Consider the following 72,089-nt stretch of genomic DNA (forward strand, 5'->3'; position numbering starts at 1 on the left):
ATTGCTCGCTCTAGCAAGGGGATCACCCTCTCACAGCGAAAATATGCCCTTGAAATACTTGAGGATGCAGGTCATCTTGGCGCAAAACCAGCCACCTCTCCTATGGAGCAAAACTTATCACTCAGAAAGGACGAAGGACAATGGGTTACTGATCCTTCCTCTTATCGACGACTTGTTGGGAGACTAATCTACCTGACAATCACGCGCCCTGATTTGGTGTATGCTGTCCATATTCTTAGTCAATTTATGGAGAAGCCTCGAACTCCACACTTGGAGGCAGCCCAGCGAGTCTTACGATATGTTAAGCACACACCAGGGCAAGGTATTTTTCTTTCTGCAAGAAGTCCAATTCAATTGAATGCTTTTTGTGATGCGGATTGGGCCAGATGTCGAGACACACGACGTTCTACCACCGGATACTGTGTATTTCTTGGAGAATCCTTGATCTCCTGGAAAAGCAAGAAACAAAATACTGTGTCACGTTCTAGTGCAGAGGCGGAGTATCGTTCAATGGCAGCAACTTGTTGTGAAATCACTTGGTTGAAATCTGTTCTACAAGACTTGGGTATCAAACATGAACGTCCAGTCAAGTTATATTGTGATAATCAAGCGGCACTTCACATTGCTTCAAATCCGGTCTTTCACGAAAGAACCAAACACATAGAAATTGACTGCCATCTTGTACGAGAAAGGGTTCAAAGTGGAATGATCGAGACATCTCACATCTCAACCATGAAACAACCAGCCGACATCTTCACAAAGCCACTGAGCTTACACCAGTTTACGACTTTGCTTTGCAAGTTAGGAATAATCAACATTCATTCCAAACTTGAGGGGGAGTGTTGAGAGTGCAGCTTGCAGTGCACTAACCTGGACACAAGGAATACTGCACATGTAGTACAATATTCCTTGTCAGCTATCACATGGTTCCAGCTCAGATGTGTTGCAGCATGGGCAGCTTGCACGCCACCTGATTAACATTTGTTTATTGCATGCATTTGTTTATTGCATGCGTGTGTGTAATGTGTATATATTAAACCATCTGCCATTGGAGCAGATAATGCATAATACAACCGAATTATCAAACTTAATACCTCATGTCATAGGCTATTTTGTTCACTGCTTATAATATAGATTAATTACCAAACACATATACTGACCATCCTCCCTTTCGCATTTCCTTGGTTTCTTGCGTTTGGATTTTTTTGTTTGTATGTTCCAATTTTTTAGGATCCACATTCCTTCCGATTTGCATCTCAGTTATATATATATATATGTCTGTAAGAAGAAAATGTACATAAAGGCAATAAAGAGGGGCCAAGGGAGAATTTTCAGATGCAAAACAAGGTCCTGAAGAGGGGAAGGACTCCAGCAATTTAGCCTTTCAAGCTTGCCAATAAATTGAACGAGTCTCTCTCTCTCTCTCTCTCTCATATGGCATAAAGCGTGAACTAAAATCCTTAAACATACTTTTAGACGCTTTATTAAAGCAAATATAAATTGAACAAACTAACCGGGTACAAAGTGCTAACTGGTACATCTGTGTGGACTAATGTGACTAATATACATGCATTATTTTCTTTTAAGTGAGGATATATTTTCATTATGTAATTTGTATGTTTTCTTTTTTCTTTTTTATTTCTTATTTGTCAAATGTTAGAATCTGTTTGTTACAGTTTATGTTTTCGTTTCTAGCCTTGCGTGTTCAAACTATTTTAAATGTATTCATTACAATTATTTTCTCGCATTTAAACATCTATCATCCAATTAAAAATATTTACCCATCTATAATATTTACTAATGTTTGTTTTATAATTATGTTATTATTTTTTGGCACAAAGAGCAATTAAAGTAGAATACATAGCTCTAATATTTTTTGTATCTCTGTATGAAAGTATCTGCTAATTTTTTTTGTTTGTAAATATGATCATCCTAATCCAAAAACAGTTGTAAGTGCTGTCATCCAATCAAAAACTTTCATGTTCATCCCTATCTTCTCACAATTCAAGCTTTTCTCTAAATTTTCCAATTTCTTTGCTATTAATGTTGTTACTGCTTTGCAAATTCATTTTTCAAGTCTTTAATATAGCATTTCATTCTGCTTTAAAACCCGCAGCAACGTGCGGGTATAGATAACTAGTGGTTACTAAATCTTTGCATTTCAGCGGATGCTGGTACCTATACCTTGTAGTATCATTGGTGCTAAACTTAGACTTTGCTTTAGATTTGTGAACTTAGAGTGAGAGACCAGTACGTGTAGTCTGTGGGGTGTGAAATGGGTAGTTAAGTTGATCATTCGTTCGAATCATTTTAATTGGTTGTGGTGATTCGATCTGTTCAGTTTTTTTATTTTCTGATTCCGAGTGCCCTATCCGAAAACATTGTGTCCTTCCGAAGTTGGCGACTAGAGTTTCTTTAGTAAATAAACTGTTAGAAGTTGAGGTTTAGCTTCCTGGTGAAGTTGATGTCTTATCATCCCCTGTTGGATTTGATTGACGAAAGGCGTTAGTTGGGAATACTTGCTGGACTCTTTTGTTTTGGATTATTATCGGAAGTGAAGTTTGGTGGTGCGTACCTTAGTGGTCGTGAGTTAGTAAGTTCAAGTATCGACGAGAAGTGTAAGATCCTTATTTGATGTTGATACGTGGTTATCAATATCGAGTTCGTAGAACTAACACTTAGACAGTAGTGTAATTTTGTCTCCCAAGTCAAACAGAACGTCAAAGCAAAGCCAATGACCCTAAGTGATACATTCTTGGAATTTCGAACTCGGGTTAGGGATACCAAACCCCTTGAGGGTCAAAACTTACAATATTAGATCATACTAGCAATTGTTGCCCGCACATTTGTGCGGGAAATTGTATGAAACATTATGGTTAAAAGATATAGAAGATTATGTCATAGAAGATCAATACTATTATATTGAAAAAGTTAGGAAGATTTTTACATACAAAACATTTAATTGATACAATCTACATAAAAATCGTAGAACTTTTGGCTATCTATGAACTTAAAAGATTAGATCAACACATTCTACTAAAGTAGCTTATGTGGTTTTTGGTTGATAGTAGTACTTGTATACAAAAAGATTACAAAAAGTTGGGCTATTTACACGCACAAAATATGAGGAATATCCTTTCATTTACATTAATAAAATATGACTAAAGTTGTTCACTAGAACACCAAGGCATCCCTCCAAAGAAAGCAATTTAAACCAATCCAAAAACCAAAACCCTTTCAAAGTTCCATGTGTATTCAGCAAGTTTCTCTCAATCAAATATTTGGCAGCAACACAACCTAAAACAAACATTTGAAACCAATCCAAAGACCAAAACTCTTTCAATTTACCATGTGTATTCATTGATTTTCTTGCTGTTGGACAAAGAGACAGAGCGCTTGCAGAGGAAGCAAAGATGATCCGCAAAAGCAAATTAAGAGATTATCATATTGCAGAAGCAAATTAAGAGAGTAATATTACAGAAGCAAATTAAAAGAGTAATATTACAGAAGCAAAATAATGTTCATTTCCAATTATAGTTTCATTCCACTTAACAAAATTCACAACTTAATTCAAAGAATTTGATGACATTGTTTTTAGTACGTAGCTGCTCATCATTAATATCGACATGAAAAGAATGGACTCAAATGAATCGCGCATCTGAAGTCACTTTCTTATTTCATATAAGTACATCAGTATCATATTTTATATAAGCACATCGTATCATATATATACAAACGTAACAAAAGAGAATAGCAAGTGCAAACACAGATCTTGTGATAGATGGTATACAGAAAATGAAAAAACCTGAAATTCCCAACACACACACACCAATCTGATACAAAAACAATATCTTATCTTGAAGAAATTAGAACATCAAAGTCCTAAACAAAACATGAGGCGCAATTATCACAATTAGAAAATCAACGGCAAATGAGACTCATCTGCTGTTAAGGGATGATTGTGGTAACCCAATTTTCCTATTATGCTGCGTTTCCAACTTGCCTTGCAACCAAGTTTCTACAAAAACATATCGAATTCAAGAAAGTAATTAAACCAAGGCATAAGAGATTATAAGAAAAAGTATAGAAAATATAAACCATATATACCACTTATTATACTACTTTGTATTCCGAATACACCTAAAAATATATCGATTTCTAGTGAATGGTTTAGTTCCAATTAATCCCACTATAATTTCTTTCAAATCCTTCAACTTATCCTTGACTTAATTTTAATGGCATCATAATTAAGAGTTAGCTTCCATCAAATCCTTCAACCAATCCTACCCATACCTCTCTAACCCTTCATAATCCCAATTTTACTCTTTTAAACCCTTCAACCTAACCTTGACTTTGTTTGTACAGCTTAGTTTCATTTAAAAGCTTATTTTATCTACAAAATCATAATGAGTTTCTGTCTTACATCACATTTTAAACTCTTGATAACATTAATTTACATTTTAAATTAGAATGAACCTCCAACGCTAGAAATGTGAGTAAAAAAATGTTTAGTAAAAGAATTTGCCAATTCTAATTAAGAACTGTTAACCAAACTGTAAAAGCAACATATGAGTTTTTTCCAACTTCAAACATAGAACCAACAGCAAGAATCCAATTGGAAATGGAATAGACTAAACAGACCATGATAATTATACAATCAGAAGATATATTTGAAGGAGAAGAGTTCATTACATAGTGTGATGACAACAACAGAAACTGAGAAGAGTGAAGAAGTTGGCCTCAGATTTTCTCCAGAATAATTGAAAAAATAAATAAACTTAACATGTAGATGTTATTTTCTCTAGACAATACACTACATCTCTTATAATATTAAAAATAATGTATGCATTTCATTCATATTTCTATTCACATCATAAACGTAAACCTCAAACCACAACTCATGGAACAACTTTCTTACTAATTAAACCGTAGAACACATTTTAAATTTTTTAAAATAGTTCTCATTTTTTTGTTTTCTTTGCTAAATTCATTCATGTGTTTCTTAAATTTAAATTGAGTTTATAAATTTTCACATCAATCTTTAGAAAGTAATTTTTTATGTAATTATTTAAAATATGCTGTATAAAACATACTTATTGCTTCCAATTAAGAAAACAGATAATACAATGAATTAAACTGGGAGGTTAAAGTAAGTTCTCTTACAAAAAAACTGAAGCCAAATTGACACAGAAGCATATCAACATTGCATCGTTACAGGTACACCATTAGTAACATTTCTTTCCTGATTCAAACATAAATATGAATCAATTAAAAGCGTTAAAAAATGAAATAACACTTCAATCAAATCATAAACAAAAGCAAGCGTTAAATATTGGAAAATGACATTGAAAAAAAAAAATCTATGTTAAATATTGTAGGTATTATATTTACAATTATTCTCTATTTTTTAAATAAATAAAAATATATTAAATTCATAATAATATGCATAAACATTTTATTTCCTTGCAACTAATACAACAATATATATAACACACTACATTCAATTTGGAATGTGAAAACAAATAATTCTATTCATGCAAAATTCTAATTCCTTTCTACCACACGAAAAATGCAATTACTCTGACTCAAAACAAAATAACTCGAAAAGCACTATACTTAATCATATTTCATCCAAAAATTGTCCACAAAATAAAATTTTCACCGAGTCAAAAAGAACTTCGAAATATTATACGAAAAGAAGGTAATGCATCTTAAATTTCTGATGGTATTCAATGTATTCTAGTTTCTAGTTTCTTGATAGATAATAAATTAAATGCCATTAAATGTGTTCTAGTTTTTATAATTAGAAAGAAAAATAAACCTATGAGGAGTGTAGAATGAGATTTTTGGAGTGCTAATAATAGTTCCATTAGGAATTTCTATTTTTAATTGAAGAGGATATCATATATGAATGCATTCATGTTAGCATATATCCTTTCTATAAAACCATGAGCTCCAAATAATTAACTTTCCCTTTAAGTGAAGTATTTAATTTTTTTTGTTTTGACAGCAGATCATTTGTTCGTATTTTTCATTGCAACCTTTTATGTGCATAAATATGGATGTGATTTTTTTTTTTTCCAGGAAAATAATTGCAGAAAGGGAAGGTACTTGCCACCAAGGTGCGTTTCGTTTGGGTTTCTAATGTCTATAAAATTAGATTTAATAATTGGAAGCGAATTTTCCCTAGAAACAATGAAATTATTGGATCTAAGTTGCTAATTGTTTTAATTTTGTATAGGCTGCAATAAAATCTGCACCCACAACTAGAGGAGTAAAAAACCCTAACCATTACCACCCTGGAACCATCGCTCTTTGGTGAGTTTTCAACACAATATAGTTCAAATCCTCTGAATCGTGATCTTGAATTTTACTATGTTGCATTTCATTATCTAAACTCTGTTCTTTCATTTATAAATCCGTTTGATTGAAAATTAGTCCATTCGGACCGTCTTCCACCCAAAAAACCACTATATAGTTTGAAGAATGCATTTAATCTTTCTGGCAACGCCATTTATTTATCTCTCAGCAACCTACAAGGGGATTTGATTGCATCATATTGGTTTGGTCACTCATCTCTTTGTCCTTTTTTCTATAAAATTTTGTGCGATGTGGATGTGGGTTATTCTCAATGTTTAGATGGTAATTATTTGACAACTTATGCAAAATTCTGTGTGTGATATAATAAAGCTTTTTCAAACTGAATGGAAGCAAAAGTTTTGCAAATTAGAAGTGATAAAAATCTCTATTTCATATAGCTACACTACTGCATAGCAGTATTTGATCAAACTATAATACGTTTTTTTTTTACAACAGTGATGCTGAAGGGTTAGCGTTGGAGTTGGAAATAAGTAGGACTTTGTATGGATTATTCTCTCCCTTCCCTGCATTAGAAGGTAAGTATTATTTCAAAATGTTCGGTATAAGTGAAGTTCAGATTGTTGAACCGTAGCTTTTTAATTTGACAAGTTCAAAAAATTTCATTGAAATTGAAGCATTTTGAGGATCTCTTTTGAATTTTATTGTTCTATTATTGTTTTATTCTCGCCTAATTTTGTTTCTACCAATTTTGCTTATATATGTTTGATTAAGAATATGGATATTGAAAGTTTTGTTAATTTTTTCTCATTCCTCTTTTACAAAATTCGGTGAAATGCATTGCAGGTCATCAGTGCCCTTTTGCCTCCAAAGTTTCCAAGCTAACTGAACACACGTCCCTCAGGGCCGTTTCTTCTCCTTGACTCGCTGTGAAGAAGCTTAACTTCTCAGGGTTCGGTTTTCATTGTTAGAACTTTCATTTTTTACATATGTTTATGATTAATGGTTTTCTTTTGAAAAAATGCTAATGGAAAACTGAATTTGAGTTATGATTTGTGATTTTTATTCGTCGTCGTACTAAGATTTTTGTCCATTTTCTCCAGCTCTCTCTCACAGTGGAATCACCATCACCACCCAACAAACCCAAGTGGGGGAATTTCGATTACTGTTCTTGGAGGAAGGTAAAGCTGCTATCTTTCTCTACAAAGCGTTGGATTTTTTTAAATTTGGTTTCCATATTTTTTTTCTCTATTGGTTTAGCTTATGTCAAATTTCGCTATGTCTTAAGGTTCACTTATGCCTTATAATTGGTAATATTTTCAGTGCGGCTGTGTACAACACTACGTGGTGTTCACGCACAACCGTTTTGTTATTGGTTTTGGCTGTTTGTTATTATGTTCCATTCCACTTTGATATCCTTTAATAGAAAATGCTAAAATCCTAACTCATTCCCATTCAATGACATCTTAAGTTGTTGTAGAAGCAAATGATCCAATAATTACATATTTAATCAGAACTCCATGAGTGTTTTTTTCCATGATTTGTTGATTTTGTGTGATTTCGGTTGGATGGCTATCATAAAGTGAATCCTCAACTTTGTTTTTGTATATTGAGAGTAAATTAGAGAGCTAAAAGGTAGTAAAGTTTGAATATTTATGTTTAATGTTGTTTTGAGTTTGGATTAATTTTGTTTGTTTGATATTAGAAATTCAGTGATAGGGAATTGGCACTTTTCTCCGTTTTGAACAGCGTTTAACTCATTTCTAATTTTCTGTTTGGTTTCCAATAAAATCGAGGGAAAAAAGGATAGAAGATTAATGAATTCATTGAATTGAGTGCTTTAAGTCCATTTTTTATTGAAGTTATTCCCTTTGCTTTCATTTCTAATTTTTTTCTTTTGGGTTTCCAGCATGTTGAGGATGGTAAAATAAATTATTTTGATTTTGGAAGTCTATTTTGTTTTTCAGCTTTAGTTCTTGGGAGAACCAAAAATGTGATTTCATGTATGGTGGTTGTATTTGTCTGTCATTTGAAAGCAATTGAAACAGAGAGAGAGAGAGAAGGGAGAGGAAAATGATTTGGTCCTCATTTAATTCTTCTTCTATTTCATAGATTCAAAATGTGTTTAGTATCTCATTTAATTGGTGTACTTTTGCTCATTTAACTCAAATTTAATATGATTTGGTCCTCCAATTTCTCTAAATTGCTAACGGATTTATTTTCTTTGGAAATTTCATGAACTCTGGTTGTGGGATGATGCTTACAGGTGAACTATATGCACAGTTTTTTGGGATGAGTTAGGAAGATCCACCTGAAAACAGCATAGAAGATAGAGAACTGATACGTTGCTTTGTCTTTCTGTTGGATTTTGATGTTTGTGTTCTGCTACTAAGAGGATTTTATGGTGTTCTAAATCTGTTTTGTAAATGTGCTTAAAGATTGGACATGTTCTTCAATATTAGCCATGTTGTTTGAATTGGATATGTGATTGAATTTTAGGTATTTAGTTTGAATTGATTTGGATATGTGGTTTATTGAACTGAAATTTCGATATGTGCTGATATGAATTTGATATGTTGAATTAGAGATGTGCTACTTTGAATTGAATAGGTTAAAAATGACAAGCCATGGTATAATAACTGTCTTTTTTTTTTTTTTTTTTTTTTTTTTGGCCCCAAGTTTACATAAGTCCCAAAAGTTGAATGTCGTTGCAATTTGGACGATTAACCATTGATCGAAATCATTAGAAAACATGACTTAGGAGAGAAATGACAAGTCCATCACATATTAGAAAATCAGTTTTGCCCATTGATCTAAATCATTACAGGATTAAAAACTAGAATTTGACTGTGGAAGAACTAACTTTCTCTTTTAAAACAGCTTCCTCCAACAAAAAACGTTCTTGCAAATGTTTAACTCCACAAAGCAATGGAAAAAGATAATAGGACAGAAGTTAATAGTTTACACCCATATTTCAAACACGGTGATTGTTTGTTTTGAACATACAACAGGTTCACCTTATATCAGCAGTTTTCAGTCACACCAGCGTAAACATTAGATATGAGTTTCATAAAAAAAAAAAAATTGGTAGATTTGTGTATGCCCCCTTGGGAACTAATTTTGTGTGGAATTTTGTTGTATGGGCTAAGGAGTAAATACATGTTGCATGGCTTATTTGAGTTCATTTGAGGGTCGTGGCGATGTCCGGTCTTGCTGTGACGGGTTATCTGGTTCTTGCATTGGGTCGTTCAAACGGGGCATTCAGGTATTGTATTTATTTGATTAATTAACTTACTATTTATTGATTACATTTATGTTTTTATTTCTTTTGGATTTTTTTTATTTTTGTATATTTCTGTTTTTCTTTAATTATTGTCTGGAATTTGGACTTCTGAGGTTTGCATTCATACAACTTTATGCTTCTGGGTTCCACTCACTCACTCACTCACTCCAGGTACACCTCTTAACCCCCCTTTGTACTTTTATCTTCCTGATTGATGATTTAATTTGGGTTTTATTAATAGTTTAATTTAGGTTTGTAGTTGGGGTTTAATTGAGGGCTTTACTTTGGTTTTGAATTAGGTGGGTTTTTGGTATTTCAGCTCCCCAAGTTTTTCACTTTCATTGTGGACTGTTGTTTTTGGATTTAATTAGGTTTGTAGTTTGTCAGATGATTGACTTCTGAATGATGTTACGGACTCATGTTGTGCCATCGCATATTCCCTTTGGTATCGTTTGGTATGCAGACGGGACGGGACGGAACGGAACGGAATGGGATGGGATGGGACAGGACGGAACGGAACAGAGCGGGAGCAAAGATGCCCTCGGATGGAAACAAGGAGGAAGAACAAGGAGACGGAGAGGTTATAATTTTGTGTTCCACGGATGTGGAACGAGTCGTCCCAGGGGTTGAGGTGGAACGAAAATTCACCCAAAACTCGTCCCGTGGAACAGCTCGTTCCACCCATTTTAGGCGCACCAAACGTGGGACGGAACGTCTTGTCCCACTCTGTTCCGTCCCGTCCCACGTACCAAACGGTACCTTTTAACCTGTATATGTGCTCCCTCGATGGGTTTTATTATCCCTGAAATCTTTTTGAAATCAAATGTTGCTCCTTTCGTTTGCGGTAGTTTGTACACTGCTAAATTCTTAATTGAAGTCATTATTCTTTTGTTTTCTGCCTTTTCACCTTCTTAAGAGTCTGAAATCCATATATATGTAACCATTAATTAGTTTAGGTATGCTTTGGAGTATTGTTCATTTAAATTTTCTTTTGATGTGATTCCATTTTATCTGAATCATCATTTAATTTATGAGATTTTTTTATGTAAGTTTATATGAATTTTAGTAATTTTTCTTAGTTTTGTATAAATCGTCGATTAATTTCTGGGTGGTTATTAATTTTATGTTTTTTATTGAATTTGTTTTCAGAAAACTACAAGTAAAATATCTTTAATTAGTCGTCAGTTTTCATGTTTTGAACATCATTTACAAGCTATTATATCTCAATGTTCGAATTTTTTAACTTTGTCTTTATTTTGTAGGGATTTCTGCATAGAGAAGAGAATTGTTTTGTTTACGTCTCACTAAAACTGGTAAGTAATAGAGAGCAGTTATACTCTCATGTAGCTAGGCTTTGCTATATTACGATATCAGTACATTAACAAATCTCAGTGGCTTAGATTTCTAACATTGGCATTTGTATTAATGAAATTCCATTTTCTCTCTGAAAACAATTTGTTAATCGAAAATTGTTTTTTCTCTGTAGAAGGTGGTACTGAAATTGGATTTACATGACGACAAAGAAAAGCAAGAGGCCTTGAAAGCAGTCTCCAGCCTTACAGGTATCAACTATTTTTTTTAAGCATGTCGGTTTAATTTGGCTCGTGAAAAACTTGGAAAATAATAAAAATGTAAAAAAGAATCTGAATTATTTCATCCATCACCACCTACTCAGTTCTTTGTATTGGTTGAGAAGTTCTCTTAGAAGAGAATGGATTGGAGCTTGGCTTTTAACTTTTTAGCCATGGTTTCAGGCATATGCATGGCTGTGTGCAGTTTTTGGGGTTAATTAATGGGTTAGTGCACAGGGTCAATGAGGAGAGAATGACAGAGGGATGTATGGGTTTTCAGTTTTTTCCTCTGATTCAACAGGTTATGCACTGTTCGAAAATCATTGTTTATTGTTTTATTTTCCGTTTGCTTTGTTAAAACCATATTTCGAATTTTTTGGTTTCACTGTGCTCATTTCTGTGCTTCTTGATAATTTCCTGGTGTTTGCTTCTCATCCCTCTGCTGGTAGATTTTTTTTCCCCATTTCTTGGTTCCTTATGTATTCCTTGGTACAAATCTGTCTAATTTTTGGCTGTGTGATGATCCTTGCAGGTGAGCTATATGAACGTTGTTTTGAAACACAGAGCTTCATCCACTCGAATCTGCAATTCATAGCAGCAGGTTCATCCTCACCCTCTCACTATTATCTGCTTAAAGTGAAACATTTTAATTATGGCCTTGGTTGCTTGACATTTTTTGGTATACAATTTGCTATACTTTTGTTTTGGTTTCTTCAGTTAGATGTAATGTCACCCAACATAGTATCATAGACGGAATCACATCTCTGTTCTCTTCTAGATAATTTATTTCGTAACCCAACTTGGCAAATGATATAGTTTGTTGAAGAGAGAAAGCAAGCTTTGTTTGCAGTAGTATGTATAAGTCAGATCTCTTATTTTCCTGCAAATGAATAGACTTAATGCAATCCTCGGTCAAATCATTTATCACATTCAGACAAGTTCCCAATTATTTTTGCATATGAAGAAGACCATCTTTACCAACACCGGATTTATCTACAAAGTGAATTTTGATTACCCTAAACTTATTAATCAAGAAGCCACTGTTTTAATAAAATTTGGCATAATCTTTAACATGAATATAGAAGGAAAGAAGCAAAATAGGCCTCAAATGGGTGTATATGTGTAGAAATTATGTTGGAAGGTTAGCTAAACTTAGGCTTATTCTCAAGTATAGTATAAATCCTTGGGTTATTTGGATTTCAGCATTTATCAAACTTTGCCTTGCTTATGTATTGATCTCATAACTGTTGCTTTCGTACAACAACCCAAATATGGAATCTGCCATCTGGATTCTATATGGAAGTTGTGAATCTTTTCCCCCCCAAAACTTTGGTCTTTTTGTTTTTGTATGTTGGTTAAAAAAAAAATAAAAAGTTTTGGTATTGGTATTTTGCTTTTGTTCCTAAACAAGGGCAATTTTTTACTTCTGAAGTGGTTGTCATCTTATTATTTGTTCATGTGCCAGTGCCAAGTTATGATGGTGCTCATTGCTCTGGGAAAATTGGGAGGGGAAATTTTCATATGCTTTGTGGAATCTTTGATGCAATTAGCATTTTAAATTTGACTCCTCCCATTAGTATTTTTTTCTTTTGATAAATTCTGTTGTAATCTATGTGTGTTGCTGATGAAAGAAGATAAAGGTTTAGCCATTATCCTTAATAGTGCCTGAAACTCATGGGTACTTTCACTTGCTATGCATATGGTGATAATTGTGGCTGATGCTGTTATGATTCATAACTAGGCAATTTCCTCTCATATTTCCCTTGGTTGTGTAATGATTTTCTTTTGTCCTAACTTCACTTGCCATCATATGTTCAGGCTTGGGTTACCCTTGGTAGAGCAGAGTTAAACTTTGGGGAGGCTGATAGTGCCATTCAAAGCTTCAACAGAGCATTAGCCATCAAGGTAGTGTTTCACCTTTCAAGAAATTATAATCTGTAGTTGTCAAAGCTTCCTACGCTGTTTTCTGATGTGTCTTTGAGCCACTGACCTTAGGTGGAGTCTGATACTGCAATATTATGTGCTAATCTAATAAACCCTGCAGCTTATTTGTCTTCGTCATGAGTAATTTTTTGTTTTTTTCATTGAAATAGGGATTTAGTTTTTAACGCATATTAGTTAAAATGAGTTGAGTATTGGGTGCCAATCCCATGTCTGCATATCACAGTACCCTAAGGAAGAAACACTGTCTGCACGATCTATAATACCTGTTCAAGCAAGAATCTTTTCCCAAACTAAAAAGCTTACATTTCAATTGATCTTTCCTTTTTTTCTCAGTGAAAACACATACTAAAGCAACAACGCTATGGTGGTGGGAATAAGCGTTCTTAGCTATGTATGGATGTTTGATATGAATTAGGTATCAAAAACAAATAGGATCTCATATATTATACATTAATCCACACATAATTTTTTTTGTTGTCCGCCTGGTATCAAGGGTGAGAAAGGCCTTCTTTATTTCGGCCTCAATTATTAATTGAAAACTCATTCATATTTTTTCATAGAAATTCCGTCATTGTGCACTGCTATTTAATTGCTCCTTTTGGGTTTTCTAGCCGAAAAGTAGGTCAATGTATATTTAATGTAGCTCCCCTGATTTTCTTTTTTAATTTATCTTTTGTTTGTTTTGTTGGGAGATGTAGTTTGATCGAATCGGGTTGAATTGAATAATCCTTGAAATGACAAGAAGGAACTGCCTAAGCAAGTAATAATTCTTAATTACTTACATGTTTTCATTTTAATTTTTAATTTTATGATTTGATTGGTCCTTATATAAATTTCGAGCCCCATAATTGTTGGACCATTGACATGTTATGAGTGGTGATTAGTGAATGTGTGTAAATATTGTGTATGGGTGTTAAGTACTTCAGACATTATCGAACTTCTCAGAAGGGAAGGGGTATCCCCTTCTTCTTCTTCTTCTTCTTCTTTTTCTCTCGAATTTTCTCTTAAAAAACTAAACCACGGCCTCCAGTTTTCTTATCCCCTAATCGCTGATCTCCTCAGGTTTGGCCCAAGCCAGCGAAAGAATCAGGGGAACAGAGCTCAGACTATTAGAGGTATAAGTTCACATCCCTAAATTTTTTTTTATTATAATAATTTCAACTGGATCTGAGTAATTCTAAATCATGGATCTATGAACAGTGCGTGTTTGAGACTCTCAGCGTCTATTGGTCTCTGTTGTGTCTGTGTATTTGTGCATCCATGTATGAATATGCTCTCTAACAGCTCATTATTGTCCTGGGAAGCCTCCTAAATTATCAATTCCTTGCTTTCTATGTACAATGTTATTAAATTCTATTTTCTAGTTTTCTGATTTTGGGGTGGAGGGAGTGAAAATATTGTAATTTTCAGGGATTTTGGGTCTTTGCGGGATTTTTTTGCGTAAATTTGTGATTTGCAGTTGATTTTAGGAATTGATTTATAGGTTTGGTTTGAATGCACTGACAGAAGTTACTGTTTCTGTTAATGCAGATAATGAAAGGTAAGTTTGAAAGTAGAAGGGGTTGAAGTGGTGTCTGGTTAGAAGGAGAGAGATCCACGGCAGTGGGCACGACCATGGCCGCAGCCACGAAGAGGAGAGATTGTTGGCGACATCGAAGCTTCTCAAGGAATTGACCGAGGAAGATGACATGAAATTACAGATTTGGATTTCATCAGCACGGCCATGATCATGAGCATTTTGGTAGTCTGCAGCTCTAAGTTCTTGGTATTTCTTCTTACATTTAATCTGGTTGAGTTCAGTTCTTGGTATTTCTTCTTAAATTTGATCTGGTTGAATTTTTTATTTTATGGGTTTGGAAATTCAAGTTTTTATTTTTCTTTTTTTCTTTCTGCAATTTATATTTCCATTGAAGCTTTTGAACTGTTCTGTTTGGTCTCCAGTATGATTACTTACACACTATTTTGCCATATGCATTTGCTACAAAATGTAAACTTATTTTAAATGAAACATGTTGAAGTCTCTTTGCATTTGCATAAGCTGTTGTGTGTTGTTAAAAGAGAGAGGGCATCTAACATACAGCACACACGCCATGGGTGTACAACTAAGTTTTTCATGGAAGGATTTCTGGATTTCTTCAATGCCCTCTCCTTCAGCCAAACCTCTGCATTTACATGAATTTTTAGATTGCAGGGTCTGACAGCATGAAGAATATAGACCGTTAGCAGCTATAGATTTATTTTTCAAAGCATTTTGGATAGGACAATTAATGGATGGTAGAAGTAAAACTGAAAATCTTTTGCATAATCATTTATATGGGGCACAAGCTAGAAAGATGAATCAAAAGACTCCAACTTCTATTTTCTGCACACACAAAAGGATCTGGTACAAGGGAGGAGGAAAAGCACAACCAGTGCCTTTCCGTTTCTTTCTAAAGACTCCTCTTTTCTCTCTCTAGAAGACATAAAGCTGGACCTAATAAATAATACCCAAAAGGATAATTCTAGACACTGCCAATACATACAAACAAAAGACAAAAAATACATGGCTATTTAGTTTCTCCAAGGCAGCAACTTTAATGTCTTCACAATTATACGCATGCAAGTTTCTCAACTTACAGAGCAAATCGTTGTAGGCTAAAGTTGTCAGCTTAACAAATCATCTAATTGATAACATGGCATCGGGCTCCACATGTTATTAAGCAACTAACCAGTAATTTGATATCAAGCTAAGCCCAAATACAAAGCAATAACTAGACACAACTTTAAGCAATTCTAATTTACTGGAGACTGAAGGACCCGGCTAGCCATTCTGTCCAAATCAACAAAAGACGTGCCATTAGGACTAGTGGTGGCCTCCGTTGCCAACTTTTTCCATTCCAGGGCCTTCTTCCGCATCTCTTTGCCTTCCTCTCCCTCCATTAACTTTCTCACAAGTCCTTCTATGTAATCTCTTTTCACATCGCCCTCTATCTCCATGCCTATGCCCCACTCTTTGCAACTGAACCTACAATTCATTTGTTGATCTGCAAAGACGGGCCAACAGATCATAGGCACTCCACCACACACGCTTTCAAGAGTAGAGTTCCATCCGCTGTGGGTCAAGAACCCGCCGATAGCTGGGTGACTCAGAACTTCTTGTTGAAGGCACCAACTTGCCACTAGACTTCTTTCTTTGGTCTCTTCCGAAAACTCTGACGGAACGACAGCTGATTCCCCACCAACAAGGTCAGGCCTAATTACCCAAAGGAATGTTTGATTGCTGTTTGCAAGTCCCCAAGCAAACTCAGTGAGCTGCTCCTCTGTCATGACTGTGATGCTTCCGAAATTGACATAAACCACGGAATTGGGTTCTTTAGAGTCGAGCCATTCAAGGCACTCTGGTTCTTCTGTCCATAGGTTTGATCCAATCGACTTCAACTCGTTCTCTGCTGGGATCTGATTAAGCTGTAGATGTAGGGGTCCGACGGAGTATATAGGTGGTAGCAAAGGGTAAAGTGCATCTAACACTTCATGCTCAAAGGCATAAAACGTGTTCAAAATGAAAGCAGAAGCTCTATGATATCGTCCTATTTCAACCCTAAGAAATTCCAACATGATGTCATTTGGGTCTGTGGTTCTAAAGAAGGTTGGGAGGTCCATCAGTCGGATACCTCTCATGCCTGGTATCCAATCTATAACCGTGTCCAAATACCCATTCGTCAAGTAGCTTGCATCTGCAAATGAAATTGAGAAACAATTCTAAGGTGTTAATATTCTTTAAAAAAAATTAACACGTTTAGTGCATAGTCAGTGTTACCAAATGACCACTCAGGAAGGATTTTGTAGTTAGTGTACCTTTAAGGGGTATTAAGCCCTTTTCGATGAGAGGGCTCAACTGAAGGTAGCCCATCAAACTGCAAGCACTTGCTGTTGCAAAAATAACAACTGGAATGCCCAATTCTTGGGCTGCTTCGAGCGTGAAGGTCATGCCACCATCAGAAACTATGCAGGTAACTGGAGGGGAATTGGGCAAGGAATTGAGCTTGGACAAAAGGTCTTTGAAAGGTGCTAAGCAATTTTTCTTAGTGGAAAAGCATAGAGCTGTTATGTCTTGAGTGGCATTGACATCAGTTGTAGGGAGGCCATCAGGAATGGTTTCGAACCTAAAGGAGGGGAGGCCATCAAGAGAGTTGGGACCTCGGGCTTTTAGAAGGCGTCTGTGGTTGAACTCTGTGTTCACAAAGGTTGTGTGAAAGCCTTTGTAGTTGAGGAGCTTGGCTAATTGCAGCATAGGGATTATGTGACCCTGAGCTGGGTACGGTATGAAAACTGCATGTGGCTTCTCTATCATACCTTTTGAACCCATTTTTTTCTTTGCAAAAATCAATTAGGACAAAGCTAAGGAAAATGAATATGCTTGGGAAAAGGTCTTTACGATACCAGTTTTATACCAAGGAGAGAGAGAATTCAGGGTTGCTGCTTTTTTCTCTCCTCCTTGAGAGTCTCCCTCTCCCTGCGAGATTCATTAACTGCGCTGTTGATCCTTTACCAACCCACCTGGGCACCATTAACTCACTTCCTTTGAGTATTGTGAAGTTCTGTCTGACCCCTCATTTTCATTTATGATAGCCCTATTTCTTTGTCTTGCGCCTTAAATGCACCACATCGATTATTGGTTAGTTTCTGTCAGATCATGGATACCCCTATTAACTTGCCACAGTTTCCTGTCACAACCCGCTAGGTCATGGATCAATTGAGGTAATTTCATCACTCAACCATCTACCATTATTCTAAGATTAATTACTGGGGTCAGGGGGGCCTGTCACACCCCGAAGTCAGGAGGCCTTGCCGGAGTAAGATTATCTCCCCACCTTTTTTATCAGGATTCTCTCTCCTATTACCATCCCCTTATATTTCATCCTCTCACACTTTTTTTTTTTTGTCTTATTCTTTATATAAAAAATTTAAAATAATATGTAATCGTGGTGTAACCGCAATCGTTTAAATAGGAGAGGATAGAAGGGAAGAGAGATTAAGAGTAGAGAGAATCCTACTCCATTTCTATCTCGGAGGCCTGGATGCTGACAACTTTATGGATGGGACCTCCATCTCTGCGCTGATTGGGGTTTGAATTGACTTTCACCGTGTGGTCCCTCTGGCAACCAAGGAGTTATGGAAACATTTATGAGCTCCCAACAACCAAAAACAGGTCAGTGCGTGGAAGACTAGGTTTCCAGATCTGGGTGTGATTATGTTTTATTTCGAATATGGGACTGTAATTGTGTAGAAAATTACATATCTGGCAAGTTCATAGCATTTGACGTTTTATCCTATCTACCACATCTCAAGCCTCATTACTTTATGTAGAAAATTACTTTATACATATGCAAGTTACATGTCTTGAAGTTACTGCAGTATCCTTTGCTTCATAGACAATTTCTGAAATTTCTTATCTTTTTCTCTCCTAATTTCAGTCAACCATGCTGAGCAAAGATTACGGAGTTGAGTACCTAGATGAGGAGACTAAGGAATGAGTTTTGGCTCTTAATAATGGCTGCTCTGTTGCTTGGAATTGTCAGTGCTTTCAGTTGTTCATTTTCTTTTCTTTTTGGAAAGCATGAGCGTGAAGTTTGTTCACTGAGTTTGACAAACAAATATATTCAAGTTTTAAAATTGATTTAAATCAGTCCCACAGATTTTTGTTCTTTTTCTGATTGGTGTTAGCATGCTGAGAAAAAAAAAAGTATAATAACGGCTGTTCGGTTGCCTCTGTAGTATTTCATAGTTATTATTATCTCCGCTGGTTCTCTGTATTTTGGCTGCTTCTCTCTCCCGCACTTCCTTTTTTACTCTTGGTTCTGTGGTTCTCCGTCCGCCGTTAGGTTTTTATGGTCGGACAACAATGGAATCCAAGGACGATGACTACTAGAAATTTTTATTTTGAATTCGGAATTGGTTTGATTGAAGCCCCCTAATTGATTATAATTTCAATTTAGGTTTGATTTTTATGCATCAGGAATTTCAATTGAACCCTCCTAATTGGATAATGCTTTTCCCATGTTAGGCTTCTCTGACTGTGGTGATGCAGATACCATGTAGGAGTGATGCTATTAGTGGAGGAATCTGGTAGAGACAATGAGTTTGTAGATTGAATTTGTATATGATGATAATGAAACATAATATGTTGTTTTCGTAATTCTTTTTGCTTTCAGAGTTTATTGCTCGGTTGTGTTAGTAACCTCTGGGTTCTTACGGTTCTTCGTCTCTCTTACTTCAGATTCTTTGCGTTTTTATCATTCATTTGTGAAGAAATGGGTCGTACGAAGTGGTAAGGCTCTGAGGAAGGCACTTGCCACCAAGGTGCGTTTCGTTTGGGTTTCTAATGCCGAAAATTAGAATTGATAATTGCAAGTGATTTTTTCCGAGAAACAATCAAAGTATTGAATCTAAGTTGCTAATTGTTTTAATTTTGTATATGCTGCAATTAAATCAGCACCTGCAACTGGACGAGTCAAGAAGCCTGACTGCTACCGCCCTGGAATCATCACTCTTTGGTAAGATTTCAACACAATATAGTTCGAATCCTCTGAATCATGTTCTTGATTTTTACTATATGTATCATGTTCTTTGCATTTCGTTACTGAACTTTGTTCTTTGAATTTGGTTACCAGAATCGTGCCTATCATTTGGTGTTTAATTAGTTGGTTGTGTCGTAATCAGTGCTGAACAAATGTTTTGTGTCAATTTGGCTGTCATAGGAAGATTACTTCATGGAACAGTGTCATTGTCTGAATATAGGTGCTTAAGATGCATGAGTTAATGACATTAGCACAGCACTATAATTTCTCGACATGTTGTAAGCTGAAATGCTAGAAAGGAAAAAAAAAAATGTCCCACTTCCTCTGGCCTCCTGAAGTGTTTCCATTCCAGTGTCACCATCTTTTGTTTCATTCATTTGTAGAATATCTTCTTCTTTTTTCTATACCTTTATTACCTTTTAACTTTGATTATCTGTACTTGATGAGTATTATTAGACCCATTCTCAAAATTTTGCATCCCCTGCTTCTTTCTTATGGTCCTTATACTCAAACATGTGCAAGTTTGTATTTTTCTGATGGATTAGACTATTGGGAACTTGGTTACTTTTACTTTTTATATATTTTTGTTGGGTTTTTTGTTTTTTGGAAAATGAGTATTTGATTAATTGTTTGACTTTCGCTTTCCGAAGGACTGTTAGAAGTTTTTGTGTCAATTTGGTTGTGATGGTAAGATTACTTCATGTAACATTGTGTTGTCGCATGTGAGTGTCGAATTTTTTTCTTAAATTTCAGAAAGAAATGCGTTTTAACGGTAGTCCTACATGATGAAGTAAGCATCCTTATAAGTTGGGAACCTAAAACAGGATTGCTGTACTCATAAAGTCCTACTTTTCTCTGCCTCCTTCCCCTCTACTTTCACCAGTTGTGACTTATTTTCTTTTTTGGTTACATCTCAGGAGTTTGTCAAAGGAGAAAGTTCGTGAACGAAAGAAATCTAAACGAGAGGTATTTTCCTTTTGGTAGATATCATGAATTATGTTTGGGTGTTTAAACAATATTTGCCTAAAAGTATACTCTGTTTTTTAGTGCTATTTCAAATAAGGTAACGTCCCCAGACACTGATATTTTGGTTTTCTATTGGTATGTGTGAAACCAGCTTGATTCAGGCTACAAGGTTGAGGGTTGCAGATAGTTAATCATGTTCAATAACCTTAGTTACATGGCCATTCGCTTAAATTTTGGTTTCAAGTTGTAGAAATACGGCTTTCCATTCTTTCTTAATATAAGCTTTCATTACAGCTTCAGTTTCACATCATTCGTCATTGGATTTGCCAATATAAGTTTTTAGTGAGAGAATCTTACTGGTGAATTGTTAAAAGGTAGGAAGAGAGGAAGTGGCGTGCGAATTTATAAACTAACGTTCAGATGCATTTTCTGTGGTATGGGGTGTCCGAGAGAAAGGGTTTCAGGGATTAGGTTTGGGTGGGATTTCAAGGATTAGGTTTGGGGTTTTGTTTGTGCGATTTGTAGAATGATGGGGGGTGTTCGAGATAGGATTTAGGAGATTTGTTTTAGGAATTGCAGAGAGAAATAGGTAGTGTCCGAGAGAAGTGTGGGAGGATTTAGATGTAATGGCTGCCTTTGTTACATTATGATTTATGTTTTTTGCCATCGTCGAAGATGTTCGGTCTTAGAAAAAGTGAACAGCCACAGTCTCCATGATCGAATGTTGCACACCATGCTGCATATTTTTTTATTTGAACATTTGCGCTTGACGACTTACCTGCTCAAACACCTTTTTTTCTGTGTTTTGCTAACTGCTAACTGAGGTATGTAGGCTGTAGGGCATATATTTTACCGTCTTAACTGCAGGGGCTATGTGTAAATTGCAGTTTGCTTCTGTTTCTTCAGTTTCATATGGAAACAGACCTTCTGCTTATTTTTGCCTTCGAACAGTTGTGGTTACAAAATTAGCTACTTGAACAAGTTCTCAACACTTTCTGTTTTTAATTACCTATTGAAATGGTTCCCTACACTGCAGGACACATTATATGTGTGAACTACATGTTTCTTCTGTTTCTTAAGGAAACAAAACTTTTTTGGAAACCATCTCTTTCTAATCAAAGACATTCAGTTTCTTCCCACTCATTGTACAATGTGTTTATATGCCAACTCACTTGAATGTATACAAAAGCAAAATTGCTTAACTTATCGATCTCATTCACTCATGTATCTCTCTGTTTGTTCATAATTGTGTTGAATTTATTCAACTTAAATGTGTTTTATTCATCCGATTATGCCTGAAAGAGTTGCTTCACGTAACAACGCTCGGGCGTAATTTCTAGTTTAGTGACTAAAATTGAGTAGGTGGTCAACTTCAAAGACCATGTGGTAAAAAGCATACAAAATGAAAAGCAGTCCCAACCCCGAGGCCCCAAGGCCGTAAAAAAATCCAACGGCCTCGTTCCGTCCATGTCCTCTATCCCTCTCTCTTTTCCCCCTTCCGTTGAGCTACCCCTGAGAAACTGTTGATAATCAAGGGCTCATTACTCAAGGGTGGGAATGGTGGTGGTCCACGCGGCAGGCTGGTTTCTTCGTGGGCTCTTTGACAGTTAATATTTGGATTGGACACGTGTAGGCTTTAGGCTGTAGGATTAATTGGGTTAAATGAGTTGATGGGGGATGGGGGATTGGGGATTGGGGACTGCAGACTGCAGTGCCAAAAAATCAGGTAGCTAGGAAGGAGACAAAGCAAATACGAGGCCAGCCACCAGCCACCAACCACAGGATCTCCGCTCTCACCTCGATCTCAAGTGTTACTATCCTGATCCACAACAAAAGTAAGGTTCACAGAATATTTCAAATTTGAGTGGTTGTTGGTTTTAGAATCATATCCTTCCTTGCTTAATTATATCCTTGCAACAACTAATTAGTATAGAGAAAATGAAAATTTAAGGGAATATCTGTTTGTTTCGTTCTTTCTTTTTGTGTGGGTATCTTTGAGTTGCGTGAGAGGTTTTTTGTAAACACGATAAATCTTAGAAGGTGTTAGTGTAATTAATCCGCTTAATAAATCTAGTACAAAAAGCAGCAGTCATTTTCAAAAATAGTAATTTTAGTTATATTGATGTCTCATTTTAGGAGTGTACTAACATATAATGTGGCAAAGAGATGCGGATAATTTAGGTGCTTTAATGAATTTAGAAAGGCATATTGGTTGGGGTTCTACCCATCCATCTCGGGTTTAAAACTCTCTAATCTGTTAAATTATTGTAATAGTTTTGAATTTAATTTTTTTTAATGAGTTAATTGTTCAAGTGACTACGAATAACATGGTTTTCCAACTTAATAGGTATCACCAACACCAATCATTCAAGCATTAATTGATCTCAAGCATCAAGGGAGCCCCTGATATTAATTTGTTGAATTTTCTTTCGTGAAAAAAAAAAAAAAAAAAAAAAAAAAAACTTTGTTAGAGAATATTATGGTTATGTTAAATTCTTATTCAGAGTTTCACTTGTATACAAAGAATACGAATCTAATGAGCAAAACATAGAGTACAATCAATTCATTTAACAAGTTATTATTGTGAACGGCAACAATAGTGTAATACAATACACTAGCCCAAGATCAACACACAAAGATGTGAAGAAGAACAAGCTAGAAAGATGAATCAAAAGACTCCAACTTCTATTTTCTGTACACACAAAAGGATCTGGTACAAGGGAGGAGGAAAAGCACAACCGGTGCCTTTCCGTTTCTTTCTAAAGACTCCTCTTTTCTCTCTCTAGAAGACATAAAGCTGGACCTAATAAATAATACCCAAAAGGATAGTTCTAGACACTGCCAATACATACAAACAAAAGACAAAAAATACATGGCTATTTAGTTTCTCCAAAGCAGCAACTTTAATGTCTAACAATTATACGCATACAAGTTTCTCAACTTACAGAGCAAATCGTTGTAGGCTAAAGTTCTCAGCTTAACAAATCATCTAATTGATAACATGGCATCGGGCTCCACATGTTATTAAGCAACTAACCACTAATTTGATATCAAGCTAAGCCCAAATACAAAGCAATAACTAGACAGAACTTTAAGCAATTCTAATTTACTGGAGACTGAAGAACCCGGCTAGCCATTCTGTCCAAATCAACAAAAGACGTGCCATTAGGACTAGTGGTGGCCTCCGTTGCCAACTTTTTCCATTCCAGGGCCTTCTTCCGCATCTCTTTGCCTTCCTCTCCCTCCATTAACTTTCTCACAAGTCCTTCTATGTAATCTCTTTTCACATCGCCCTCTATCTCCATGCCTATGCCCCACTCTTTGCAACTGAACCTACAATTCATTTGTTGATCTGCAAAGACGGGCCAACAGATCATAGGCACTCCACCACCCACGCTTTCAAGAGTAGAGTTCCATCCGCTGTGGGTCAAGAACCCGCCGACAGCTGGGTGACTCAGAACTTCTTGTTGAAGGCACCAACTTGCCACTAGACTTCTTTCTTTGGTCTCTTCCGAAAACTCTGACGGAACGACAGCTGATTCCCCACCAACAAGGTCAGGCCTAATTACCCAAAGGAATGTTTGATTGCTGTTTGCAAGTCCCCAAGCAAACTCAGTGAGCTGCTCCTCTGTCATGACTGTGATGCTTCCGAAATTGACATAAACCACGGAATTGGGTTCTTTAGAGTCGAGCCATTCAAGGCACTCTGGTTCTTCTGTCCATAGGTTTGATCCAATCGACTTCAACTCGTTCTCTGCTGGGATCTGATTAAGCTGTAGATGTAGGGGTCCGACGGAGTATATAGGTGGTAGCAAAGGGTAAAGTGCATCTAACACTTCATGCTCAAAGGCATAAAACGTGTTCAAAATGAAAGCAGAAGCTCTATGATATCGTCCTATTTCAACCCTAAGAAATTCCAACATGATGTCATTTGGGTCTGTGGTTCTAAAGAAGGTTGGGATGTCCCTCAGTCGGATACCTCTCATGCCTGGTATCCAATCTATAACCGTGTCCAAATACCCATTCGTCAAGTAGCTTGCATCTGCAAATGAAATTGAGAAACAATTCTAAGGTGTTAATATTCTTTAAAAAAAAATTAACACGTTTAGTACATAGTCAGTGTTACCAAATGACCACTCAGGATGGAATTTGTAGTTAGTGTACCTTTAAGGGGTATTAAGCCCTTTTCGATGAGAGGGCTCAACTGAAGGTAGCCCATCAAACTGCAAGCACTTGCTGTTGCAAAAATAACAACTGGAATGCCCAATTCTTGGGCTGCTTCGAGCGTGAAGGTCATGCCACCATCAGAAACTATGCAGGTAACTGGAGGGGAATTGGGCAAGGAATTGAGCTTGGACAAAAGGTCTTTGAAAGGTGCGAGGCAATTTTTCTTAGTGGAAAAGCATAGAGCTGTTATGTCTTGAGTGGCATTGACATCAGTTGTAGGGAGGCCATCAGGAATGGTTTCGAACCTAAAGGAGGGGAGGCCATCAAGAGAGTTGGGACCTCGGGCTTTTAGAAGGCGTCTGTGGTTGAACTCTGTGTTCACAAAAGGTTGTGTGAAAGCCTTTGTAGTTGAGGAGCTTGGCTAATTGCAGCATAGGGATTATGTGACCCTGAGCTGGGTACGGTATGAAAACTGCATGTGGCTTCTCTATCATACCTTTTGAACCCATTTTTTTCTTTGCAAAAATCAATTAGGACAAAGCTAAGGAAAATGAATATGCTTGGGAAGAGGCCTTTACGGTACCAGTTTTATACCAAGGAGAGAGAATCAATTAGTTCACAAGCTCAACAATAAATTAGTCACACTTAGACACAAACGATGAGATCCGTGATGTACTGCACTCCCAGGTGGTGCCATTAATTTTTGATAAGTTCACCAAAAAAAATTTATTAAAATAAAAAATTTTTGGTGAACTTTATTAAAATAAATTTTTTTTTGGTGAACTTATTTATTTTAATAAGTTTTCAGATTTGTTTAATTGTTTGCACATTCTGATTCCTATTCTATATCCGTAGTATTAAAATATATTGGCAGTTGTTGTTTAGTGTATTTTAGGGTTTCGGTGACTGAGGTTGATTTCTTAGTGACATGTTGTCATCTCCTTAATTCATGGGGTTGGTATTACTTCCCAAAGTATGGTGTATGGATTTCAAGGATGGGTTGTCATCCTCACTTTATCTAAGTTATGGGCTAAAGTGATGGTCTTAACCCTACTCTTGTCTTACCATACCTTGTCTTGTCCCATGCCCTTATTTTATTTGCCTCTCACGGGTCTAGGGCAGGAACCAAGGGATTGTGTTTTCCTTCTCTCGTGTGACTTCTCTTTGTAGTTCCTTATAAGAGTGTTCTCACTCTCTTGTAATCTTTACAATGAATATACAAGAAAATCTTTGAAAAGCAACATGGTATCAGAGCAGGAACTTTAACCTGCTCCTGCTATACTGCTTTCCTTAGTTTTCACTCTCAAAAATGTCTCAAGAAAATCCGGCAGCTTCAACGGCTGATAGCTCCCCGGAAATTCCCTCCGTAAATGCACAGGAAGTGGATGTCAATCCAAATCAAAGGTTAAGCTTAGTTGTATTAAACGAGTTCAATTACTTGCCATGGTCAAGAGCTGTATCATTGGCGTTGGGTGGCAGGTCCAAGTTAGGGTTCATAAATGGAAGCATCAAAGTCCCTGAGGCTTCCTCTTCAAACTATGAATCCTGGTTGAGCAAGGATCAGCTAGTTATGTCATGGCTCCTGAATTCCATGGAGCGAAAGTTAGCTGAAATTTTCAGCTACTCAAAATCATCTTATCAACTATGGGAAGCAGTCAAGGAAATGTATGGCAACCAAAATAATGCTGCACGAGTCTTCCAACTAAAGAAGGACATCTCCGATCTGCAACAAGATGGTAAGCCGTTCGTGCAACTCCTGGGAAGCATGAAGACCATGTGGAACGAGTTGGAAACCTATCGTCCTCATACAACTGATGCAGTGCTGTTACGAAAAAGGGCAGAAGAAGACAAGATATTCCAACTCTTGTCCAGTCTCGACTCAACATATGAAGATCTGTGATGTCACATGCTCATGAACACAAAACTACCCTCCTTTCCCAGTGTGTGTGCAACTATTCAAGGTGAGGAAGTAAGAAGGAAAGTCATGAACATGAGTACAATGCCAAATGTACCAGAATCTAGGGCATATGTAACCAACGAAAGAAGGTACAAAGGAAAGCACCCTCACCTAAAGTGTCAACACTGCAATAACACAGGCCATGTTAAGGATACTTGCTGGATTTTACATCCAAAGTTAAAGCCTGACTTCATGAAGGGTGTACAAAGGGTGAATCGTGCTCCACATCGAGCAAATCATGCATCCACCTCCATCTCCAACAAGTCAAATTCATTTAAAAACTTCACAGCAAATCCAACAGAACTCATGAATGAGTTCATGTCATTTCTTTAAGGCAAGAAAGGAGGTGCTCAAAGAGACAGTACTCATAACATGGAAGAAGGAACATCGACTGCAATGCTTGGCAAGTTTACAGGGTTCTTGACAGACACAAATTCTGTCCCCCAAGAAGACATGTCAGGTATTATAAAAGCCTTTAAAACTGCACTCAAATTAAACATGTTGCATGATTTTTGGGTTATAGATTCGGGTGCCACAGATCACATGACCAACCATGTGTCTGATTCTCAAAAATTTGAAAGATTGACCAAACCTTCTCAAGTCTCAATAGCAGATGGAAATCAAGTTAAGGTTTTAGGGAGAGAAAAAATCAAGTTGATGTCGGATGAAATAGAGTCTGTCGCTTTATATGTTCCATCCTTTCCATTCCAACTTCTATCTGTGGGAAGGATCACCAACACATTGAATTGTTTAGCCATTTTCTCTCCTCACAATGTGATTTTTCAGGACTGTGCCACCAAAAGGATGATTGGTGAAGGGTTCTACTTAGATGGTCTCTATTACCTGTCAAAGAGCAATCCCAGGGGTTTTCAAGCCAAGCTAGACTCTACTCGTGATACTTGGTTGTGGCATCAACGTTTAGCACATCCTTCCTCTCCCATTTTGTCAGCTTTATTCCCAAAGTTAGGAAAGAATGATATAATCTGTGAAACTTGTCACTTGTCTAAAGACACTAGATTATCCTCTAAATCCTCTCTTTCTAGAACCAGTAAGTGTTTTGAACTAGTTCATTCCGATGTTTGGGGACCAACTAGTGAATCTTTTGATGGTTACAAGTATTTTGTGATTTTTGTGGATGACTTCTCTTGAGTCACCTGGTTGTACCTACTAAAATCTAAGAGTGAAGTTGTAGAAGTTTTTAAAGATTTCCATAACCTTGTAAAAAACCATTTCTCATCTCAAATACAGACCTTACGATCTGATAATGGCACTGAATACATGTCCCATATCATGAAACATTATTTGAGTGCTCATGGCATCATGCATCAAACGAGTTGCGTTGGAACCCCCCAACAAAATGGGGTAGCCAAACGTAAAAACCGTGATCTTCTTGAGAAAACTAGGGCACTGATGTTGCAAATGCATGTACCAAAGAGGTTCTGGTCCCAAGGTGTTATGACAGCAGCATACATAATCAACAGGTTACCTAGTCGAGTATTGGATCTCAAGTCTCCTCTAGAGGTACTGAAAGGAAGAAAAATCGATATATCTCACCTTAAAGTGTTTGGTTGCATTTGTTTTGTGCATGTTCAATCTCAATACCGAGATAAATTGGATCCCAGGTCTGCTAAATGTGTCTTTCTGGGTTATTCTTCCACTCAAAAGGGATATAAGTGCTATAACCCCCAACTAAGGAAAATGATTGTGTCCAAAGATGTTAGATTCCATGAGTCTAACTATTTTTTTAATAGAACAAGTGGCATCATAGATCTAGGGGATGGCATTCTGGATCTGTTCCCATTACCAAGAATCGGACCTGAGAATCTACATCACCAAGAGCTCAGTCACGACAACACTGAGACTAGTTTCCAAAACCCTCAGCCTGATGGGTTCATACAAGATGAAGACAGTGAGAACCAAGAAAGCTCTCAAGATGTGTCTGAAAGGTTACACGAGAATGAGCCATCTCTCCCAGAACCTCGACGCAATCCTCGTCGAGATAGGCAGCCTCCCACCAGGTTTCAAGATTTTGATATATACAAACCAAAGCATCCAATGTCAAGTTATGTTTCATACCACATGGTAACTCCTTCGCATGCTGCCTTTCTTAACAACATCTCTAGTTACAGAGAGCCTCAAAGTTTCCATGAGGCTAGTAACCAGGAAGTGTGTCAAGAAGCAATGCGAGATGAACTCAAAGCTTTAGACCAGCACAACACCTGGAGCATCACCAAACTTCCAAAAGGAAAAAGGGCAGTGGGGTGCAAGTGGATCTATAAGATCAAGTTCAATGCAGATGGTTCAATCGAGAGACATAAAGCAAGGCTAGTGGCTCGGGGATTCACTCAAACGTTTGAGGTGGACTATAAAGAAACCTTCGCACCTGTTGCAAAAATGAACTCAGTAAGGGTGTTGCTGTCTGTTGCTGTCAATAAAGGTTGGTCTATGTACCAAATGGACGTAAAGAACGCTTTTCTTCACGGTGATCTTGAAGAAGAAGTTTACATGCGATTGCCACCTGGACATCCTCAAAGTCAGGTCCCAGATATGGTGTGTAAGTTACATAAGTCCATTTATGGACTGAAGCAATCGCCTCGAGCTTGGTATGCTAAACTAAGTTCAGTCCTCCACAGTGCTGGTTTCAAAAGAAGTGGAGCTGATTCTTCATTATTTGTTCGTATTGGAACTGGTGGCACATTAGTGGTGTTGATTTATGTGGACGATTTAATAGTCACTGGTGATAATGCAGTCGAAATCTTCAAACTCAAACAGTCACTACAACAAAAGTTTGCTATCAAAGATCTTGGGGTGTTAAAATATTTCCTTGGGATTGAAATGGCATCTTCTCACAAGGGATTATTTCTTAATCAAAGGAAATATGTCATAGATCTCCTCAAGGATGCTAACATGAGTGAGTCCAAGCCTGCAACTACTCTTCTCGATAGCAAGCTCAAACTCAACATGGGTGAAACTCCACTCTCGGACATCAGTTCATATCAGAGGCTTGTTGGTAAGCTAATCTACCTAACAATCACCAGACCCGATATCTCGTATGCAGTGAGCATTGTCAGTCAATTCATGCACTCTCCTTCCATTGATCATTTGAATCTTGTAAAGAGAATCCTATGTTATTTGAAAGGGTCTGTTGGTCGTGGTATTCTCATGACAAAAAATGATCACACTCACATCATGGGGTACTGTGATGCAGATTGGGCAGGTAATGCCATTGATCGTAAATCCACGAGTGGTTACTGCACCTTCATCGGTGGAAATTTGGTCACCTAGAAGAGTAAAAAATAGACTGTCTTCGCCAGATCCAGTGCCGAAGCTGAGTATCGTGCAATGGCTTCAACAGCATGTGAATTAGTCTGGCTCAAGGGTCTTCTAAGTGATTTAGGGTTTTCTACAACTCTTCCTATGTCTCTATTTTGTGACAACCAAGCTGCCATGCACATAGCCTCCAATCTCGTGTTCCACGAACGAACAAAGCACATTGAAGTTGACTGTCATTACATTCGTGAGCAGGTGCAATCACAAGTAATCCAGACACATTACACTAGAAGCACCGAACAACTGGCTGACATTCTCACAAAGCCCTTACCCTCTCATCAGTTTCAGCGTCTTCTTTCCAAGCTCGAATCCATCAACCTTCTGGATCCAGCTTGAGGGGGAGTATTGGCAGTTGTTGTTTAGTGTATTTTAGGGTTTCGGTGACTGAGGTTGATTTCTTAGTGACATGTTGTCATCTCCTTAATTCATGGGGTTGGTATTACTTCCCAAAGTATGGTGTATGGATTTCAAGGATGGGTTGTCATCCTTACTTTATCTAAGTTATGGGCTAAAGTGATGGTCTTAACCCTACTCTTGTCTTACCATACCTTGTCTTGTCCCATGCCCTTATTTTATTTGCCTCTCATGGGTCTAGGGCAGGAACCAAGGGATTGTGTTTTCCTTCTCCCGTGTGACTTCTCTTTGTAGTTCCTTATAAAAGTGTTCTCACTCTCTTGTAATCTTTACAATGAATATACAAGAAAATCTTTGAAAAGCAACAAAATAAATTCAGGGTTGCCGCTTTTTTCTCACCTCCGTGGGAGTTTTCCTCTCCCTGTGAGGTTCTCCTATTAACTGCGCTGTCGATCCTTTACCAACCCACCTGAGCACCATTAACCCACTTCCTTTGAGTATTGTCAAGTTCTATCTGACCCCTCATTTTCATTTAAGATAGCCCCATTTCTTTGTCTGGCGCCTTAAATCCACCACATCGATTATTGGTTAGTTTCTGTCAGATCGCGGATACCCCTATTAACTTGTCAATACGTAAACATGATGTAATCGCAACTGTTTAAATAAGAGGGAAAGAAAGAAAAGAAAGATTAAGAAGGAAAGAATCCTGCTCCTTTTCTCGGAGGCCTGGATATTGATGACTTTATGGATGGGACCTCCATCTGTGCGTTGATTGGGGTTTGGATTGACTTTCACCGTGCAATCCCTCTGGCAACCAAGGACTTTATGGCAACATTTATGAGCTCCCAACAACCAAAGGACCCGGCTTCTCTGCCCTTCCAGTTCTCATACATTTTCATCTCTTTTTATTTTGTACGGTTACGGTTAAACCATGTTAATATTTTATATTAATTTTTTTTTTTTATAGAGATAATAAGATAAAAAGCAATAGTGATATAAAATGTTAACGTAACTTAACCGTGACCTTACAAATAAGAGGGGATAGGACTGTATGAAAACTGAGAGGACAGAAAAGCCAGGTCCACAACCAAAAACAGGTCAGTGGGTGGAAGACTAGGTTTCTAGATCAGTTGTAGGGAGGCCGGCCATCAGGAATGGTTTCGAACCCAAAGGTGGGGAGGCCATCAAGAGGGTTGCGACCTCGGGCTTTTAGAAGGCGTCTGTGGTTGAACTCTTTATTCACAAAGGTTATGTGAAAGCCTTTGTAGTTGAGGAGTTTGGCTAATTGCAGCATAGGGATTATGCGACCCTGAGCTGGATACGGTATGAAGACTGCATGGGGTTTCTCTATCATAGCTTTTGAACCCATTTTTTTTCTTTGCAAAAATCAATTAGGACAAAGCTAAGGAAAATGAATATGCTTGAGAAGAGGTCTCTACAGTACCAGTTTTATAGTCACACTTGGACACAAACGATGAGATCCGTGATGTAATGCACTGCAAGTTGGTGCCATTATGTTTTGTTTGTTAATCTATTTTGATATTTTTTTTTTGGCGAACTTATTTATTTTAATATTTTGTGTTCTGTAAGTCTTCAAATTTGTTTGATCATTTGCACGTTCTGATTCCTATTCTATATCCATAGTATTAAAATAAATTAAGGATAAATTAGATTTTCATCCCTCATTTCTCATTCTTATTAGTTGAAATCTTATTCATTTTTCATTTTTGATCAAGGTCCATTGAGTTTAATTCATGTCATTATTTGAATATTAAATTATTTACAAGTCATTATATGTCAATTTAAAAATGCAAAATTATTAATCATTTTCTAATATAATTCTCTTACTATTTTTTTTTTCATATACTTCTATTTGTAATTTGAATCTTTTTTTTAATTTATACCAATATTCTTTTTAGTTTTAGTTTGTACCCATAATTTTGAATTTTAATTTATCCATATTTTCAATTTAATTTGTACCCATAGTTTTGAATTTTAATATGTACCCATATTTTTTATTTAATTTGTACCAATATTTTTTTATGAACATACCCATGCTAATTATATGTGTTTATTTTATGTTTTAAAATATATCAATAGTTATTTCTTACACTATATTAATAATTATGTGGGTACATTTTTTTTTTTTTTTTTTTTTTGCTAGAACTATGTGAAAAACAAATTACTCTATTATTGATTTTTTAGTAACTCTTATATTTGTAACAATATTATTTGGATTTGTTTAAATTTTATAATTTGTGGGGTATGAGTGCATAAATGTATGAGTTAAATCCCTTAAATGATGGATCTTGATTAAACTATTTAAACAAATAAGGTTTTGTTCTAACAACTAGGTTGATTAGGGACCGGAATCAAAATGACGTATAAATTAAACTATTCTAAAATCTCAAGTATCACTTTTTAATTATTAATTAAATAATGTGAAACTTAAATTAATGTTAATGTTACAGGACTGCAGCTATTTAGTTTTGGCTTGATATCCCATGATATTTAGTTATTTACATAATGCATTTACCCTAGATTGAAAATTTGAAATGTTTGGCTTGTTGCTTTTAACCTAGGGTTCGATCTCGCACAATCTCATGTTCACTTGCTGATGCATTTTCAGAAATTTGGTGCTAGTTTTCAATTCCCCGTGTGTGCCGACAAAGACTCTTCCAGGTTATTACTTTTAGAGGCCGTGTCATCAAATATTTTATTTTCATTTTTTTTTTTTGGAAAACTTAAATTTATTTGGTAACTGTTGAAAGAAATAGAAAATAGAAAATTAGAAACTGAAAGCAACTTTTTTAAGATTTCAGTTTTTGCTTGATTTTAGTTTTCAGTTTTTTTTTTAATTTTATTATTATTTTTTAATATAAATATTTACCAAATGATAATTAAACAATGCCCTTAGTTTTTGTAGTTTGTGATTCCTTTAGTGTGAAATAAATGGTACTGTTGGTTTTGTACCCAATACGTTCATCACAAGCACTTAAAAGGAGAAAGTTTACCAAACTAAAAGCACTTAGAGAATGTGGTGCATTTAAAACATTTGATAAGATATCTATATAGGCAAACGGTGCTTCACCGCAGCCAAAAAGCAATCATGCTTATTCCTCTTCTCTTAACAATTAACAATTTAATCTAATAACGCCATCGTTTGTAAAAAATGAAATACTTATATAGTGTTTTCCGTTAGTTTTGCTGAATATTGTCTCTCTGTTTCATGTCTTTCGCTTGTCTGATGTTTTTTTTTTTTTTTTTTAATTTTGTCGGGAAAAATAAATTTCATTGCATTAAGAAAATACAAGGGCTGTGCCTGGGCCAACATAGATCACCGGGCCAACACAAAAGATGGCCCCTAAGTTGTATCACTAATGACCCCTAAATTGTATCTCATTGTTCGTCTTAAAACTCATTCTGATCTGACGCATGATTGGAATATAAATGATTCTATTGGCATTAAACAAGACTCTGATTAACATTATCATTGTTTATTCTCATAAAACACCAATTATTGATTCACACTGGAAAATTTCTAAGAAAGTGTGATTCATATATATAGGATAGGTTTTTAGTCACCTCTAATTCCTCCGAGATAGAGGCACCTGGTTAACTATTTAGTCCAAGTCCAAAAAAGATAACCCATGGGGACTAGTGGTGGCCTCTTTTGCCAACTTCTTCCATTCCAAGCTTTCTTCCTCATCGCTTTGCCCTCTTCTCCCTCCATCAACTTTCTCACAAGTCCCTCTACGTAATCTCTTTTAATATCACCCTTGATCTCCATGCCTATGCCCCACTCTTTGCAATTGAACCTACAATTGGTTTGTTGTCCTGCAAAAAAGGGCCAAATGATCATGGGCACTCCACCACCCAAGCTTTCAAGAGTTGAGTTCCATCCGCGGTGTGTTAAAAACCCTCATATAGCTGGGTGGTTCAAAACTTGTTCTTGAGGACACTAACTTGCTAATAAACTCTTTTCTTTGGTTTGTTTGAAAAACTCTATAGGAACCACAGACGAATCCCCACCAAGGTCAGGCCTAATACCCACAGAAATGTCATATTTGTTAAAATCTAAGCGACTATGATCTCAGTTTAATGGAAATTATAAAAAATGGTGATGTAAATTTTCTGAAATTTTACAAAAGTTGCAGAGAGAGAGAGAGAGAGAGAGAGAGAGAGAGAGAGAGAGAGAGAGAGAGGAATGCTTTTCACAAAAATGCTTGCATTCATCACACCTCACACCAAATATGTGTGAGAATATATTACCGTAGAGAGAGAGAGAGAGAGAGAGAGAGAGGGAGTTTCTTTCTTTTCATTACAACCAAATCCAACCATTCATGTAATCTATCCTATAAGATAGTTACAAGTGTCAACACAGATCACTAACATTAGGATTACATCTTAGCTGCACATTTAGACTATAATCCAACGGTTCACATTAAAACTGGAAAACTAAGACTTGATCACATACATCTCTAGCACAAACACTTATATTCTAACACTCCCTTCTAAGTGTTGTTCTGAGATTACTCCAAGTGCCTTCCTCAGATATTCAAATCAATCTTTGGCCAAAACGTTGGTAAAAATGTTTGCTACTTGCTCTTCAATTTTACAATACAATAGATCAATTTCTCCATCTTGCAAAAGCATCTCGAATGAAATGAAATCTTCTGTTTATATGTCTTGTTTTGTGGTGATGCATTGGATTCTTGGTTATTGCTATAGCAAAAGTATTGTCACATAGAATTTGTGTTGGTTCAACATATTCTTCACCAAAAGCTGAAGGCACAAATCTCAACCAGATTGTTTGTGCAATGGCTTCTGCTGCACTAACATATTCTGTTTCTGATGTTGAGAAAGCTACACTACTTTGCTTGATTGATGCCCAAGAAAATGCGACTGAACCAAGATTAAATGCATATATCCAAATGTACTCTTCATATCATCATCACTCCCTGATCAGTCACTATCATAATACCTAATTAGCATTGCTTTTTTCCCTTTTTCATGAGCTATTCCATAGTCAAGTGTGCCTTAAATGTATCTAAGCACTCTATTGGCTGTTCCCATATGTTTTCTGGTAGGATTATGCATGAATCTGGCTAGCAGACTTGCTGCAAAGTATTAATTGATGGGAAACTTAATTTGAGAAATTTAAATATAATAAATTAAAGAATCATATACTATAATCTTACTACTATGCGAGATTTGAATGATAGATAATGTCACTCAGCATAATCTAATGGCAAGTTAAGTTCAATACAATCTTTCTTGATAAGTATTGCCATGAATGAATATGGGCAAATAATTAGAATGGAATCATTTCTACGTAAATATACTGATTCGGTTTGCAGATATTTAATATTATATTTATTATTGATATATTCATTCACGGCAATACTTATCAATAATAAATATAATATTAAATATCGACAAACCGAATCAATATATTTACGTAGAAATGATTCCATTCTAATTATTGGATAGTGAGAGTATTGTCCACGATTAATAATTCGATAGAAACACGGCAAAAGCTTGCATCACCCTTAAGGTCCTATAACCAACCACCTGCTTTTTTTCCTCAAAACCTTGCCTCTGTCCTTGATCAACCATGTTCATCGTGAAAGAAAAATGGCAGCGCATTGCCTTGATCGAGTGGGAATTGGTAGTACCCAAGAGATTATGCGGTTTGAGGAATTCCCAGATTTGCTTAAGATATTTTGTTCGAATATATATCGTAATTTGCCTATGTATTGTTCATTTGAGGATAGGTTCTCTTGCTGCGAGACACTCCTTTTCCATTAGAAAGTCCTAGCAAAGGTTTTTTGAGGCCCATCATGCACACTCTCCTCAGTTTGTACGTTTTTTGATTTGCTTAATGAACATTTCTTAAAAATAATAATAATAATAATAATAATAATAGTTCGATAGTGAGTATTATCCCAATTTGGGTATGAAAATCACCATCACAAACCACCGTGCATGTGGCCAACTATAATTCTAATAATAATAATAATAATAATAGTTCGATAGTGAGTATTATCCCAATTTGGGTATGAAAATCACCATCACAAACCACTGTGCATGTGGCCAACTATAATTCGTATCGTTATGGCGTGTCGGCTCCAAGTCGGTTCAAGATATCTGCAAATTGCAAATTGCAAATTGCAAATTGTCATTCTTGATTTCAACAACCGGCTATGTTGACTTTTAAATTAATGCTGGTAAATTATACATTCTGTCATCGACCGTAAAACCTACAGTCGGATTTATTGACTTCCACATTACTTAAAAATTAGCCGATTAATTTATACGCGGACCCTTTACTCTATAAAAATATCCTAATAAACCCTTCTCTCCCCACAACCACACACCATTTCTTTCATTTCCATTAGTTTTTGTGCTTGCGTTTGTGTTTTGATTTCAAAAAAATGGTTTCGATTACTTTGGCAGAAAAGCCGCATGCAGTTTGCGTACCATTCCCAGCTCAAGGTCACATAAACCCTATGCTCAACGTAGCCAAACTCCTCCACTTCAAAGGCTTTCACATAACCTTTGTCAACACAGAGTTCAACCACAAACGCCTCCTCAAATCCCAAGGTTCCAACTCCCTTGACGGCCTTCCCTCTTTCCAGTTCGAGACCATTCCCGATGGGCTCCCTCCAATAAATGCCAATGTTACCCAAGACATACCATCTTTGTGTCATTCCACTAAGAAAACATGCTTGCCTCACTTCAGAGAGCTTTTGTCCAAGCTCAACTCTTCGCCCGATTCACCTCCTGTGAGTTGCATAGTTTCCGATGGTGTCATGAGCTTCACTCTTGATGCAGCTCAGGAACTAGGGATTCCCGAAGTGCTTTTCTGGACAACAAGTGCTTGTGGCTTCTTGGCCTACATGCAGTTTTACCGTCTCATTGAAAAGGGTCACACTCCTCTTAAAGGTTTATCTTGATCAAACAAAACAAAATCCTAACTATTTGTTTCTCTTGATATTTATTTTTTTTTCCCTTCTGATAAATTTAACTTTAAGTTGCAGTGAGCGTTTTACATGCAATAATTATTATGTTGACACACTTTCTTCATTGGCTTTGTAGATGCCAGCTATTTGACAAACGGGTATTTGGATACCGTGATAGATTGGATACCAGGAATGAAAGATATCCGATTGAAGGACATTCCAAGCTTCATGAGAACTACAGAACCCGATGACCAAATGCTGGATTTTATTCTGGTTGAGACAGAACGAGCAAAAAAGGCTTCAGCAATTATATTGAACACATTCCATGACTTTGAACGTGAAGTTTTAGATGCACTTTCAACTCTGCTTCCGCCTGTTTACTCCATCGGACCTCTAAATCTACAAATCGGTCAGATTCCGGTGGATAAAGAGTTGAAGTCGATCAGATCGAACCTATGGATTGAGGAACCAGAGTGCCTTGAGTGGCTTCACACTAAAGAGCCCAACTCTGTGGTTTATGTTAACTTTGGAAGCATCACGGTTATGACAAATGAGCAGCTAACTGAGTTTGCATGGGGACTTGCAAATTGTAAGAAGACCTTTTTGTGGGTAATTAGGCCTGACTTAGTTGGTGGGGATTCAGCTGTGGTTCCTCCGGAGTTTGTGGAGGAGACCAAAGATAGGAGCCTAATGGCAAGTTGGTGTCCTCAGGAACAAGTTCTAAGTCACCCAGCTATCGGAGGGTTTTTGACGCACTGCGGATGGAACTCTACCCTTGAAAGCGTGTGCGGTGGAGTGCCAATGGTTTGCTGGCCCTTCTTTGCGGAACAACAAACCAATTGCAGGTTCAGTTGCAAAGAGTTGGGCATTGGGTTGGAGATTGAAGGCGATGTGAAAAGGAAATATGTGGAGGGGCTTGTGAGAAAGTTAATGGACGGGAAGGAGGGCAAAGAAATGAGAAAGAAAGCCTTGGAGTGGAAAAAGTTGGCAAAGGAGGCCAGTAGTGGTCCTAATGGATCATCTTTTGCGGATTTCGACAAAATGGTCAACCAGGTGCTTCTATCACAAAAAAAGTAGAGTGAAATGATTAATAGCTGTTTGTCGTTGCTTAATTGTCTTATGAGTTTAAATTCAGTTGTTAATTGCCATGTATTGGACCATATCTAGTTTCATCGTTGTAATTTTTATTGATTTCAATGCATTAAAATCATTTTATTCACATTCAGGTATGTCTAAAGTGTTCTTTGACGTTTGTCTTATCGTTTTAGTATGTGCCATGAAGGAAATCCCCTCACATGCGGGGGTCTTAAAACAGTTTTATTTTCTTTTAAAACAAAAGTTGCAAAGAAAATCCCTTGCAACTATAAGTCTACAAGGATTGAATTAATCTTATTCACTAATCGTGATAATTGCATATTTAAAATAAATAAAACAAAAGTTTTGATGACTAATTAGATATATAAAAACTAAATGCAAATAAAGGTAACAAGCAATTGAAAACAAAGCAAAAGTGAATTAACACTAAGAACCGGTTTCACTAGACCAAAAATCCAACCCGAAATCTGTAGTATATTAACCCTAATTATTACTCATGTTGACAATTGATTTTTCCTAAATTACTTGTTATCCATTTCCAATCTCAACCAAAAGAATTCTGATTAACAACTCATTCTCTTCCGAGCATTAGAAAACCAAAAAGCCGTGAAAAACTGCATGAATCATGTTAGTCCATTCCTGGCACTTAATTAAGACATAACATATGTTACAAGGAGCCATATATTATATATCTCCTTCGGTCTCAACCTAATTCTTCTAATCAAACATTTAGTGGCCAATTAATTGCAAGAATTAAGAATAGTAACGAACATTCAACATGAAAAAAATAATAAAAAATTAAGATAACTATAAAATTATAAATTTCGAGTATTCAGCTAGGCTACATCTTATAGCTTGAACAAAAAAATATTTAGTTCATGGTAAATTTAAAGGACAACTAAATAAATTCGAAAACATAGAAAGAAAACAACCGAAATTTCGATTTACCTTTAGTGTAGATAATATCGTTTGTCAAAAACAAAAACAAAAAAACATAAGGCAGCACCGCCCCTACATAATTAGGTTGACTTGTATATTGGCCCGATTCAATTAGGAAACCTAATCACCACATCACATATCATAACTTCAGCTTAATAATTCACACAAAGTGAACCGATTGCCTCAACCCAAAATAGATTAAGAATAATGTTTCAGTGGACTGGCTCGCAATAAGCCCAAATCATTCAAATTTAGTACCATTCCAAAATAGCTCATGCACACAACTCGGCAATTCCTCGAGATTTCTCCAATTTAAGCCTCCAATTTCATGTTTGTTTACAACTTATATTTTCTACAAAACTTGCACAAACACACATTAAACCCAACAATTTAATGTCAACCATGACTAAATAATAGAAAAAGAGGTATAAATTATATGTAAAATATCAACCTAACAAGAGTACCAAAATCCAAACCCACAACTTCGGCATCGTGTGGGAAAGCAGTGAAAGATGAAGTTCATATCCCTTCCGTACTCCGAAGAGGTATGAAGTAGCTTCAACAATGAAAAATAGAACAAAAGACTTAACGCAGCAAGTAGAGTGAGCTACCTCCAAGTGATGGAAAACCCCTTAGTTCTCAAGCTTTAATTCTTCCTTTCCTTTGATCTTTTGCCTAAAACCCCACCTAACCTTCAATTTCCATTTTCTTTCGAGGTATTTCAGAGTTAGATGGCGGAAACAAAGTATGAGGAGTTAAGGTGTCTCATAGACCACAAAGTCTTGCTTGATCAAAGGGTCCCCAACACTCCCTCATTAAAATGGTAGCATTCAACTGCCTCACCATGGGCAGTGAGCATTAATTAGGGTCAATAGTGAATGCAAAAGAAATGGAGAAGCGGCTTTAGAAAATCTAGAGAAACCCACTAACTTCCACATTCTTTTTTGTTATAAGAATATTAGACTGTTGGAGTTTGAAAGATTATCAAAGGGAAAGATAGGTTTGGGTTATTGGTTGAGATAGAGAGGAGAAACTAGGAGGATACATGTAGTAACTTAAATGTGAACTTTTGATATGCACTCGAAAAATTTAGAGTAAAGTGATGGATGAGCCGTTTGCATGTAAAAGCAAGAACGAATTTGGGGAAGCAATGGGCTATAACGCAAGTGAGATTTTGCAAGGAAGATAATAAGTAGGAGTTGTAATGAATTATTGGCCCAGCTCAAAGTACCACACTAATTAAGGGGGCGTTTGTTACGCCGGACTATCTCGGACTGGATTAGCTTCAAGGACTAAGCTGGACTGGCTTAGACTAGATTAAACTGGACTAACTTAGTGAAGCGTTTGGTGCAGTATTGGACTAAGAAGCTGGATAATAACAAATTCTAATATTATATTATTTAATATATAAATTATTAATATTTTATTATGATCTTATCTTTTTCTCCATCTTTTCCTACCATTTCCGTCCCACTCTCTTCCTCTTCTCTCAGTTCTTCGTCCCACCCTCTCCCTCTTTTTTTCCTCTCAGACCTCTCAATTCATGTCTCTTTCTCATTTCTGGTCAAACTCCTTATCGATTCCAGTCTCTATTTCTTTGTTCTCCCTCCTTCTCTAGCTATGTGTTGTTCGAACGCAACCTCACGGCTCCAATTTTCCCGACGAGTTGCAAGTTTCCCGATGTGTTTTCCAGCCAACCCTCGTTAAATTGGATGAAGTTAACACCACCAAAAAAGTCATCACCATCCCTGGACCGAGATCTTAGCTTTGCATGCTCGAATCTGTCATGGATTTGAAGAAGCCCAAACAAGCCGAGACTTCCAGGCCATTTTCCGGCCACATTCGACCACATTTTGGCCTCGATTCAGGTAGAATCGTAATCTTGTCACTCCCAACTTCAATTTTGTATATTTTATATGAAAGTTGGTTGTGAAGTGGATCTGAAAGAGAGTCGGAAAGTTAATGATTGATCTAGGCGACTGGAGATGACGAGGAGTCTGTCGGGAGTGGTCGTTGAGCATGACGAGGACGAGAAAGAAAGGATAGTCTTAGAGGACGAGAAAGAAAGGATAGTCTTAGCTAGTCCCATGGTTATTGGGGGGTCTCGCTAAGACCTCTTAGTGAAGGGTTTTGTCCATGCTAGTCCCCTTTAGTCTCATTAATGTTAGTCCCAGCATGGAACAAACACGGTATTGGACTAATAGCTAGTCCAGTCCAGTCCAGTCCGACTTAGTGAGGGCAAACAAACACCTAAGTGTTTTAAGTGTTTCACTTGATTTAAGGGGTTTGAGCCAAGATATGTGAATTAAAACGAATTGAATTGAAGAAGATCAAATGACAAAAATTAACAAGAAGTGTGTTGTTGAATATAGAAAAGGAGAGTGTCTTTGGTGTTATTAGAGCCTCATTGCGTTTTTACCCTTCCTGATTAATCAAGGGCAATATGTTATTAGAGCCTCATTGCGTTTTTACCCTTCCTGATTAATCAAGGGCAATATGAACTTTTTAGAGACAAATTTTGGTCAAAAGAGCAATATTTAGAGTGTGTGATCAAAAGTGAAGCCAATGCCCAAAACATATATATGGTAGCTGTGGAGCCTAAAATAATCCTAAAAATTCTAAAGGCGACATGTGGACTTTTCCTCAAGCTAGACAAGATTGCCCTCATTAAATGGGCAGGCTTCTCAGATACTCTCACGCACAGCTCACACCCCTGAAGATCCATACAGCTAAATACGATTGCCCACAGCTCACCTGCTCTTGGTAAGGAAAATTCAAAGCATTAAAGACAAGGATTAATTACCAAATCCTATCTTTAATACATTCCCAAATGAAGATTGACTTCATTCAAGTAAGTAATCCCTATTTAAATTAATTAGGGATAATTACTCATTTATCTCAATATATTATTTCTTATTTAATATCTAGAGAATATTTCTCAATAAAACCTTGGCCAATAGGATCTCGCAATGTGTAGGGTAAAACCCTAGCACCATGCCACCACTTCCCTATATATATACCCCTAATTGTACCAAATTTCGGTAAGCTTTTCCAGTGAAACTAACTTAGGCATCAGAGATCTATTGGCCTAACCCCTCCCCCCTCCCCCATCCCCCATTTCGTGGGCGCGTGAGGCTTAGGTCTTTGATCAAAGGTGTTGATTGTTTTGCAGGTGAATTTTCGTCAAAGCTAGCCGCAGTAGCTCAAGTCGCTAACCAAGTAGCCTAATCCGCAACAACTGAGCCCAGCCAATAGCCCAAACAGCCATGGTCCAAGCTTAAGACCAGGCCCAGACCGCTGTAGAGGCAGCTCAAGCCCATTTGGTTACTAGACAGGGCCAAGAATGTAAAGACCAAGTGCCAGTCTACTGCGCAGCGCAAACCTAAAGCCAGCCACCACATCCACAAGCCCAGCATGCCTCCATACGTGCTCCATCCACCTAACCTTGTTGGTTCTCCCCGTGACCCACTCAAACGACCCGGCCTGCAACCCAATTTAGTCTAAAGCCACCACCAGTGATTCAGATTTCAACCATCGATTCCTCCGCAATCGACCCAGGGTTATTCTCACTCGACTTTTGGTAGGAATGCCCCTTTTGGGCTCAAGCTTTGTACTTGTAATCCACTAAACTTCCACTACACATAGAGACGACCACAAACTCTTGCAATCCAAATGGCGAGCACCACTTGCTACAGCAGGTCGCTAATTTAACCAGCGACCTCGCACAACAAACAACTTTGATGAACTAGCTCCTTGAGCGCATCAAGACGCAACGCGCCCCCGACGAGGTGTCCCGAAGCAGAACAAGGGCAGATGATTGTGACTTGTTCAAACAACGTCCAGGAAAACAACTGCTTAGCCCACCGCGAACCGTGCGTTCGAGTAGTGTGCACTCTTGTTTGGGGCCTCGGGAAAACGTATTCTCCTTCCCTAGTGCGTAGATAAGCGTTCATTCCCCGGGTCAATGTGCATTCAAGGTTGGGTCCACACTCCGACCAGCACTCCAGACATTCCAAGCTAAGCGTCCACACGAGGCTAGGCTCACAAGGAGATCCTCGTGTGAAGCATTGAAGTAGACAACCACATAACGGACCGAGGAGAGCACGAGAGCAGTCTAGCTCGAGTTCCATTGGCAGCCCCCACCAAAGTGACGACGAACAGCACAGAATAAACCACGTGTACTGCGACCGCAGCACAGACAAGCAGGACATGCATAAAAACACTATAGACCAGCAGGTCAAAACTGGGGGCAGCTGGAGACTTCGTTGCCCTAATAAGCATAAATTCAGAAGGAAGTACAAAGGCTCGTAGAAAGGTAGCTGCGTGGATTCCAACATATTGAGATTACCGGTAATGTCATTTGTAGAGACGTGATCAACATGACCAGGTCATCGTTTAGAGATGAGATCAAGCAGAAAGAGCCACCGTGGAAGTTTAGCCCGCCACATTTCACCTTGTTTAAAAGAGATGAACATCCTGGCAAGTACCTGATGCATTATCGAAATGCCATGACCCGCTACTGTAACAATGACACTCTGATGTGCAAGTTCTTTGCCACGACGCTTCAAGGCAAGGCATAAAACTGGTTCCACACTCTACCGCCATTCTCAATCTGGAACTTCAGCGAACTTTCCTTAGTTTTCATTAAGGAATATTCATCCTACCGCTCGACCAATAAGAAGTCTGACCATTTCTTTAATATGAATAAGGACTAGAATGAGTCACTCCATACGTACATCAAGAGGTTCAAGGTAAAGAAAGTGAAGATTTTCAAATGCGATGATAGTATTGCAAGCTCAGCCTTCTAGAAATGGCTTTTAGCAGATCACCCACTTTTTGGAGAATTAATTATTAACCAAAACTTGACCTTGGTAGATTCTTATGCTTTGGCAGAAAATCACTCCCTTTGGGACGAGGCCAAGCATTTCTAGAAGCTGCTTAAGCAACCCCACAAAGACATGGAGCCAGCTCAAAAGAAGGCGGGCGATAAACTACTCAATGCAAAAAACAAGCCATGAAGCAAACACATGGATTAATCCCAGAAAAAATGAGGTATAGCACCCAAGGTGTACACGAAGTTCTCAGTTCCAATCAACCAGATCTTTAGCGACCTTAAGGACAAGCCGTCATTTAAGATGCCGCATCTTATAAAATGAGATAGCTCTAAAATAAACCAAACGAAGTACTGCGCATTCCACAAAGGTCCAAGGCACGGAACTAATGACTGCATCACATGGATGAAGTACCTTAAGAAGCTCGTAAAAGAAGGCAAATGCGATCAGTATTTCAACGGACCAGCTGCCTGAGGCGAAAAGCAGATGCCGATGCCAAACCCCAGGTAAGATAATCTGAATCAACGACATCTTTACCGAATCTGAGCATCTAGGGGCCACCAGCAATTCCAAGAAATGGAAGATCTACTAGGCGAGATCAGTATTTCAGGCTCAAGCCATAAATGATGTGCCGGGACCAATCGTCGACTTCACCGAGCAAGACGTGGAAGGAGTAGACTTTCACCACCACAATGCCTTGGTGATTTCTGTTCAATTAGCCTATGCCATCTTTGACAAAATTATGGTAGACCATGGCAACTCAGTCAATATTCTACAATTGTCAGTCATCCAGAAGATGGGCTTGGAAAACAGATTAAAAATAAAGCGAAGCTCTTGACTGAATTCAACAAACTTCCCTCAACAACCATTGACATAATCACCCTCGACGTAACCAGCCTTTTAATTGTCTCATCGTAGACCTTCATGATCGTCAGTGATCCATCCCCCTATAACGGGATCTTAGGCCGACCTTGGCTAGTGAAGATTGGAGCTACGACCTCGATCAAGTATTAAAAAAAAATATTGATTTTACATCCAGGGATGAGCAGTCAGAGTGATCAAAGGCAACCAAGCTATGTCTCGGCGATCCACTATACAAGTTCTCAAGGAGTCAAATAATATGTCTTTCGCCTTAGTAGTAGCAACTGAAGTGCAGAAAGATGATTCTACCTCCACCAAAATAACAATCACAGCAAACGGGCCAAGCGATAACTTGATCGAGTATGAGCCTGAAGGAGAATGAGGAACTCACGACTTTCCTTAAGGAAAATCGTGATGTTTTCGCATGGTCACCCTCTGATATGCCTGGCATTGACCCAGCGATAACTTGCCACAAGCTGCACGTCAACCCTACTACCCAAACCTGTGATCCAAAATATGCGACATTTCGTACCCGAGTGAGTAGCGACCATTGAGGAGAAGATTGACAAGCTATTGAAGGCTTGATTCATTAAGAAAGTGGCACATTCAGCATGGCTGGCCAAAGTCGTGCCGGTGATCAAAAAAGAAAATCACAAATGGAGAGTATACGTGGATTACACCGACCTCAACAAGGCGTGCCCTAAAGACAACTATTCGATTCCCCAAATCAAGTTGTTCGTTGACTCAACATTCGGGAACCAGCTGCTTAGCTTCTTATACGCATACTCAGGCTACAATCAGATTGCCATACATGAGCTTGACAATGAGAAAACCGAATTCGTGATCGAGCGAGGCATATACTACTACAAGGTCATGTCATTTGGCCTTAAGAACGCAAAAGTTACCTACCAACGACTTGTCAACATGATGTTGAAGAAGCAAATCAGAGTTACGATGGAGGTCTAAATAGAATTTTACGGCTTAATTTTCATGTATTGCATAATTGGGAATATGATACATACAATCGTTGTTCTCCAAGGTAAACTAAAAAAGGACATAAGAAATATCCTTCCAAATAAAGGACTCTAATATTTACACAATATTTACATTCATATTCTAAACCAACTCACGCAACACTCCCCCTCAAGTTGGAGCATATATGTCACATATGCCCAACTTGACAAGTGAGTCACCAAAAACTCTACTACACACGACATGAGCGAGGATATCCCACAAGCTGCTTTTCTGAGTTCACAAATGGTATTGACACAATCTTCTTCTTGAGCTTTTCCTTAATGAAATGTCAATCAACTTCCACATGCTTCGTTATGTCATGTTGTACCAGATTCTTTGCAATTTCTTGTGCCGACTTATTGTCACAATACATCTCTATAGCCTCATTTGGTTTGAAACCAAGACCCCATAGCAACTTACGTAACCAAAGAACTTCACACACTCCATGCGTCGTACCTCTGAATTTGGTCTCCGCAAAAGACCTAGACACCACATTTTGTTTCTTGCTTCTTTAAGTAACCAAATTTCCACCAACGAACGTAAAATATCTAGAAATAGACCGCCTACCAGTCACATCACCTGCCCAATCAGCATCAGTGAACCCCTCAATTTTTAAATGACTAGAATCTTTATACAAGATTCCTTTCCCTAGCGCCGACTTTAAATACGCCAAGATACACATAACAGCAATCATATGATCCAAACTTGGTGAGTGCATAAAGTGACTCACCACACTCACTGTATAGGCTATATCTGGACGGGTATGAGCTAAATAAATTAGTCTTCCTACCAGCCTCTGATATCTGCCTTTATCCACTGGTTCTTGATCCGGATAAATCCTTAAGTGATGTTTCTCCATAATAGGCGTATCCACAAGTTTACACCCAAGCATACCTGTTTCCTTTAACAAATCAAGAACATAGTTCCTTTGAGACAAGAAAATACCTTTGGACAAACGAGCAACCTCAACTCCTGGAAAATACTTAAAGTCACCCAAACTCTTCATCTCGAACTCGGCCGTAAGGTTCTTTTCCAGTTTGACAATCTCATCCGAATCATCCCCTGTTAGTATCATATCATCCACATAAATAATTAAAGTTGTTACTTTACCATTCCTCCATTTCACAAATAAAGTATAATCAGAATGACTTTGATAATACCTATTTTTTCTCAAGGTCTGAGTGAATCTTCCAAACCATGCACGAGGTGATTGCTTTAGCCCATAAAGAGACTTTCGCAATCGACACACTCTCGTTTTTCCTCCATTATCATAGCCTGGAGGAAAATTCATATACACTTCCTCATCCCAATGTCCATGAAGAAACACATTTTTTACATAAAACTGTTTCAATGGCCAATTCAAATTTGCAGCTAATGAGCTAAGAACTTGTACCGTATTCATCTTAGTTACTGGAGAAAAATTTTCTTGGCAATCAACACTATACGTTTGAGTATATCCTTTTTCTTCCATCCGCGCCTTATACCTATCAAGTGAACCGTCAGCTTTGTATTTAACTGTAAAAACCCATCGGCACCCAACTGGCTTCTTCCCTTTCGGCAACTCCACTACTTCCCATGTATTATTTTTCTGCAGTGCGTTCATATCTTCATCCATTGCTTCCACCCATTCTCGACTTTTCAAAGATTCCTATACCCAAGCTGGCACTTAAATTGACTCCACATTGTTTACCCAAGCTTGACGTTCAGGTGAAAGGTTTTCACACGACACATAATTTGCTATGGGATACTTTACTTTTCCTTCTGGAGAGAACCTGTCATGAGGTATACCACGATTTTGCCTTGGTAGTAGTTTATATGTACTTATAACATCATTAGTTACATGAGCATCATTAGTACTTACCTCAGGGATATTCAGAGAAGACGTATTAAACGATGGCACGATCGAGCTAGAGAGAGGGGGGAAGCTTCAGCATAAATCTCATGGTTGCTAGCTTCGGCAGATGCTTGCAGTGAGGCTAGCTCGGCCTCAGTAGCAGTTGGCTGAACACCACCTGCATCACAAGGGCTCTCGATACAAGTTTCCTCGGCGAAAATCAGTGGCTGCCCATTTATATCATCTTCAGGAGGAACTAACTAAGACCTTGCGTCCTCCCTTGTCGCGGTATTGTCATCTCCTCTTGAAGGACGCACGTCTTGGACATCCAACCACCCAAACGCACCATCAAGATCACAAATAACACTTTCCCCCTTGGGATTGGAAGGTGAGAATACGGGAGTATAAAAATACTCAGATTCAGAAAGAGTCACATCCATGGTGACATACATGTGGCGGGTTTCAGGGTGATAGCATTTATAACCCTTTTGTTGGGATGCAAAGCCAAGAAAAACATACCGAAGAGCACAAGGATCCAATTTACTACGATGAATCTTGTGGATATGAGCGTAAGCAACACAACCAAACACTCAAGGAGTAAGAGTGTTGGTAGAGACAACTGGAACATGTTCTGTCAGAACTTGGAGTAGAGTACGGAATTCTACAACCCAAGATGGCATGCAATTGATGACATACACGGCATACGTAATGGCGTCCGGCTAAAAACTCTTAGGTGCGGACGCGCCAATAAGCAATACATGAGCAGTTTCCAAAATATGACGGTTTTTCCTTTCAGCTACCCCATTTTGTTGTGAGGTATAAGGATAAGTGGTCTCATAGAGAATTCCTTGATCTCGGTAAAAAGAAGAAAGCTCAAAGCTAACATATTCACCCCCTTTATCAGAACGAAGAACCTTAATAATGGAGGACTATTGTGTAGCCACCATCTGAGAGAAAGACCGAATAATCATACTAACATCACTTTTATGTTTCAATAGATAAACCCATGTCATACGAGTGCAATCATCAACAAATGTAATAAACCATTTAATTCCCGAAGTATACTAATAGGGGAAGGCCCCTACACATCATAGTGTACTAGCTCAAATGGAGAAGATGTTCTATTCATACTTGGAGGGAATGAAGCACGATGACTTTTGGCTAAAATACATACTTCACATTTTAATTCTGAGTTTTCAATACCACTGAACAAATCAGGTAATATATGTTTCAAATAACCAAACGACGCATGCCCCAAACGATGATGCATTAACAATACCTTCTGTAGATTACTAATACGTGACGCATGAACCAAATTAGCTCTTCTAGGAACAACGTCATCCACATAATATAGCCCTTCTTTTTTAGTGCCACACCCAATGATCTCCTTTGTCTGAATATCCTGAAACAAGCAAAATGAAGGATACATTAATACAACACAATCCAATTATTCAGTGACTTGAGGTATAGACAATAAGTGATGGGACAATGACGAAACCAATAAACAATTATGTAAGGGAATAGAGAATGTAAAAGACATTGTTCCCGCTCCAACAACTACAGCAATAGAACCATTGGCAGTTGCCACATACTCTTTATGAGGACATGTCATAGATTGAAATAAGGTTTTATTATACATCATATGATCCGTTTCACCGAAATCCAAAATCCAACCGGTATTTGCCATTGTAATAACACATGAAACAGTATTACAAGGCAACCAAGCAACAGCCTTTTTTATAGTTTTGTTTTCTTTTGGTCAACAAAGCAACAGCCAATCATTGCAATTACAAAACAATTGCAGATTGCAGCACCAGAAGAGCACGGCAAGGAAAAATAGGCTCACGAAATTCACACAGTGCAAAATAAAGTGGCAGCACAGCACAACTTTCCATGCAATAACTCTAATTAGAGAACATAACACAGCCAATACCGTAGCAACCTCAAGTATTTATATGGTAGCAAACAAGCAGCAGACAACTACACATTGCAAGTCAATACACGGTACACTTACACAAGCATAACACCACACATGGCAGTAGCAAGATCACACTGCTGCAAATCTAATATACACAGCCTTATCGATTTCTACAAGCAGCAGTGCAAGAACAAGTCGACCGAACACAGCAGTGGAAGAAAATATTGTTTTACAGTTTCTAAGGTTATGGCGAACTTGGCCTTGATACCAAATAGAATTTTACGGCTTAATTTTCATGTATTGCATAATTGGGAATATAATACATACAATCCTTGTTCTCCAAGGTAAACTAAAAAAGGACATAAGAAATATCATTCTTAATGAAGGACTCTAATATTTACACAATATTTACATTCCTATTCTAAACTAACTCACGCAACAGTCTATGTCGACGATATCATGGTGAAAGGTAAGCAGCGGTTAGACCACATTGGCAACCTGGTAGAGATTTTTGCCATCCCCAGAGAGTATAAATGAAGCTCAACCCAGCCAAGTGCACATTCGGAGTCTCTTCAAGCCTTTTATTAGGGTACCTTGTAAACCCAACGAGGAATCGAAGTTCATCCAAGGCAAATCAAAGTAATCAAGGACATGACCCTAAAGGCGATCTAAAGTCTGACCGGACGAGCAACTGCACTCAATCATTTTTGCTCGCTATCTACGGATCGATGCAAGCCTTTCTTCAAGGAAATCAAGAAGGTGCAGAGAGACAAATGAGACGACGAGTGCGAGAAAGCATTTTAAGACCTGAAGAGGTACTTGACGTCTCATCCACTAGTATCCAAACAGGAATTAGCGGAGAGCCTATACATCTATCTGGCGGTATCAGAGGTAGCAATAAGCTCTGCCCTTATACGAGAATAGCTAGGGGCCCCACTGCCTATATTTTATACATCCAAAGTTCTCCTTGATGCGAAAACTAGATACCCAAAGATTGAAAAGCTAATTTTGGCATTAGTTGTTATATCTTGGAAACGCATACCTTACTTTCAGGGAGATCCGATCATCATCATGACCCAATACCCACTGCGATCAGTTTTGCATAGTCTAGACGCTTCTCAACGAGTAATGAAGTGGGCGTTGGAACTTGGCCAATATGGTTTAGCATACCAACCCTGCATGGTGATAAAGGCCCAGGCATTGGCAAACTTAGTCATAGAATTCACCCTAAGCTTGAATGACGCAGCAACTCAGCCCATAAATGCCCTAGAGGTAGCCGACCACACCATAGCCACACCAGCCTCACTTGCAAAAGATTTATGGTGCTTACACGTCAACGGATCATCCAACTACCAAGAATCAGGAGCATGCCTAGTCCTCACTACCCTAAATGGTTCGACGATCAAGCAGGTAATCACTCCAAGCTTCAAAGCGTCAAACAACGAAGCAGAGTATAAAGCCCTACTAGCAGGTCTTCGATTGGCAAAAGACTTAACGGTGAAGAAACTCACGATCTATTCCGATTCTCAGCTGATCACCAATCATACCTTAGGGGAGTATGCAGCAAAACATCCAAGGATGACCTAATACCTCGAGAAGGTTCGAGAATAGCTCGAAATGTTTCAAGCGTGCATGCTAACTTAACTTCGACCATCAGAAAATGCCCACGCAGACGCACTAGCAAGCCTAGGCTCAGCCTTAAATCATCAGCTTAAACGCTTCATCCCAGTCGAGTACATGGAAAAGCTGAGCATAAATACGGAACCAACAATTGAGGTGGCGCAGATCAACACGACTCTGAGTTGGCAGTGTAGAGCAAAAAATAATCAAGAAAATTATGGAGGTGACACATGTACTTTTAGGTAAAATGGACAAAATTACCTTAAAGGCATACCAGAAATCCAATGCACATGCAACGGACAATGACGACTCAAATCATGGAAGAGTCAGAGGTAATCAAAATGGTATTTATTCAAAAGGTAACTCTCAGTTTTCCTATTCAATTTAGGATTAATTAACAAATTAATTACAAGATATTATTTCACATAGTATCTTTCAATTATACTCAAATTCCTACCATATATGGTCAGACCCTATTTCTCCAAATAGGGCTAACCACACCCTTATAAATGGCTTCATTTCTCCACTAAAATCTTAAGTTCATTCTCTCCCAAAAATTCCCAAACACATTTTCTCTCAAATTCTAACTTTGGCATCGAAGATTCTTCGACCAAAGCCTCATCCCCATTCATCGTGGGCACGTGAGGCTTTTGGCCTTAATCTTAGGTGTTATTATTTTGCAAGTGCATTTTCATCAAAGGAGATGACAACAGAAATTTACATCCATAAATTGGTGCTTTCATTGAGAGTTTGATTCACACGTTCGAAGAAGATTCTCTCATTCAAGGTTTCTCATTTCTTGTTCATTTGTACATTTTTCGCAGGCTCTTAGGCTCTCAAAGGTTCTTGTTCCCTAGAATTTTTTTATAAAAATTCTTTCTATAAACGTAAAAGAAAAGTACAATGACAAGAAATTTGGAAACCACGATGGACGGAACTTTCAACGTTCAAGGATTTGGTCCACGACGATCCACAAGGCTCAAAGCAATGACAAGTAGAGCGGCACCATCACCACGGGACACCACCATGGCAGCCACTATGGTAGCAACCATGGCAGTGACCCTCGGCGATGTCTAATCCCACAGTGCCAAGACAGCAACCCAAAGCTCGTAAGCCCAAGTCGTGTCACTTTAGCCCATCTGGACCCCAGCCCAAGGCGAGCAGACCGGAACCACAACCTATTGTGAGCCCAGCGAGCTCCCGATCCAAGCCCAGGCCCAACACCCATGTGGAGTATCCCACTCTCGTGGCCTTTCAATCAGATTTCTGGACCAACTATTTAACCGAGGGTATTTTCACCCTATTTTTCTGCATATTTGACATATCCTAACTCAAATCTCACTCCTAGAGTCCATTACACTTCCATTACTCAAGGAGATGCATATTGTCCAACCTCTTCTAACCCAAATGGAAAACAACACTTGTCTCAACAAGTCATAAAGTTGACAAGCGCCCTTGCACATCAGACAATCTTGGTGAATCAACTCTTGCAGCATACCATGATGCAACGTACCCCAGACGAGGTGTTCCAAAGTAGGACAAAGGCAGACGACAGACCTCTCCAATAGCATCCTGGTAAGCAGCCCCTTGACCAGTCACAAACCAAGCGTTCGGGCACTATCCACTCCTGGCTGGGCCCTTGAGATAGTGTAAACCCTCGTCTTAGCGTGCGGAGGAGCGTGTACTCTTAGCTAAGCCCACGTAAGTTCAGTATGTCGCTCACATCCTTTAAAGGAGATGGAGCCCCGGATAGACACTTTAAGCACTACTAAAGCACAATGGTCCTCTATCGAAACAACATCACTCTCATGTGCAAGATATTCGCCACCACTTTGCAAGGCAAAGTGTAAGATTAGTTTCACACCTTGCCGTCATAGTCAATCTGGAGTTTCGAAGACCTTTCTTTAGTTTTCACCAAGGAATATTCATTTTACCTTTCGATTAAGAAGAAGTTCGATCATTTGTTCAATGTCAAGAAGAACCCAAAGGAGTTGCTGCGTGACTCTGTGAAGAGGTTCAAAGTAGAAAAGGCAAGATAGTCGAATGCGACGACTCGATAGCTAATGTAGCCGTCCAAAAAGAACTCCTAGCAGACCATCCACTATTCGGATAATTGATCACAAAAAAGGATTTAACTCTGGCAGGCTCTTACGCTTTGGCAGAGAAGCATGCACTTTAGGACGAAGCTCGACAAGCAGACAAGGCACTCGAGTAGCCTCAAAGAGAATCAGCAGTAGCTCAAAATAAGGAAGACAAGAAGCAGAACAACAACAAAAGCAGGCATGAGGCTAAGCGTAAAGAATGATCGACAGTCAAGAACTACTCTAAGTTCAGTCTTGATCAACAAAATCCTTTGTGACATCAAGAACGAACCATGGTTCAAGCTGCAGAAACAATCAAAGGGAGATAGTACCAAGTTGGATCACACCAAGTACTACACATTCTATCAAGGTCCTGGTCACACAACTGATGACTGCTACACTTGGAAAAACTACCTAGAAAGAACGTAAATGCCAGTAAAGAGCCGCCAACCAAGACGATTTGGATCAATGGCATTTTCGTAGAATCTGAGCACTTGGAGGCCACCAACAACTCCAAGAAAAGAATGATCCAACAGGCTCTACTAGTCTCACAGATTCAGATAGTTAACACCCAACGTGGACCCATTGTTGACTTCACAGAGTAAGATACCGAATGTGTCGACTTCCCACACAACAACACACTAGTGGTATCTGTCTAACTAGCCCATGCTATAATCAACAGAATAATGGTTGATAATGGAAGTGCAGTTAACCTACTTCAGCTTTCAATAATTTAGAAGATTGGCTTGGAAAGTATAATCATACACCAACCGAAAGTACTCATTGGATTCAACGAACACACCTTGACTGTCATCGGCAAAATTACACTTGACGTGAGAACAGCGCTAGTTGTCTTAAAACAGATGTTCACGATAATAAGCAACCCATCTCCCTACAATAGGATTCTAGGGTGACCTTGGCTAATAAAGTTGGATGCCGTAACCTCCGTCAAGCATCATAAAATTCGATTCCCCATCTTATGATGAAGAATCGGAGAAATCAAGTTTGACCAGGCCACATCTTGACGATGCAATGTACAAGTACTGAAGGAATCAAGAAATAAGACCTTTACCCCCGTAAAAGCAACCGAGGTCCAAATGGACGATGAAGCTACCAAATAGGAACTACAACAGTTAGATCTAAAAGATGGTGTCTAAATCAACGCACCAGCAGATAAGACAGAATGGAAACCGGAAGAGGATATTGAACATATCATTCTTGATCCCTAACAATTGGAATATACTATTAGAATCGACTCACGTTTAAGCCCAAAGGAAAAAAAGGAACTCACAGTTTTCCTTAGGTAAAATCATGATGTATTTGCATGGTCACCTTCTAACATACCCGAGATCAATCTTAAGATAGCTTGCCACAAACTGCATGTTGACCCACTACCAAACCGGTGAACCAAAAGAGAAGACATTTTGCACCTAAACGAGTGGTGATCATCGAAGAGGAAATCGATAAGTTACTAGAAGCTGGATTCATAGAAGAGGTAGCACACTCAGCATGCTTGCCAACATCGTGCTGAAAAAAAAGAAGGGCAAATAGAAGGTTTGTGTAGACTACACTGACCTCAACAAAGCATGCCCAAATGATCCCTATCCAGTTCCCAAATCGATTTACTAGTAACTTCAACTTCCGAGAACCAGCTACTTAGTTTCTTGGATGCATACTCCAGCTACAACAAAATAGTCATACGCGAGCCCGATAAGGAGAAAACCACGTTCACGATCGAGCGAGGCACCTACTGCTATAAGGTCATACCTTATGGCCTAAAAAACGTAAGAGCCACTTACCAATGATTGGTAAACACGATGTTCAAGAAGCAAACTAGAGTAACCATAGAGGTTTATGTCGACAACATCATGGAAAAAGGAAAGTAGCGAGCAAACCACATCGGCCATTTGGTGGAAACTTTTGACATCCTTAGAAAGTACAGGATGAAGCTCAATCCCGCCAAATGCATATTCAGAGTATCTTCAAGCAGATTATTAAGGTATCTAGTAACCCAACGAGGAATCGAAGCACATCCCAAGCAGATTCGGGCAATCCTAGAGATGAAATCTCCAACTACCTTGAAGGAGATCCAAAGCTTGGCCAGACGAGCAGTGGCTCAATCGCTTCCTCTCGCAGTTCACCGATTGATGCAAGCCTTTTTTCAAGGCAATCAAGAAAGCCCAATTAGACAAATGGGATGACAAGTGCAAAAGAGTTTTCCAAGACCTGAAGAAGTATCTAACATCACTTCTCTTACTATCCAAGCCAGAAGCAGCGAATTTATACATCTACTTGGCAATCTCAGAAATAACAGTAAGCTCTGCCCTTATACGAAAAGAGTTGGGGACCCAACTGCTGATATTCTACACTTCTAAAGCTCTTCTCGATACAAAAACCAAATATTCGAAGATCGGGAAATTAATTTTGGCGCTAGTTGTTGCAGCTCAGAAGCTCAAACCATATTTTCAAACTCATACAGTCATCGTCATGACTTAATATCATCTATAATCAATCCTACATGGCCCAGATGCTTCTTAACGAGTAATGAAATAGGCATTAGAACTTGGCCAATACAGCTTAGTTTTCCGACCCCGCATGGCAATAAAGGCCTAAGCTTTGGCGGACTTCATAGCAAAATTCATGCCTAGACTAGGCAACGCAATAGTCCGGCCTAATGATGCCCCGGAGGCAACTGACTACAAGGGCACAAGAGCAGGTGTGGTCTTTATCACCCCAAACGGTTCGATGCTTGAGCAGACAATCACTCTAGGATTCAAAGCTTCCAACAATGAAGCAGAGTATGAGGCCTTACTAGCTAGCCTTCAAATGGCAAAAGACATGGCTATGAAAAAACTTACAATTCATTCTGATTGCCTACTAATCACCAGCCAGACTACTAAGGAATACACAGCAAAGCATTCAAAGATAGCGCAATACCTAGATAAGGTACAAAAGCAACTTGAGGCGTTTCAGACTTACACCCTCACTCAAGTTCTACGAGCAGACAATGCCAACATGGACGCGCTAACAGGCATAGTCTCCATCCTCAATTATCAACTCAAATACTCTATTCCGATGGAGTATCTACACAAGCCAAGCATAGAGGCAAAGCCCGCAGCCGAGGTATCATAGGTAAGTATAACTCCAAACTGGCAAGATTCCATTATAAACTACATAGTCAATGGCACACTCCCCATAGAAAGATTGGAGTCTAGAAAGCTCCAAACAAAGGTAGCACGCTACAACATATGGAATGACATTCTCGTCTGAGGATCTTACATTGGACCACATCTCCGCTGTTTGGCGTCTTCCGAAGACCTAAAGGTTCTAAGTTAAATCCCCAAAAGTGTTTGTGGAAATCACTCTGAGGGCCAATCCTTAACACAGAAGGCCCACAACGCATGCTACTACTAGCCTACTATGCATCAAGACGCTTAGGAGTTAGTACAAAAGTGTAATCGCTACCAAAGCTACAAGCCGGTACCAGCACTGCTTGCCAGCGAGTTACACTTACAGACGAGTCCTTAGTCGTTTATGCAATAGGCAATGGACTTGGTAGGGCCTATGCTATCCACTTCTAGGGGCAGAGGCATGATGATCGTGGTGACTGATTACTTCACCAAGTGGGTAGAAGCTAAGCCCATGACAACCACGACTCAGACATATATAGAGTGCTTCATATGGAAGAACATCATTTGTCGATTTGGCATCCCTCAATCTATCGTCACAGACAACAGCCTGCAGTTTGTAGGCGAAGATTTGGCAAAGTTCTTCCAGAAATATGGCATCAAGCAACACATGTCCACGCTAAGATATCCCCAAGGCAATGGGTAAATAGATGCATCCAACAAGATGATTCTCGACTGCCTTAAGAATTCCCTTTTCAACAAGAAGGGAAAATGGCCAGACGAACTCCCAGGATGTCTATGGGTATATCACACTACCAAACGACGAGCAACCGATGAGACTCATATCTCTTTGGCATTTAGTTCAAAAGCAATCATTCCTCCTAATGCCATCGTACCAAGTATCAACAGAAATGAGATGGCTACAAACTTAGATCTGTCAAAGGAGAAACGCAAGAAGGTCATCACCCGCTTCGCAACCTACAACAGTTGCTCTTCTCCAGCTACAACAAAAGGGCCAAGATCCGGCATTTCTAGCCCAAAGATCTAGTCCTGAGAAAAGCTTTCATCACTGCCCGTAGAGAAGGCACCAAAAAGATGGATTCCAGCTGGGAAGGTCTATACAAGATCAACAGAGTAAGAGGCAAGTGTAGTTACACCCTCGCTACCATGAAAGACAAATTGATCGAAAAGCAGTGGAACACCTACAATCTGAGGAAGTAATATGCATGACCTCCCACTACATTAAAGCCCAAAAACTCAAGCAGCTTGACGGGCATCACCTTGCAAGCTGAAGATTATCCAGTTGTTATGCAGTTCCTACCTTATAGTGAAGTTTTCGTTCGTTTCACTCATTTTTCAATGAGGAATTTAGAAGTAATTTACAACTTGGCTCGGCTGCATGCTTACAACAATTAATCACTCATGCATTTCAAAAGAAGATCGCGTCCTTCTTAGGGACTTATCGTAGGAATTGTACCTTTCTTGGGACTAACCATGTTCTCCAGTGCGAGAAGGTAAACCAATTCCCTGACACCCACATAGGTTTGCTCTCTAATGCGGGAAGATAAATTTTGCACTTCCAATATGCAGACGTGGATGAGTCGGGTTGTCCTGGTGTAACTAGGTGCACAATAGCTTGCACTGGGATTCCTAGAAATAGCCACATTGGTATTTTTTAAGGCTTGGCTTACTGAAGGATTTTGGGTCTATTGGCCAAATTTGCAGGGAATCGGGCCTCAGAGACAAAGGAGGCACATTATGCAGTACACCCTACAGACGGCAGCCCTGGAACCCTAAAGCTGCTACCAAGTGCACTAAGGTAGCCTATGATTTCCAGAAGACTGCCTACGGCTTGCCCTTAGAACAGTAAGATGTGCTAAACTTGTACAACCGCATATTTTTGTGAAAGGTTAAACACTTAGCATGTGTATACGAAGCACTAACCACTACCGGTACACTACGCAGTCGATAAGTTTCACCTCTGACAAGCACGGAATGATTTTTTTAGATCTACACTAATTCCTATAGTGTTGAAATACTTGTTACACAACCTACAAAATTGGTTACATAAAAGGCAAGGAGTTCTCTCAAACTTTGACTACAAAATTCCATATAACCACATAATTTTGATACGAAAGGTTAACAGGTTTCATGATGCAAAAATCTTTAGTATGTTGTGATGTAGGCAACACAGCTCAAAGGATTGAAAAAAGCCAAGGTTAACAGCCTAGTGGTCATATGGACTCGTCTGCTTTTGTAAGTAAGGTGTCCGGCTCCCGACCCGATGGTTAACAACCTTGCAAAACTTCTACACCAATACATATAGCTGCAAAGGCTACGCGGGCCTATCTATTTATAGAAAAGTAGCACGCCTACCGCTGGTCTAAAAATCAAAAGTTGGGCATAAACAAAAGAAATGAAGATGGAGAAAAGTGAAGGAAACAAGTTTATTAAATTTCTAGCAAAATTGATAAACAAATAGCAAACGCCGAAGGAGTTCAAGAAATACAAAAGCAACAAGGAAAACAAAGAAAATCCTAAAGGCTACCTAGAAGATTACCTTTCAGTAACTTGGACATTCCACAACTACTCGACCGCCACACCTTCAGCAGCTGCGACGCCCCCAGTAGTGGCATCATCCAGTGCTTCACCCCCGGCTGCTCTAACCTAAGCACCAACTTCTTCGACACTTCACCAATGGAGGCTTCAAAAGAAAAGGTAAGCAAGTATTATGGAGAAATAGAGAAACTCTCGAAGTCTTTCTAGACAAACTCAAAGTTAGAAGACCTACCGAAAGATAATCTACATAACACAGCTTTTAGAAATCGGCCTGACTCTGAACAATCGAAACCTCGAGCCCAGCCCAGCCTTCTCACCTTTCAGCCACTTGTTCTCCTTAAGCAAAACAACACGAATGTGCCACAGCTCATCCACTTTCTTCTTCAGATTTTTGTTAATCTTCAGGACACTTTGGAGTTCCAACACTTGGGGCTCGAGTCTATCAACGATCTTCTTGAAGTAGATCACTTAGTTTTTGCCACCTCATTGGCAGCTTTAGTATCTTCTTAGTCAATGAGCATAAACTTAGGTACTAGAATAGTCATCTTCTGCATCATACCAAGCAAAGCATTCATCCTATACTCGGTCGTATGCTTCACAAAGGAACTTGGGTAAACAACCCATCTAACGTCATCAACAAACTTAGCACAAGCGTCCATGTTTTCAAGCAAATTTGGTTTCAAAAAAGCACAGATCTCAGCAGCCTCCCCAGAAACAGGCTTAATGGATTTCTCACAACTGGCCATGCAAGCAGTCTCCTCCTTCTCAAGAGGCGAATCAATCTCAACAGTAAGAGGAGTAAGCCTTAGCACCACTTTAGCAACAGAGTCCATCTTATCACTCTTCATAGTATCAAGCCTCTCCAAAGGTACGTCAGACTTAGCTCCTAGCAGACGTCTTGGCACTCGTTTCAGCACTAGAGGCACAACAGAACCTATACGCTGAGCAATCTTATCGTCAATCAAACTAGCCATCTTTGGCATGGTAGATGTCACTAGCTCAGATCTAACAGCCCCATCATTATTTCCCTTGGAAGAAGTCAAGTTAATCACAAGCTTAGGAGCAGCAGGCGAACCCTTATGAGCAATGGAGAAAGTCTTCAACTTTTTCTAAACCGACATTTCTTGAGCAAGAGGGGAAGATCTATTCTTTCCACCTTCATTCGCAGCAAGATCTATAACAGCAATCGGACGAGCTAATGCCTCCACCTTGATACGCTTTATCTCCTCTCTCGGGAGCAGCCCACGTTTCTCCTGGTGAAGAGGACTAAGCAGCCAACGCTATTCACAGTATTCAATATGGATGCCTAAAGCAAAATGCACATTCTTCATATCAGGAGAAGTCTTAGGAGTTAAGCCGAATTCTGAATCTACATAAGCAGAGGAGGACAATCAACAAATTAGATAGTAACTTAGCAAAAGCACAAAGCAACCGAGGGACAAAAGAGTTTACATACCGGTGATGAAACTCATCGAAACACACAGCTCAAAGGAAGAGTCAGACTCCCATTATCCACTTATTGACTCCCATTCTCCACTTATCTCCAAAGTCTATTTAGCCCAGTCATGATGTCCCTTGCTCGAATGATCAAAGAGCCTATAGCGGGATCGCAGCTACCCAACTTCCTCAATGTGGCCTATGTCAAAGAAGTACCAGAATTCCTTGACATTTAAATCCAAGTTAAAGAATTGGCTTAGATTGAGGAATCTCACCATTACACGGACTGTATTTGGAGAACATTGAGCGAGGGCACAGTTCATGGAGCAAAGCACTTCTTGGAAGAAACGTGACATGGGAAAAGTAAATCCCAACACAAAGTAGTAGGGGTGAAACTTGATAGCTTTTCGTGCCTCACTACATGGGTCACGGTTGCTACCTCCCTTGACACACTTCACATGCACCCCCGATGGAATAGTGTGCCTATATGCCTCAAGAAAGTCTCTAAACAAGTCATCAGAGTTAATTTTGAAGTGAGCAGCCTTGAAGTAGCCCACTTTACTCAAAGACCCACCTTGATAATACAACGGCGACATACTATCGTCACTCTTGTGGCTTGAAGAAGACATACTCGAGGAAATTCTACAAAGACGTAACGTAAGAAAGAATCGTTAGACTGTTGCACAAAATAAATATAAAAAATGACGAGCCAGGCCTCACGGCCTGAAAACCAAGCCACGACCCAAGACCGCAAGTGCCCAGCAAGCTACTCAAGCCCCATGGCCTGCATCTCCCACTCTTGGCCCAATGACTTTGCGGCCCAATCCAAATGGAGGAGGGTTGGCGCCCCCGCGCCTCCCTTTCTGTCTTATCTCGCATACGGGCCTAAGCCCATAAAAAAATAAGAAAAAGTGGCATGTGCCTCCTCAGCCCAATCCATCACGCCAGCACAGGTCCGAGCCCAGCCTTACGTAAAACAACCCAAAAATGAAGCCCGAGCCTCCCGTCCTATCTCCTACACAAGCCCAGGCACAACAGCCCAGACCTAAGCACCCTAGCATCCTAGCCCAAGCCAGCCACGCGCCATGCCACCCATGGTAACAGTGTCGTGGCCTCTCCAAGCCACTTTTTGACACATTCTCGACCCCTATTGAGCCAAATTTCAAGGGCGAGGCTCCCAAAAATTAAGAAGACAAGGAAAGTTAATTTTTTTCTTACCTTGGTGCGGAATAAAGACGAAGAAAGCAATGAAAGACGATCCTTTGCACGAGTAAGTGTAGAAGATTACTAGGGGAATGGGAACAAATATCCTCTAGCTTTCTCTCTCTTGTAGGGTAAAATAAATTGCTCTCTGAAGTTGATTTAATCATCTATTTAAGGTAGACTTAAATAGACTTTGGAAGCAATTTATTTCCCTTTCCTAGAAGGATCTAATTTCCAATTAATGTGGGAATCTACATCAAAATAGGAAACAATATTATGTTTCCTAAAGCAATGGAGAATCTCTACACCTGCTGCCCTTTCCTTTGAGCAGCCTAACAGGTGTGGGGGCATTTGTGGAGCCAAAAATAATCAAGAAAATTATGAAGTTGACACGTGTACTTTTGGGTTAAAAGGACAAAATTACCCTTGAGGCACATCGGAATTCCCACGTGCATTCAACAGACAATGACGGCTCAAATCATGGAAGAGTCAAAGGTGATCAAAATGGTATTTATTCAAATCCCTTTCATCACTCGTCATCAAATCCTCACTTAAAAGGTAACTCTCAATTTTCCTATTCAATTTAGGATTAATTAACGAATTAATTGCAAGATATTATTTCACATAATATCTTGCAGTTATACTCAAATTCCTACCATATATGGCCGAACCCTATTTCTCCAAAGAGGGTCAACCACACCCCTATAAATAACCTCATTTCTCCACTAAAATCCTAAGTTCATTCTCGCCCAAAAATTCCCAAACACATTTTCTCTCAAATTCTAACTTTGGCATCAGAGATTCTTCGGCCAAAGCCCCTCCCCCCCTGCCCCAAAATTCTTCATGGGCGCATGAAGCTTTGGCCTTAAATCTTAGGTGTTATTATTTTGCAGGTGCATTTTCGTCAAAGGAGAAGACAATGGAAATTTGCGTCCACAGGCAGGATCCCATTGATAGGATTAAAAGCACAGTACAAAGTAGCACACAAATGTCCTATTGATTTTCCTTATTAACACTAAGATTTGTCAATTGTAGCATATGAAAATAAGGGTCTTTCCCGCAGAAGATTGTTTTATCTAACCACTTAAAATGTCACAAAAACTAGGCTGCTGTCACTACTGACCAGCCACCGAAAACTAATTATTAGACCGACTTACACTTATCTAAAGTCTATGAAATTTTATATGCAGATACTAGACACATAGAGCTACACTCACACAACTTTTTGGGATTTTTGGAGTTGATTTGATATTTAAATTAAATCGAACAAAAACAAAACAGAGACAGATTTTTGAGTAGTTCACAAATTAAGAAAAACGAGTTAGGGGAATTGTTATCCACCACCAAATAATCATGCAAACATGTTATTTTTCATTCAAATTCCTTTCATTTTCGGATGAAGATGCTCAAGTTGGCTCAATGTTAGAACCTAACCTATTACTCTTTCTTATGTAGTATGTTAAGAAAATGGCGTTTTCAACTTAACTTAGTCCCTAACATGCAATCTAGAATGGTGTGTTCATAGATTTAACAAGTAGAAATCATTAAGAACGAAAAGAGTTTGAGTCATCACAAGGCATCGTAAGTACTAGCGTTGTCTTACTTATCCTAGAAATTGATTCACATGTTAATCGCAATTAACAAGTACTACTCTAGAACATATGTAGGTCCTCATTTGACAAGGGCAGGCACACACATATTCATAGCATTAGAATCCTAGATATGCTTACTAAGTATGCATCCGTAGAAAACACAAAAAGAATTCATCAATGAGACAAGTAGTGAACCAATTTTCATCCATTCGTAAAAGTAATTCAAACAAAATGTCATAACAAACTTGCAATCATATTCAGGGCTTAAAAACAGCCCCTAACTACTAAAAATTAGTTACACATAATTCTCAAATTAAACCAAAAGAAAGACATGAGTTTGAGAAGATAAAACTGAGAGAAGAGAATGCCAAGATTTCCTCCTTCCTTTCCTTCCTTCCCCAACGCAGCAGCCTTTCCTTTTTTTTCCTTGCTTCCTTCCTTGTTTTTCTATATTTTTTTTCACACTTTTTCTCCCTCTTTGTTGCTGCAACCTGTAGGTCTTTTTTTCTTTTCTGCTGCCATAGTTTTTTTCTCCATAACTCACCCCACTAACAGCCATTTAGTGATGACAATAAGTGGGAGGAAATGCTAAAACAATTGTAACTCTTTGGGCAGCCTTTATGCCCATTACTCTCACTTAATTTTTCATTTCCTCTGATATTTGAATAGGTGTTAGCTGGCTTGTTCTTGGCTGCATCAGTTTTGGCTGTTAGTTTTATGGGATTTATTGCTTTCAATGCTTTCTTGTCAGTTACAAACTGCTCAGCCTCCTGGGAACCTTTCAGTGTTAGAACGACCATAACGTTTTCTAGAAAAATGATATTAACAATCCGCGAAATGCTCCAGAAAATAGACATCCGTAGCTTTCCAACCATATAAAGGTCATTCTCTAATTCATTCTGAGCTGTCCGCAACTTGCTTCCAAAGTCAGCTGACCTGCACAGGCAGTTTTGACGAATTTGTTACTTAAAATTCCACTTGTGTTATTTTTCTTTTCTTTGCTTGACAAATCCTACAAAACACAAAAACAAAGTAAATAGCTCAAAAATATAAGGAACTAACTAAGAAAAGACAAGTGAATTTGATGTAAAATATATATAAATATAAGCTTATCACCCATTATTGACTACATAGTCAATAGAACGCTCCCCACAGACAAAATGGAGTCTAAGGAGCTTCAGATGAAGGTAGCATGCTACTACATGTGGAACAATACACTTATTCGCAGATCCTTCTCAAGATAGCATCTTCGTTGCTTATCGCCTACCGATGACCTGAACATTCTTAGCTTAATTAACAAAGGTGTCTATAGAAACCATTCTGGAGACCGCTCCCTAGCGCAAATAACTCTTAACAAAGGCTACTACTGGCCAACCATGCATCAATACGCCAAATAGTATGTACAAATGTGACAGCTATCAGCGCTTCAAGCCCGTGCCTACACTACTTGCCAACGAACTTCACCCGCAGACGAGCCATTGGTCATTCATGCAATAAGCGATTGACATGGTGGGACCAATGCTGCCTGGCACTAAGGGCAGTGACATGATGATCGTAGCAACCGACTACTAACCGAACCCATGACTACAACTACCCAGACTAAGATAGAGCACATCATATGAAAGAATAACATCTGCTGCTTTAGCATCCTTCACTCCATCATCACAGACAATGGTCTGTAATTCATAGGCAAGGACTTGGGGAAGTGCTTCAAAAAATATGGTATTAAGCAGCATATGTCCATGCTCTAATATCTGCTTACAAATAAACATGCCAAGGTATCCAACAAGACCATTCTCGACTGCCTTAAGTAGTCCCTCTCAAACAACAAAAGCAAGTGGCCAAAGGAGCTTCCTAGTGTTCTGTGGACGTATCGCACCACCAATGAACGAGTAACCGGCGAAACTCCATTTTCACTAGCGTTTGTTCTGAGGCAATCATTCTTCCTAACATCGTCGTGCCCAACATTAGCACTGTACTACCAAATTATGAGCACAACGAAAAGGAGATGGCCACAAAATTAGGCTTGGTGGAGAAATATCGCGAAAAAATTATCACCTGCAAAACGGCCTATCAGCAGCATCTTATCTACAACAAAAAGGCGAAGATCCGGCAGTTCTTAGTCCTCAGAAAAGCCTTCATAACCGCCAGCTGGGAAGGCTCCAAAAAGATGGCTCCTATATGGGAAGATCCATACAAAATCAACTGAGGAGGCTGGAATGGCAAAGTTTTGCAAGTCACCTTGAGCAGGCAAGGCTCTCAAAGCCCTAAAGTCGAAACTAAAACCTAAATGATGACGTGCGATTGACTGCTTCATTGAAGCAGCTCACCCAGCTGCCTGTCATATGGTCAAGTTTTGCAAAATACGTGGTGAACTAGCAAGTATGAAGGAAAACAAAGGACAGCTATTTATTAAATTTCTAGCAAATTGATAAACCAGCTCAAAGGCCAACAAAGTTCAAATGAAGCATAACGAAAAAGAAAAAAATAATAAAATTCCTAAGTCTAAGCAAAAAGACTACTCATCGGCAGCCTACGCAACCAATGGTTCCTCAACTGCCACACTGCTCTCAGTTGCCAAAGCTTCCATCATCTTATCCTCAACCGCCCCTGCCTAGACTGCCTAACCTTCAGCTACTCCACCATAAGCAGCCTCGAACGAGAAGTCAAGCAAATCAACTAGAGAGATAGAGTAAATCTCGAACTCCTTCTCGGAAAACTCATAATCCGATAGCCTACTCTGGAGATGGTCTACATAGCCAAGCTTATAAAATTCGGCATGATAAGAAGCCAGCGAAACTTTGTGACTGACTTTCTCACTTTTCATTTGCATATTCTCCTCAACAAGATCAGTGTCAGCATCCAGTTCTTTCTTCAAGTTCTCGCTAGCAGACAGCGCATCTTGTATATCCACTTCCTTATACTCAAGCTTACTGGCAACATCCTTGAAATGAGACACTTCAACATGCATGAAGACAAGTTTTTCATCCTTGGCAAAACAAACAAATCGTAGCTCCGAATTAACACGCTTAAGGTTCTTGACCACCAATGCAACGAAACTGACTTCCTTCCCTATAGCTTCCTACATCACTTGAGTCACACCAAGCTTAGCTTTCAAATCAAAAACCTCTTAATAAACGGTCTCCAGCTACACAGAAGCAGGAGCAAAGACATAGACCCTTTCAAAATGACAAGTTCATATTCAAGCTTCTCAATCTTTTCAGCAGCTGAGTGAAGCTGAGCCGTCAAATCCACTTCGACCTCCTTAGCATACTTGACAGCATATTGATCAACGTGTATAGACTTAGCTGCCAGGATCAAAGTCTTATGCATTGTAGCAAGCAGGGATGACTTTCTCGAGTAGACATGATGCTTCACAAAAAAGTCAGAGCAGACGACAACTTTCCCAACACTATCAACAAACTTGATGCATGCATCGAAGTCCTCAAGCAGGTCAGCCTTTAGCAGGGCACAAACTTGTGCAAGCAGTCTTCCCTTTCTCAACAAACAATTACCTGTGCAAGCAGTCTTCCCTTTCTCAACAAACAAATCAGTCACAGCAAAATGAGGAACATGCACAAGCACTACCTTTGCAGCAAAATCCACATTCCCGCTCTTCATAGCTGTGAGCCTCTTAGAAGCCGAACCAAACTTAGTTCCCAACTTGTACTTCAATACAAACCAAGACACAAAGAGCACCACAGAACCGGCTACCTTCGGAGCAGCATGTTTCACCAGCTCAGGCTCAACAGTCTTCTCCTTCCCAATGTGAGAAGTCAGATTAATGATAAGTTTCTCGGTAGCAGACTAGCCTCCACGAGTAACAGAAGAAGTCCTCAACTTCTTCTCACCCGAAGGTTCATAAACTGGTGAGGAAGATCTCTTCTTTCCACCCTTATTGATAGCAGGCTCTACGACAGCAATCGGATAAGCAAACAGCTCATCCTTTATCTACTTTATTTCTTCATTCAGAGGCAGCCTGCCTTTCTCCCGACGAATAGGACTAAGTAACCAACGTCATTCACAGTACTCAACAAGAATGCCCAAGGCGATGTGCACCTTCTTCATATTTTCTGATATTCTTGAAGTTGAGCTAAATTCCGTATCTATACAAAGTAAGAAGGACGATTAACAAATTGAAGTCAGGGAGCAGCTCAATAAAATTCTAGCAGACCAGGAATGAAGCAGTTCACTTACCACTGATAAAAACAGTTAGAACATGCATCTCATCAGAGGAGTCAGACTTCTACTCTCCACTTACCTCCAAGGTTCTCTCGCCCACTCATGATCACTTTTGCAGGAAGCATCAAGCAACCTATGACGACACCTCAGCTGCCCCACGTCTTCCTTGTGGCCTTCAAAGAAGTACCAGAACTCATTTATGGTCAAGCCAATATCAAAAAACCTGCTCAAGTTTAAAAACCCCACCATCGCACGAATTACATTCAGGGAGCATTGAGCAAGCGTACATCTCATAAAGCATATCACCTTCTGGAAAAAACAAAGCCAAGGCGAATGTTGTTGAAGGAAGTTCATCAAAGCAAAGGCCAAAGTTCCAGAAAACTAAGAAGAAGGAAAAACACTTTGTCCCTGGTGCAAAAGGCAAAGACTTCAAGAAAATCAAGGGAAGTTGTTGGGTTTGTGGAAAGCAAGGCCATAGGGCTCAAGAATGTCGCCATCAAAGGGATCAAGGTCCTGGAAATCAAGGCAACAACAACCGCGCAAACCTGATTGAAAACAATGTGGATGCCTTAGCTGCAATGATTTCTGAAATCAACCTTGTGTCTGATCACGCTGATTGGTGGATAGATACCGGTGCAACTCGCCATGTGTGTGGTGACAGAAATATGTTCTCTTCGTACCAGAAAAACGAAGGAAACGAGCAGCTGTTTATGGGAAATGCATATGCATCTGTTGTGGCTGGAATAGGGAAATGTGTTCTGAAATTCACTTCTGGAAAGGAATTAACCCTCCTTGACGTGCTGTATGTCCCCGATATAAGGAAGAATCTTGTTTCTGGTCCTATCCTTAGTAATAAAGGATTCAAACTAGTTTTTGAGTCTAATAAGTTTGTACTAACTAAAGGGGGAATGTTTGTAGGGAAGGGTTACCTTGCTGATGGATTATTCAAACTAAATGTACTTGTTAATGCTATGAATGAAATAAATAATGCTTATGCTTATATTGTTGAGTCTTCTAATTTATGGCACTCTAGGTTAGGACATGTAAATTTTCGTTCACTTTTTAGAATGCATAACTTAGGGTTGCTGCCCAAAATTGATTATCTAGATAATGTTAAATGTGAGACTTGTACAGAATCGAAATTTGCAAGTCAAAGCTTTAAATCCGTGCATGAAAAGTCCAATGATTTATTAGATTTAATTCATAGTGACTTGTGTGATTTTAGATCATATCCAACTCGTGGTGGAAAGAACTATTATGTAACATTTATAGATGATTTCAGTAAGTATTGTTATGTTTATTTACTTCATAGTAAAGATGAGACCTTGGATATATTTAAGACATATAAGGCAGACGTTGAGAATCAACTTAACAAGAAGATTAAAGTCTTAAGGTCTGATAGGGGAGGAGAATATGAGTCCCATGCCTTTGCTGAATTTTGTGCCACATATGGCATAATTCATCAAACAACAGCCCCTTATACACCACAACAAAACGGTGTTGCCGAACGGAAAAATAGGACTTTCAAAGACATGATCAATTCTATGTTAAATAGCTTTGGGCTTCCACACAATTTGTGTGGTGAAGCTTTACTTACTGCAAATAAAATTTTGAATCGAATTCCACCTAAAACGAGAAAGGAGTCACCATATGAATTATGGAAAGGAAGAACCCCAACGTTTAAATTGCTTAAAGTGTGGGGTTGCCTAGCAAAAGTACAAGTCCCATTGCCAAAGAGAACAAAATTAGGGCCTAAAACTATAGATTGTGTTTTTATTGGTTTTGCATCTAATAGTTCAGCTTATAGATTCTTAGTTTTTCATTCCGAAGTCAGTGATATACATGTCAATACTATTATAGAATCTATAAATGCAATATTTTTTGAGGATATATTTCCATACAAAATAGGCAACTCTAATTTATTGAAAAAGAGATTACATGATGATGTATATGAGGTTAATGACGAACCTATAGAACATGATGATGGTTCATCCTCGTCTAGAGTTCAAGAAGAAGAAGAACTTGAACCTAGAAAGAGTAAAAGGACAAAAATTCGAAAGGACTTTGGGCCTGATTTTGTGACCTTATTAACCGAGACAGAACCTTGATCATTCAAGGAGGCCATGTCCACTCTTGAAGCTCCATTTTGGAATGATGCAGTTAATAGTGAGATAGATTCCATTATGCAAAATCATACATGGGAATTAGTCGATTTGCCCCCTGGCAATAAGCCAATTGGGTACAAAAGGATCTTTAAGAAGAAATTAAAACCTGATGGTACAATTGACAAATATAAGGCTCGTTTGGTAGCTAAAGGATACCGTCAAAAACATGGTTTGGATTTCTTTGATACATACTCGCCTGTAACGAGAATTACGTCAATAAGACTATTGATTGCTATAGCTGCACTCCATAACATGGAAATACATCAAATGGATGTAAAGACTGCATGCTTAAATAGAGACTTAGATGAGGAAATATATATGGAACAACCCGAGGGGTTTGTGGTTAAAGGTCAAGAACACAAAGTTTGTAAACTTGTGAAATCACTATATGGGCTTAAACAAGCTCCAAAGCAATGGCATGAAAAATTTGACCATATTATGATAACACACGGTTTTAAGATAAACGAGTGTGATAAGTGTGTCTACACAAAAAATCAAAATAATGCTTGCATTATGTTGTGTTTATATGTAGATGATATGCTTATAATGGGAACTAACAAAGAGATAATAAATTGGACCAGGAAGATATTGAAAGATATGAAAGATCTTGGACTAGCTGATGTGATTCTTGGTGTAAAAATAAAAAGAAACCAAGAAGGATATATTCTTACAAAGTCCCATTATATAGAAGCTACACTTAGAAAATATGGTCATTTGGAAAGTAAAGATGCAATTACTCCTTTTGATGCCAATAGCAAACTTAAGAAAAATAGAGGTGATGCTATATCTCAACGTGAATACTCACAAGTTATTGGAAGTCTTATGTACATTATGAACTGTACAAGGCCTGATATAGCATACTCAGTGAGTAGACTGAGTAGATATACATGCAATCCTGGACATGATCATTGGGAAGCTTTAATTCGAGTATTGAGATACTTAAAGCATACAATGAATTATGGATTGCATTATACAAGGTACCCTCCTGCTTGAAGGATTTACTGATGCGAATTGGATATCGGATAGTAATGATACAAAATCCACAAGTGGATATGTATTTACTTTGGGAGGAGCAGCAATATCTTGGAAATCTTCTAAACAAACATGCATAGCCCGATCAACTATGGAATCGGAATTTATCGCTCTCGATATGTCTGGAGGAGAAGCTGAGTGGCTAAGAGATTTTTTGGAGAATGTTCCCATATGGCCTAAACCTGTAACGGCAATATGTATACATTGTGATAGTTTAGCTGCACAATATCGAGCTAAAAATAGTGTATACAATGGGAAGTCTAGACAAATTAGATAAAGACATAATACGATAAAGCAATGGCTCTCTAGTGGTGTAATTTCTATTGACTATGTTAAGTCAAAAGATAATATTGCGGATCTGCTTACTAAAGGTTTGTCTAGAGAGCAAGCTAAGCATACATCGAGGGGAATGGGTTTAAAGCCAATAGAGTAAAATGAAACTGCTAAACGGAAACCTAACCTAGTTGATTGGAGATCCCATGGTCTAGGTTCAATAGGCAAATTGGTTTGGCTAGATTCAAGAAGAAACACACTTACATACCCATTCTTATGATGGAAGAAGTGTGCTGACTGCTGATGATGTAGGATACATTAGTTTAATGATATTGATACTTGTAAATCAAGTGGAATAGTAGCAGCCTATTCTTAATCAATATCACCTATATGAGAGTAAATGCGGGGTCGCATTTATGAGAATTACATGGCTACAGTCTCTAAAGCTCTCACGAATCCAGGATTTGTTCAGGTGTAAATGTGGCATATGTTTTGCTTATTGTCTTGGTTTACTGCGGAGATGAACAGTTCAAGATTTTATATTCACTGCGTCATCTAGTAAATCCGATAAGTATATACTAAGGTAGGTTCAAGTCCAAAAGACACATCTCCTGATGTATGTCACATCTATTGTTTACTCTCGTATCTTAGTGTGTCTAGGACCAAAGAGTCGTCTCAAATGTGGGGTATTGTTGGAGTTTGAGACCCTCTTGTCCCACATTGGTCAATAGTATTTTTTTTCACAAGCCTTTATATAGGCTTATTCCCTTTTCTTAGTAATTAGAACTTGGACCATTTGAAAATGGATTGAAGGCTTGGGCCTTATGGTTGTGTGGATTATGCTTGAATATAATGTAGCCTAATTACAATTAATATTAATTAATCAAGACAAGGGCCTTGGGCCTTGGGGCC

The 72,089-nt window shown here is 38.6% G+C and overlaps 2 protein-coding genes, 2 long non-coding RNA genes and 1 pseudogene across 5 annotated transcripts; 3 read left to right on the forward strand and 2 right to left on the reverse strand.

The window, feature by feature from the left end:
* The first annotated feature begins 6,077 nt into the window (after positions 1-6,077).
* LOC137716801 (uncharacterized) lies at positions 6,078-8,946 on the forward strand. The gene is made up of 3 exons (XR_011065745.1): positions 6,078-6,896; positions 7,165-7,499; positions 8,585-8,946. It is a non-coding gene; the product is annotated as an uncharacterized lncRNA (long non-coding RNA).
* A 2,498-nt stretch (positions 8,947-11,444) lies between these two features.
* On the forward strand, positions 11,445-15,269 carry LOC137717638 (uncharacterized). 2 transcript variants are annotated; one of them, XR_011065809.1, is made up of 5 exons: positions 11,445-11,773; positions 12,991-13,077; positions 13,815-13,876; positions 14,179-14,231; positions 14,647-15,269. It is a non-coding gene; the product is annotated as an uncharacterized lncRNA (long non-coding RNA). The 2 variants fall into 2 exon arrangements; XR_011065810.1 differs by lacking the exon at positions 13,815-13,876.
* Positions 15,270-15,397: 128 nt separating this feature from the next.
* Positions 15,398-17,801, reverse strand: LOC137717637 ((R)-mandelonitrile beta-glucosyltransferase-like). The gene is made up of 2 exons (XM_068457058.1): positions 16,951-17,801; positions 15,398-16,829 (listed from the first exon to the last, which is right to left on the reverse strand). Exons 1-2 carry the CDS (start codon positions 17,459-17,461, stop codon positions 15,889-15,891), a joined length of 1,452 nt encoding a protein of 483 aa, XP_068313159.1. The 5' UTR covers positions 17,462-17,801; the 3' UTR covers positions 15,398-15,888.
* Positions 17,802-23,282: 5,481 nt separating this feature from the next.
* Positions 23,283-25,404, reverse strand: LOC137718523 ((R)-mandelonitrile beta-glucosyltransferase-like; annotated as a pseudogene).
* Positions 25,405-36,834: 11,430 nt separating this feature from the next.
* LOC137718524 ((R)-mandelonitrile beta-glucosyltransferase-like) lies at positions 36,835-38,591 on the forward strand. The gene is made up of 2 exons (XM_068458079.1): positions 36,835-37,395; positions 37,549-38,591. Exons 1-2 carry the CDS (start codon positions 36,885-36,887, stop codon positions 38,487-38,489), a joined length of 1,452 nt encoding a protein of 483 aa, XP_068314180.1. The 5' UTR covers positions 36,835-36,884; the 3' UTR covers positions 38,490-38,591.
* Positions 38,592-72,089: the final 33,498 nt, after the last annotated feature.

Source organism: Pyrus communis, chromosome 15 (assembly GCF_963583255.1).
Source record: "Pyrus communis chromosome 15, drPyrComm1.1, whole genome shotgun sequence".
NCBI lineage: Eukaryota > Viridiplantae > Streptophyta > Magnoliopsida > Rosales > Rosaceae > Pyrus > Pyrus communis.

What these genes read in the sequence shown, in the direction of transcription:
- LOC137717637 (XM_068457058.1), bottom strand. Translation starts at nt 17,461, where the DNA reads ATGGGTTCAAAAGGTATGATAGAGAAGCCACATGCAGTTTTCATACCG. An exon ending in GGGCTTAATACCCCTTAAAG is followed by an intron (nt 16,830 to 16,950) that starts GTACACTAACTA and finishes TTTCATTTGCAG; the next exon opens with ATGCAAGCTACTTGACGAAT.
- LOC137718524 (XM_068458079.1), top strand. Translation starts at nt 36,885, where the DNA reads ATGGTTTCGATTACTTTGGCAGAAAAGCCGCATGCAGTTTGCGTACCA. An exon ending in GGGTCACACTCCTCTTAAAG is followed by an intron (nt 37,396 to 37,548) that starts GTTTATCTTGAT and finishes TTGGCTTTGTAG; the next exon opens with ATGCCAGCTATTTGACAAAC.